The sequence below is a fragment of the Haemaphysalis longicornis genome, unplaced genomic scaffold, assembly GCF_048455015.1.
Source record: "Haemaphysalis longicornis isolate Haplotype H1 unplaced genomic scaffold, Haemaphysalis longicornis Haplotype H1 scaffold_2, whole genome shotgun sequence".
Classification (NCBI taxonomy): domain Eukaryota; kingdom Metazoa; phylum Arthropoda; class Arachnida; order Ixodida; family Ixodidae; genus Haemaphysalis; species Haemaphysalis longicornis.
This window is the reverse complement of record NW_027526295.1, coordinates 916,506-988,594: the sequence shown is the minus strand read 5'-3', so window position 1 is coordinate 988,594 and position 72,089 is coordinate 916,506. Positions and strand designations below refer to the sequence as shown.

Here is a 72,089-nt window from a genome sequence, read left to right as displayed (position 1 = left end):
CTACTCTCTGGAAACGCTCCCAGAGAAGAAGTTGTTGAGGGAAAGTGCCCAGCCAGATAAAGACAGCGGTAACACGGCCGCTGGATGAGAGCGCACGCAAGGTTCGGCCTGCCGCGTCGCCCGGATTTCAACGGGCGAGGGCGTGAGTGGCGGTGTTTACGTTTGCCGCCGCTTGGCTCCCTCGCGGCGCAAGCGTTCGGGGACTGGTTTCGGGACGGAGCGGGGCGGTCCGCGTAGGCGAGCGCTTGCGCCGACAGAGACACAGCCAGCGCACGGGTTTTGAAGCTGTTGTTGTCCTTCCTGGGCTACTCAACCGCGAAAACTGCCTGTCCGTATGTACAGTCGGGATCAATTTGAAGGTGATCGCGGGAGCACCGACCGACCGCGACGACAGCCCCTTAGCGTGACACTTTTTAGCATCAGCCACAACGAGATTATGCTAGGTTTGCTTCTCCCATGGCTGTTCCAGGCAGTGCGCGCATTGCCGTCAAAAACGATAAAGGACGCTCGTTTCTTTTTTTCTTTATCCTTTCGTCAACACACTTCACACTGATACACAACCTTCTCAGGGTAACTATGCCGGCATGCCAGGGCATTGTTGTGTAAAAAAATGTAATTTGCTTCCGCAATGCCGAGGCAACGCCGCGTGCCAAGGTATCTTCGGTGTTATCAGGTTGCCGAGGAACGAAACGCGGATACGTCACCCAAAAAGGAATGAAGAAAAAAACTGCGGCAGTCGGCCTTTCTAGAAGGGGGTGAGCGCATTCTATGCAACAGCCAAGAGGTGAGGGGGGCAGCATAATCTCATCTTCGCGAATGAAAAAAAGTGCCACGGAACGGCGCTCTGGTCTTGCTTGCTCGGTGCTCCCGCGATAACCTTCAAATTGAGCCTGACTGTATGTATGTACTGCCAGTCTGTCGCTCGATCCAGCCGCCCGGCCGTGACTGAAGCAGCAAGAAGTTAAAATAATTCTTGAATGAGATAAGGCAATACATTTTCCATATAAATCTAAAAATATGCTCCATATTCGACAGCATTGTTAAAAAAGATAATATTCGACAAAAAGATAATAAACCACCGGTTAGCTTTGTCGGCAAACGCCTCACACACAGCACGTAAACCGCGTAGCACAATTTAAAGCCGCAAGTTGATTAGTTACAGTTCAAGCGGCAGGTATTTGTTGGGACTTTATACGTCCTAAATTTCAAAAGTGTCACCTTTTCTCGGGAAACGCGGCGTCGACACACGGGAGAGCGATTAATATTTGCCGGCGGTGGATTAAAGATTGCCTTAAAGACACTTCTTTGCAAAAAACATGTTGGCCGACCTCATAAAACGAGGACACCCGATAGGATGGTTGAAAAAGGATTTGAAAAGACTAGAAATTTTGTTATGCGTGTCTTTTGATACTCTATACTGGCTCGATCATATCTTGCCGCGCACAGAGGTTTGTGTTGTTTCATTTTCGCAGGCACGACAATGCCTTCAAACGCGCTCTTCAAAGCTTGATTACAGAGGTTGTATAGCTTAGAAAGAAAAATAAATGCACTTTGCTGTGTTCAAGAGACAGTGCGTACGGTCCACTCTCCTAGCTGCTAACCATTTTTCAGACTTTGCGATGAGAACTATACGCTAGGTACATTTCCTCCGTTATGTCATCACCGATTTAAACCCATATGCATTTATCCCTGAAGCTAATGGCCGGGCTCCTAGAGCAGCACCAGTATGTGCTCAAATGAGCGCTCCCTAAAGACGTTGCGGTAGTTTTTCTCTGTGAACATGCTGCGCTTCAATTGAAATTAATTTTCGTAGCGTTATTTTTACATATGTTATTATTACGCCAGTTTTCTTTTTTCAGTACCCACGCATAAACTCTACGTAATGCAAGAAGTGTATGCCTTGTATCTGCACAAATAATGCGTAATTCACGCAGTTAGAAAAATTAATAATTATGATATTCAAGATGTAGATTGTTGGTTTAAAATAGCAAAGAAAAGAAGAAAGTGTGAAATGGAAAAGCGGTGTTTGAATGCTTACGCATTACTGGGCAATTTTCGGAAGTACTGTACAATTTCGCTTTTCTATTTTGTGTCCGGGCAAAACTTTAGCTTGCCGAGCTCACCAAATATTTTTTTTTTATTTTTTTGTCGACCCGGACATCCCATCTGCTCTCCTTAATTTTTTTCTAGGCTACAGGGAACAAGTAAAAATATCAGGTAGCAACTGGAAGTGCTGTTCATTCAACTGTATATATATATATTGTCAAAATAAAAGAGGGCCGACAGAGCTATGATAGTAGTATTACTTCATAACTAAACAAGGTGTAATCAAGTCATATGTGCCGTGAGATTAATACGAATTGTGGTGTTTTAAGTGCAATGCACTTCTTAAGCGACCCTGAACCTGCGTCCACCGGCGATGTCCGCGCACGTGGAGATGGGCGCGCGCAGCCTGGTCGCTGACATGGCACATACCCACGTGGGGGATTGGCCAGGAATCTCCTCGTCTTCCTTGGCAACGGGGGGAGATGGGCGCGCGCTGCCTGGCCGCTGACATAGCACATACCCACGTGGGGGATTGGCCAAGAATCGGGCGTGAGAAGGGCTAATGCACCTGCTTAAAGGAGTACTGACACGAAATTTCAAAGCTGAGATCCGCTCTAGGAATCAAGTACAACGACAACACAAATAGGTGTCTGTGAATAAATGCATCTTTCTTTCTTTGTAGTTGTGTGTGTGTGTGTGATCTCTCTTTCGCGAACATTACCGAACCGCGCAAATTCAACTCGTGCATTCGCACTTTCACATTCTTCCCCTCGGGGAAATGCGGAGAATTTTTATTTAGTGCACGAGGAAAAACCTACATAAAAGTTGGTTTTGTCGCAAACATTCATAAATAACACTCATAAATAACAAGCGCCGTCACAAAAACATTGTTTCTGTTTGTCCGGAATTTTAATATATTCTCTGCAGTCGCAGCTTGCAGACAAACCGTAAATCTCTGTCGGGCGTGAGGTCACAAAGAGCTTGCCGGGCGATTTAAGACACAACGACACAACAATGCGAGACAGAAGGCACACTATCAACGTGTAATGCTGGTGCTGCGAACGGAATTTTACTTCCATCTTGACCAAGTTAAGCTCGGCTGCTTCTAATCGTGTTTGTCTTTTAATAGGCGTAACATTAGTGCTGGTAAATGCCTTATGTGGAGCGTGGAACGCCGATGATAAGCCCACACTTCGAAATAAGCGGCCCGAAATCCGGCGTCCCGCGGGCCACGCTCACCGCAACCAGTCCCGGAACGGTGGCGCCGCGGTGGCAGTAATTGGCCCTAGGGGCACTCACGCCGCTTTGGAGGCACGCGGCAAGCCGCACGTCAGTGCGCCTTTCATCCAGCGGCTGTGGCGGTAAAGACGTGTACGTTCTCAACGATAAACTTCACATTGACAATGATGTGTACGTTTGGGATGATATGTAAAACACGCGTGTCAAAATTTATTCCACTGTTCGCCCCCAAGTTAGTATATGAAAATCTACTGCATCCCCCGGAATAATTTTTGTCTCTTGAACATCAATGCAAGAAGCATTGTAAATAAAGCTAGTGAACTTGAATCTGTCCAGCTAACCCATGATACTGACGCGACCGTAATATCGGACACTTAGCTTCATGATGGAATACCTGATTCTGATATTGTTCCCCATTCCCAACAAATTTTAGGCGTGATAGGCCTTCGCACGGCGGAGGCGTCGCTATTGTTGTTAGGCGTAACGTAAATGCTGATCTGTTAGATCAGATTGACGGCCAGGAAAGTTTATGTCTGCGTATAAACTGTAATGGCAAGTCATTTATTTTAATTGTGGTTTACAGGGTGCCTTCTGCCGATTCCTCCTTCTTTGCTAAACTATATGATCATGTAATAAGATTTTCCAAAAGTAACATTATTATAGGCCGAGATTTCAACTTTCCAAACATTATCTGGCCCTCTTTATCTTCCCCCTCATCCGATGATCACTCTGTATTCGACATTATGCTTGCATGCAATCTTAATCAAGCCGCAAATATCCCTACGGGAGTATCCCTACGTGAATTCTTCTTCAACTTTGTGTTTTACAGTGCCACTTTCTGTGAAACAAAAGTTGCTGCGGTAGGCGGTTTATTTGATTATAAAATTGTAATTTTTACGTTTCCACTCGGTGGACGGTTAGCGCATGATTCCGACAAAAAAACTGTAAAAGACTTCAGTAGGTCTAATGACGAAAGTGTTCTCAATTATTTAGACTTTGAACTCAACAACCTCGCCGATAACGATGTCAACTTACAACGGGACAAGTTTCAAGCAATTTGCCATTTCTGCATCTATAAAGTTATTCCCGTGAAAACGAAAAAGGTGCGGCGCTCAAACCTATGCATCAATCGCGATATCATTCATTTAGTCCGCAAGATCAAAAGGTTGAAAAAACGTAAGGTAAACAATTCGTTATCCACAACCCTCCGCCAAACACTAGTGGGTAAATTTCGTGCAAGTAAGCAATTTTCTATTACACCACCTTGCCTAATTTTATTAAAACTAATCCTTCATATTTCTCGCGTCCCCTAACTGCGATAGTACGTGACGACTATAATAGCATGAAAATAGCAAATCAAAATTACAACCGCTAAACAGGTGATTGCGACTGAATTTAAAAGTTTCTTTCAAACCGTGTATTTTGATTGAGTGCCTTGTCATGACATTGGAGATATACGTAATGCAACCGAACTGAACTCTGGCTTTATCAATTACGAAGGAATCGTTGCAATGTTATTTAATCTTAAGTTGAAATCCTCTGTAGGCCCTGATAAGATTCCAAACGTGTTTCTCTATCGGTATGCCAAATCCATAGCTAAGTTTATAGTTGTTATATCCCGTCTATCCTTTTCTGAAGGTGTTGTCCCCGCCAAGTGGCGTACGGCACGTATAGTGCCTGTCTTTAAAGCTGGCGATCGAGCCATGGTTACTAACTATCGCCCTATTTCGCTTCTCAATTCATGCAGCAAAGTCATGGAGCATATTATTTCCAACTATTTGGTCGACGTTTTAAATTCCGCAATATTTTAACACCCCTCCAGCACGGTTTCCGTTAGTGCCTATCTACTACCACTCAACTCGTTTCTATTGTGCATACCTTTTCTTCAGTTCTCGACAAGTCCGGCCAAGTTGACGCAGTATTCTTAGATCTAAGCAAAGCATTCCAAAGAGGTTCGCATTCAGGTCTTCTCTATAAACTTAATACTCTTAATGTTCAGCATCTTCTAATAAAGTAGATTGCGTCATATCTTGAACATAGAAAACAATTTGTTGATGTCGGTGGTCACGTTTCATATCTTGAATCAGTTAACTCCGGAGTGCCTCAGGGAAGTGTCCTGGGGCCTTTATTATTTCTGGTGTATATAAACGACATAACCTCTTGCGTACACGAAAGCATTGGTATTTGTTTATTTGCAGACGATTGTCTTTTGTACAGAGCTGTTGAATCACCTAACGACCAAATTACCCTCAACGACAGCCTGAATTCAATATCTCATTGGTACGACATTTGTGGAATGTAGCCTAACCAAACCAAAACAGTGTACGTGTGCATAACTAATGAAAAATGTCCTGTTATGTTCAATTACTCTGTAAAGGGAGTCTCAATTTCTAAATATCTCTTCCTAACGTTTAAAAAAATCTAACCTGGCCAATGCATATCGACAAAATCTGTGCATCAACATGGCGTAAGCTCGGCCTCTTACGTCACACACTGAAAAAATCCCCCTCCCATGTTAAACGTTTTGCATATAACAGGCTAATCAGGTCTCGGCTTGAATACGCGTGTATCGTTTGGGACCCGTACACTACAAATGACATTAACAAACTTCAACGAATTCAGAGGCTGGCTGTACGGTTCATATAGAATGGTTACCGCCGACATGACTGGCGTACCACTTTAATAAAAACAGACATCATGACGATACAGAGCCGCCGAAAAATAACAAGACTAAAATTTCTTTATCAGCTCTGGAACCGTAAACTTGCACTCGACCCCGCTCCTTATCTGAACCTTTTGCCCCACATACCCACCAGGAACTTTCACCCTCTTAAATTTAACTCCATTTTTTCACGCACAAACCAATTCAAACATTCCTTTTTCCCGCGCACCATAAGTGATTGGAATGCCTTGCCAGCCGAAACCTTCTTATTAAATAATGTCCCTCAGTTGTATAACCAGCTCGTAGAATAAAATGTAACGGTGCCATCATCCCGTGATTGGTTTTCCATATCTAGTTGTGTAAAATCTGGGCTACGCTACTGTGTATAATCGTTGCTGCCTTGCTTCGCTTTTTTTCTGCTGCCTTGTTCCCTACCTCCTTATGTGCAATATGTCTTAAATATGCACTGATTAGCCCTATTTTGTTTTCTTGTGTTTTCTTCAATTGATCATTGCTTATTTCTTCTTGCTTGGAATTTAGATTTCTTTTTTCTTCCTCTTTCTTTATCTTGTTTACAAATGGTTTTCGTCATTGAGTGTAAACAAACCACTCCTGTTTTTGCCGCCTAAGGCCTGCAGTATTGAATGAATGAATGAATGAATGAATGAATGAATGAATGAATGAATGAATGAATGAATGAATGAATGAATAAATAAATAAATAAATAAATAAATAAATAAATAAATAAATAAATAAATAAATAAATAAATAAATAAATAAATAAATAAAAATGGTAAATACTGTCCTTGAACTACCTATGAACTGCTCCCGGTGAGTTTGGCGCTGCGAATCGCGGAGACATTCATTGTCAAGAGTGGCCAAATACAGAAGCCGAAACGCCACAGGCTTTCACGTGCATGGCGCAGTGACAGTTTTATATTGTTAGCATAAATAATATAATTCGTATAAAGGCCGCAGGATCACACAGATAACGCGGAATTTATTTTGCTTAGTAGCCGAATTCTCGCTTAAATTTTCAGTAGGAATCGCATACCCTTATTACGAACAAGCGGTGGGGTAAACTAAAATGTAAATAGGAGCAATCTAAGTAGCGGCGATATCTTTATCGCAAAGGGCTGTAATTCTTTTATTTAAATTGTATTTCGGGAGTTTACACTTCCGAAGTTGCACCGAGGCTAGGAGGAATGCCGTTGTGGAAGGCTGCGGTTTACTTTCGAGCGCCTGAACGGGATTCTTTAACGTCCACCGAAATACCGACGCACGGACACTTTCAAATTTCGCACACATTCGAAAAGCAGCCATAATGCCGGGATCGAACGAGAGTTCTAGGGCCCAGCTGCGCGAAACCTTAGCCGCGAAGCAACTGCGCGCCGTTGGACACTGCAGAAAATTTCTACCGCAAGCAGGCAGGGACAAGAAAAGAAAGACATGATGGAGCGCTACTTTAAACTAGTTTCATTGGAAAGACTCATCCATATATATCTACACTTTTCGCTTTCTGCAATGCAACACCAACTCTCCCAGGGATCCGTACTCCCCAGTCGGACTAATTTAGCGGTGTTAAACGCTGGGGCTTGCATGATTTATACTTGAACTGTGACACAATGCAATCGTAACAAAAACCGATGTGCGGCCTCAAGAAAAAGGTCAATAGTTTTAAAAAGAAAACCATGCACTAAACTGCCTGCAAACTGCCAATCAAGCAGTGAACCGGCTTCGTTACGGTGGCAGGGAGGTACTCCTGCCACGGACAGCCCCCCTAAGCTCAGACAGAGATTTGCATTACAAGATGGAGTGCTTGCTTTCCCTGGATCTCACATCTCAGGTTTAGTGCATTTTACCCTTGGCTGCCGTCGACTTTCGCTACGGATTGCCAAGATTTCTCTTAAAGTCTCTTAGGTGGCATTTTTGTCGCCACTTTAGGGTCATCACTACCTACCTATAGCTCTATTTCCCCATACATACCTTTTGACGTCAATATATATGCAATTTTTATTCACCGCCGTATTTATTTTGGAAGAACAACTGCAGTGCAACGATGGCTTGGTAGACCAGTTAGTAGGGCATCTTCAGTGGGTTAACAGCGCACATAGACGAGGCCGTTTCCGTTCTACCCCTTATCACAACAAGACTTGCATTATCCAGACGGGTATTTGCCTCAATGATTGGAGAAGGGAGCATAAGAGCTGAGGCACTTACCTTTGCGCAGCGAAAAATGTGCTTGTGTTCTGCTTTTTGAAAACTGCTAAGTTTTTTTTTGTATGTGAAAGGGTGGGCATACTTAGGAAATAATTCAGGCACTTCAAACTGACCGTCTGAATGACACCTGCTTCAGCATGCCTTCGTTTGCGCTCAAGAAAAAGGAAAGTGATTATCTGAAGCAACGAATTGTTTGCGTCAGCATTTTCTGGCCTTCCTATTGGCAGTCTTATGGTTTGTATGTCATTCTTGTGTGACTAAAAAATTAGTAGTAGTTGATGACTTTGTTTATAGTACGGTTTCATCTGTTCATATCGTGTTTATAAAAGTTGTGTTTCTGTAATAAACTTCAGTTGAAGAAGTGCCCTTGTGTCGAGTCTTTTCACAGTTCCTGTCTATTCTTCGCGCGCAGCTGTACAGAATCACGTTGTCCCCCTGCCCACTCGTTCCTTCCATGCATCAATGCAGTGACGGTTTGTTAAAATCAACTCTTCCGCATTGGAACTACTTCCGCACCACCTGTGGGAATACTACGTGCTTTTGTTTTGTTTTAATTTATGTTAAAACAGCACGATCCACATTTTATGTTTTGCTTTTGTCTAGTATGTCTTCGACACTGTTCTTGACGGTTTTCTTATTTCCTATCATAAAACCCGATCCAACGTGCATTCTTTTCTATAGGAGCCGGTAATCTGGTACATTTTGCATCAAATACGCCTGAAGTTTCTGCGCAGCGTTTTTCTTAGCTTGAAAAAGCCACACCTGCATATTTACTTTTCGGGCATTGTTTCACTTTGGCCGAGCTACTTAAAAGCGGTATAGTAGCTGATTCTTCAGAACGTAGCGACCTCCAGCCTGGCGTTGCGCTGGTGCAGCATCAGGCAATACTAACATCTCCGACCCTCTTTTTACCAGGCTTGTTTACGTACTTTTTTGGCTGCCTTGCTTGTACGTCTTGTTCTGGTTGCCCCCTTTACTGTCAACAAAATAAAGGAGGTCCCGCAGGCGGTTTCTTACGTTGGGACCTCCTCCTATGTACCTACACCGCACATCATTGTATTCTCAAAGTGAATTTGAAACTTCGAGAAAAAATCGAAAAAGCCTCCCAGCCGCCATCTACGCCCATCGACGCGAAACGCTGATCGTGTGCAACAAGGCGCCATCGCCTTTTCACTGATGCCGCTGCCGTACACTCATTACTTGGTGTGTGGGTTGTCTGGTGGCCGAAACGCGAGTGCGGCCGTAAAAAACTGCTTCGAAGTATTGAGGGACGTCGTTGCTTCCTACAAATTGCCAGTGGCTGCCGCTTTCTGTCTTCAAGGCCTCATTTCGTGCTGGTGCTGCGTTCTCATTTTCTACTTTCGCGGTTTATGGCCCAACAGCGCTACTCGTGTTTCGAGTGCGACGCCCCTTCGTTAACAACATCGATGCCAAGCAGAACAGATACCGTATTCGGTTGCAATGTTTTCCTTTGGGTATAGCGTCATGGTCCTGAATATAGCTCCTATTCTTCTTGTTTTTTTTTTTTGGGGGGGGGGGGGGGATGACTTGTTAGCTACAGTGGGCCTTCAAGCGGCATCGGTTTTCATGGCCATTCGTGTGATGATTTGCGCATGGACGCAGTACAAGATTCTCTTGCTACGGCTTGATCTCCGCATTTGACGCAATGCGTCAATCATGGTACGCAACGTTTGCAAGCCACCTCACTGCCTTTGGACACCTTTTCGCTGATTACACTCCGTTCTCTCCGTGGAAGGCTCAGCATAATCTGCAGTTACAGAGTGCTAGCAAACATCACTACAAGTGTGGTGACAACAAATTTTTCTACAAGCGAGCAACATTTCTGCTCGCACGCATCAATGCCAACCATTCTATACGAATCCTCGATTCGGAATCGGCACTTAGATTGCTTTTAGTGCTCAAACCCACGCAAATATGGCGAAACATTCTGGCTAACACCTAATTATTTTTGCTTTTTGGAAACCAGGGAGTGTAAGGGGAGTGGGAATTAGTGCGACGGATTTCTGGCATATATAGGTAGAAATCTCGGGAGTCACTTTAAAAAAATGGCTCATATTTTTCGCTCGATTCAGATTTTCCCCGCCTAATAAAACTTGTCACGTTTTTACTTTACCAATTCATGCACAAGATTCGTCATTTTTGAGAACTGCATAGGTGGACATTAGGTGCAGGATTGGGGGAAACACCGCGAGGGAGGACATGTAACGAGACACTGAAATGTTGTACTGAAATCATGAGAGTAAATAAAAGTGAAGTGCTTCCATTAAGCGTGCACGAATAGCTCACGATCCTCTCTCCCATGTGGCGAGGATTACAGCTTACGCCCCTTCTCTCTTAAAAGGGTACGGCTACACAAATGCATGGCAGGCCATTGGCCACGTGGAGGCATTACGTGGCCGCGGTACCGTGGGACACGTCGCTCGGGGAACGCACGGCCGGAACTTGCGACCCAAGTGCGATGCATGGTGCCCGCTTTTTATTCTTCGCTTGAAGTGGCCGCCGTTGTTTTCACTTGCGTGAGAGAGAGTCAGAAAGACAGAATACTTTATTCCAATTGGAAAGCAAAGGAGAAAGGGAGGCGGTGGGTAAGGCTAAGAGCCGCCTCGTTCCAGGCAGCCCCTGGTGGCTTCCATCATGGACCCCGCCAGACTCCTCTGCTCTTCCATCTTTGTTGTGGTAGTCAGGGGCTCTCCAATGTGGTGTGCCCTAATAGGCTTGGTGTATAGGCCGTCCCAGGGTATGTTGGTTTGATCCTGCGGTAATTTAAAGCCTGCAGAGTTTTCGGAGGGCTGTGTCATTATGTTTTCTGCAGAGGTGAACTCGATATGGTGGGAGCGGCGTGTGTTTGTCGGAGGCTGTTCTTGCTGGGTCCCCACGGGTGAGGTGACGGAGAAGCATCTGTTTTGTTTATTTATTTATTTAATAAAGCAAAGCTTCCTACCGCTACCTGTCAACGCTTCTTTCGTGGCGTGCGGGACAAGAAACTCCCAACGAGACTGGGGATGAGAAGGGGGCTTTTCACACAAGGAGCACAGTGTTGGCACTACGGTGATAGGGCTCTATTACCCAGCATTCCCCGCACGCAGGTGACTGCTCACACCGGAGTACGCGTCGGCGGGGCGCCGTCTGCTTTAGCGACAGTTGTTGTGGGCCTGATTTGGCTCTGCCTTTCTTTCATCGCGGGCCTTGTTCGGCTTGAATAACATTTTCGACAGCACCTGCGGCATAACCAGTACCCGACGGAATTAAGTGAGCGTACGGCAAATATACGTTAAGAATTCGTTTGAAGGGTGGGAGAACAAAATTTAGAGACCAAACACTGGCATCTGGCCGCTAGAGAAACGCTACTTTTCCGCAATGGTTATCACAAATGGGACTGCGAATACCGATTTAGTTGTGTTTTAACAGGTATTACAAAAGACGAATGGAGCAACTGGTTCTGATAAATAGCGATGATAAAAGCTCAATCAGCTGTCTCGCAATTCTCAAACTTACTAAATTAACTAGTTTAAATTGGTATATATGAAAATCTCAAAGCTCACATGCCGAATTGCTTCGGTGTCTGCGCTCGTGTCGCGCGGTGGTGTAGCCCAGAGCTTGAACATGAGGATGGCTAGGTTCCGCTGTCTCATTCGTCAAAAGACGCTCCTCTCCGGTTCCATTCCGTCGACGCGCGTGCAGGCTACAGTGGCGGCGTCCGCCGCTCTAGCACCGCCTTGGCCCCGGCCAATTCTAGGTAACGGCTGCAGAATCTCTGGTTTCACTCATTGTAAAGACACGTGTTTGAATTCAAGTGATGTTGCTTGGGCAATTGTTGTAGGTGCTGTTTAAACCTTTGCTTTCCAACCAACTTCACAGAGTTGATTGGAGCCTATTTATTTATTTATTTATTTATTTATTTATTTTTTATTTATTGCAACCTACTTGAGCGCATCGTTTTTTACAGGGTGACCTACATTATTGACCTTGCAGGTGCATAGCAGTAGCCCGACGCAGGGCACACTGGATTTCGGCCTGGTCTCTGCACAAATGACAGCCTGCTGCTCCTCCGACTTGTCCGGCAAGAAGCGCCAACGTAGACCGAAGATCTCCGCCATGATCATGGCAGTCGGCCTCAAAAAGGGTTTCCACACCGGCCGATACAGCGCCATTATCGAAGCTCTCCAGAACTGTGGTGCCGGTACGGGAGTGATTAATTTTGTTAAGACCTTTTTGAATGGTCGGACGTTTGAAATTAGAACTGATCTAAATCATCCCTTTGCGTTCACCAATACAAGTGGTGTACCGCAAGAAGCCATCCACTCGCCCATGTTGTTTAACCTAGTGATGCGGAAGATTTCAAAAGCACTCTGGAACATTCCACACCCGCCGCCCGCCAGGTATGCTGATGACATAACCATCTGGGTTGACCCTCGATGTACTACGCTCAACACGCAGCACGTCATCGACACAATTCCGCTCAGACTTGATACTATTAGCAGGTGCCTGCCCCCGACTGGAATAAGTCCGTCTCCAGAAAAGACAAAATACATCGTCATTGGAGGGCTCGACCACCTGCAGGCACAAATACAGTTAACGCTGGATGGTCAACGCATCAACCGTGCTGCCGACAGGTGGCTCCGAATACTGGGCGTGCCACTACAAGAGGGCGGAGGGGCCAGCGAATGAATCACCGTTTGGCAGCGTGGCACACCAAGCAATCCAAAGAGAGATCACGTTCGTAGGGCTGCGAGGACGCATGTTCAAGTGGCTGTGCGATTACCTACAAGATCGGTACGTTTATATGGTCACCAGTGATGGTGCAACGACCGAGCATCCTGTCACACAGGGAGTTCCTCAAGGCGGCGTCTTGAGTCCGACTATTCTCAGATATGCCTTATACGCCTGCCAACGTTTCTTCCCCAAGGCGTCAATATTTCGCTGTACGCAGATGACATCGGTATCTTGGCCTCAGGAAAAAAACCACCGAAACATTCGCGCCGCACACCACAGAGCGATCCTGGCGATACAAAAGTACCCCGGGTGCTGCGGCTTGATATTCTTCTCCCTTCAGAAGTGTGCAGCGATTGCGTTCACACGGAATGACGTATCACGACATACGCTCAGTGTAGAAAGTACGCCGATACCGTATGCAAACACCACAAACTTCTTGGTGTCGTCTTTGACCGTTCGATGTCTTGAACTCCCCATATTCGGCAGTTGAAAGAAAGGCTTTTGTCTTTCGTGCGTATTTTGCGCATGCTGAGTGGACAATCTGGGGGATGCTCCGTGTCGTCTGTTCTTAGTCTCTATCAGGAACTCTTTGTCGGCCTTTTATGGTACAGCCTGCCGGCCCTACATCAACTGTCTTCTACAAATTTGGAGGCCATATATTCAGTGCTGGCGAGAGCTCTACACGTGTGACTGGGTATTCCCAAATGCATATTGTCACGATTAAGGGGGAAAGATGACGTGTCATAGTAGAGCCAGAGGCCGACGAAGAGGAAGACGAAGAGAATGCAAATTTCCCGCGAAGAGAGCGGACTAATGACGAGGTGACGCGAGGGAGGCACGTTGAGAAATGACCAATGTGGTGGTGACCCGTGCGGCGGACACGGCCACAGCGAATGCAAGAGTGCCGGGACGGCCGAGCAAAAGCTATTTAATCCCGGGTCACAGGCTGGAAGAGGGGAGAGCGATCAGAAGAACGCCACAGCAGGAAGGTCAGGCGGCATGAGTCCGAGGAACAAGCCGGGGGTACGAAGCCACGCCATCGACCAGAGCCATGTCAGCCAGGACCGGAGTGGACCGACGTGGCATCGGCTCCTACTTCCGCGTCGTACCGCCAACCTGCGCTTTTGTGGCCCCAGCGGCGACGGTCGGGCGCCTGCGTACAGCGAGCACGCACCGTCAACTAACGCCTTGGCGGTCCCCACGCGGCGACGTTCCCGTAGCTCCCCGGGGCTACCTGCTACCACTGCGACGGCCCCGAGGCCAGGTGTTGCTTCCTGCTACGAGGGCTACCACGAGGGGTAGCTGAAAAGCGGTCCACCGTGTGGCTACCACGCACAACTACGTGGGTACCACAACCACCGGCACCGCAGCAGCGGACGACTACGACTACCAGCGTGTCACGGCCACGCTACGGGTACGACACGTCAGCGCTGGAGACAGCGCTGGCCCGTCCACTAGGGACTTGGTATTATATGACCATGGTTGTTAGGATTGTTAACATGGACGTGGTATAGACTGGAACTAGGACGGGTTGCGTTATTAGGGACTTCATTGTAGTAACTTTTGGTTTGGTTTGGTGGCTTTTCTGGGTTGTTGTTAGGGATTAGTATTTCGGAATTTCTTTGGTTGAGTTCTTTGTTTGCTTTGTGTTTATTTTGCTTAAGGGTTGTAGGTGTGCATAATAAATGTGTGCTGTGATAAATGTGCCAACGATTCTCCCGTGTCCATTCTTATGAGCCAGTCGAGATGTGCCACAAAACGTGACACACATCAACAATTGAAACTTTACGGGAAGCTTGGTGCCTCCTTGCGTCAGTGCTTCAACATCAAGAGTGCCTTTGAACATCTCAACGCCAGGTCACTAGGTGCCTTGCGGTTCATCTGGCAGCCATCACTGCATCGCATGTAAAAGACTTGCTTTTAGCAAATTTTCAGCGACCTGTCAAGCCAGCATTGCCACCGTAGATACTCGTACCATGGAATATAATGACAAAAATTCCAGAAATAAGCAAAAAGTCGTCCATGCCCGCACGTGCACTGAAGTTTTTCACACTTGAATATGTATTTACCGTGTACTCAGACCACACGAACGTTTAGGTTGACAGCTCAGTGACTGCAGAATCATCTTCCATTGGCGTGTGGATTCTGCCGGTCCAGTGCACAATCAGGAAAAAACTGAGCCGCAAAACATAATCCACCGGTACTGAGCTAGTGGCTGTAAGGGCAGCCCTTCATTTCATTGGTGCACACCATGCCCTGCGACAGGTGATCCTCTTAGACTCACGGGGTGCTTTGCAGGCTTTAAGGAAGCTGTCCAACCACAGCAGTTAGCTTGTGTATGAAATAAGCGAAATCCACACAGCGGTAGTGTGCGCGGACCATTACATCGTGCTTCAATGGCTGCCTGGTCATTCGGGAATAGAAGGAAATAGTTAAGTCTCGATATAACGAAGTCGTAAAAATCGGCACTATGCTTCGTTATAATGAAATTTCGTTGCATCGAAATTCGGTACCTACCAAAGCAATCACTCCTTTATTTTTTCTGAAAGTAGTCCGTGACCTTCTTTCACCCACACCCGCTTGTCGCTGGCGTCCATATTGACGCACAGAAGAGCCGTGTACGCAGCTTACTCTGCTTACCGCCGTGGCACCCATTCCCTTTCAGTGCTAGCGTCCTATTCGGCAGCATCTCATAAAAAAATCCTGTTTCGTCCGCATTGTAGACTTCCGATGGCTGGTATCGCGTCAATATTTTCGGCATTTCCTTCTCCAGCCAAGTAGCGGCTTCAGGCGCTTCGGCCGATGTTGAGCGACCACATTTTGCAGAGCTGAGAATCACGTCCTTAGCTTTTAAAATTGTTCACAGCGTACTTTGTGATATCGCGAATCGAGCTGCAACGCCTCTCTTCTTTTTCATTCAATTCATTTCATTTCATTTTTATTTCCTTAAGGACCCCACTGGGGGGTATTACATAAGGGGTGGATATACAGAAAAATACACATTTGAACGCATTAGTTCTATGAACACAGGTGACTACTGACATTTGCTATGAACTTTAATGGGCAGGTGGTTGAAACAATGGAGCAGGGAAGGTCGTTCCAATCTTTGGCTGCACGGGGAAAAAAAGAAGCGGAAAAGGTGACAGTTCTGGTACGATAACGGGACACTTGAAGTGGATGGCCGGTGCGGTGGGAAATGTATGTCGGGGGAAGGATGTAGGGGGCTACATTTAGTGAAGAATGAAAAAAATTGTGAAAGAGGGAAAGGGTGGCGATACGGCGGCGGACAGAAAGTGGTGATAAGCCAGATTGTGCTTTCAAGGATGAAACGCTAATGTTGTACGAGTACAGGGAATGAATAAATCGGGCGGCACGATTTTGGACAGATTCAAGATCATTTATGAGATATGTTTGGGGCGGGTTCCATATGGCGGAGGCATATTCAAGTTTTGATCTGATGAGGGACTGGTAAGCGAGCAACTTTACGTGAGGGGGCGCATGGCGTAGGTGACGTTTTAGGAAGCCAAGTGTTTTGTTTGCGGATGAAATGACGTTAGTAATATGCGCATTCCAAGTAAGATCACAAGACAATGTGACACCTAGATATTTGTAGGATGATTGTGACTGTACAGTGACGTTCGCGATGTGATATGAAAAAAGAAAGGGATTTTTACGGCGGGAAAAGGAAACAAGTTTACATTTATTCGGGTTAAGAGATAGAAGCCATTTATCGCACCATTCTCGAATGTGGTTAAGGTCTTGCTGGAGGACCACTTGGTCGTGAGCGTTAGTTACTGTTTGATAGATTACGCAGTCATCCGCAAACATGCGGATTTTGCAAGATACGCTGAGGGGTAAGTCCTTAATGTATATTAGGAATAGAAGGGGGGCAAGAACCGAACCTTGAGGTACACCTGATGTTACTTTGAGACACTATGAAGATTTGTTATTGACATGCACGAATTGAGAACGGTTAGTCAGAAACGCTTCGATCCACTTTAGTACATCTGTGTTTAAATTTAACTGGGATAATTTTAGCATAAGTCTTTGGTGGGGAACTGTGTCGAATGCCTTGGCGTAATCTAGAAAGATAGCGTCAGTTTGTAAGTTGTTGTCAAGGTTGGCATGCAGGTCGTGAAGAAAGATTGCTAGTTGTGTTTCGCAAGAGAATCCGTTCCGAAAACCATGTTGGCTAGGATGAAAGAAGTTGTTAGAGTCTAGAAAGTTTACAATCTGAGAGTAGATGACATGTTCCATGATTTTGCAGGGGACGCTTGTTAGAGAAATGGGCCGGTAGTTCAGCGGACAGTTTTTATCACCTGACTTGTAGATGGGAACGACCTTGCCCATTTTCCAGTCATCTGGAAGAATGCCGGTGGAGAGCGACTGCGCATACATCAAACACAGAAATGGGGCGATAGCGTCATGAATGTTTTTTAGTACTTTTGAATTAATTTCATCGACACCACCTGACGAGGACAGTTTCATATGTTGGATGACAGATGAAATACCGCCTGTGCAAAAATCAATGGGGCACATACTGGATGTTAGCAGTACCATGGCGGGAGGGGTAGGTACGCTGAATTCGTTAGTAAATACAGACGAAAACGCGGTGTTAAAAGCATTCGCGCATTGCTTGTCCGTGAGCACTTGACCAGATTCGTTAGTAAGGTTGATTGTGTTAGCAGATTGAGGGTTGACGACTAGCCAGAATTTTTTTGTGTTGCCGGTAAGCATGCCTGGCAGATCATTATCAAAAACTTATATTTCGCGTTACTAATAGCAGTGGTGTATTCTTTTTCGGCTGTATAGTACTTCTCCCAAGCCTCAGGTGTTTCTTTCGTTTTCGCTGCTCGAAAAAGGCGCTTTTTCCTGTTCGCTAGCCTCTTCAGTTTGTTCGTGAACCAGGGTTTCTGTGGCGTGGTAGATAGTGATACCTTGGGGATAAATTTGTCGGTTAGTTCGTTCAATTTGCGTTTAAATATCGCCCAGTTATCGTGCACAGATCGGGTATGAAAGTTATGTTCAAAAACCGGAAAAAAGTTTTGTATTGTTGTGTTGATGGCTTCATAATTACCCTTATCGTGCAAGGTAATTATTTTCTCGAGTTTTTCTCGACGCTGAAGGGGGAACGAAAACTCTGCGTGGATTACTCGGTGATCCCTAATTTCGGGTAGGTATGAGATTGAGGACAAGCAATCAGGATGGTCTGTTAGTATTAAATCAAGGATGTTAGAACAGCCGCCTGCAATGCGCGTGGGCTCTGACACTAGTTGTGTTAGGTTGAAATTCAGGCAAGTGTCTATAAAATCTCTCGTTTCGACATCGTATGCTGACGAGGGTGTGGGGTCGTGCCAATTAATTTTAGGAAAATTATAGTCACCAAAGAGTAAAATGTGGGCGTTAGGGTGGTTGCACGTGAGTGTGGTGAGCATATTATTTAGGTCTCGTGAGAAACCTGGAATGTTGTTTGGTGGCCTATAACACACTCCAAGTAGCACTGTTTGAGGCGAGGCGCGGCAAAGTAGCCATAGAATTTCAATGTCCGACTGAACGTCGACCATACAACAGGGTATTTCCGGGGCAACAGCGATTAGCACACCACCCCCGCGGCCACGTTGGCGGTCGGTGCGAAACAAATGAAAGCCTGGTAGATCCGAAAGTACTTCGGCGTCGGATACTTCATTGGTAAGCCATGTTTCAGTTAGTATCAAAATTTTACTGTTAGAAGACGCCACAATATTAGACACGAGTTGACGCTTCGGCATGAGGCTGCGAATATTTGTGAAGATAACAGAAAAAGAAAGATCATTTCGCGATTGGATTCGTGGGCGGTGCGGTTTACTCTTTGGGCGCGATGATAGCTACGCAACTTCTTGTACCGATTGCGATGTCTGGTCAGAAACGTAGCGTTTGGAGCCCATGTGCAAAGTTCTGAAATGTATCTGAAATTTTCCTGATTTTTGCTTGGCGAAAGCAACTAGATGACGGCGGGCATTACGAACGGAGACGGAAAAATCTTCGCCAATGCTGAAGTTGGTTTCTTTCAATTTGCGTGCATTTGCAAGGGCGTTTTCTTTGGTTTTGAAAAACGGGAACCTGACGATTATTGGGCGGCAGCGATCATTTTTGTGGCGTCCGAGGCGGTGGGCGCGATCTATTTCTTTCGGGTCTATTTTGATTTCCAGATGCTCAAGACAGTGGTTTATAATAAGTTGTTCTGTTTCATTGTTGTCTTCTTTTGGGTTAGGATCTGGGAGGTTATAAAAGATAAGGTTATTGCGGCGGGACCGGTTTTCAGCGTCATCCAGCCTATTTTCTAGTTCAAGGACTAAGTGAGTGGTTGCGGTGGTGTCGGCTTGAATTGAGGCTATGTCGGCTCGCAAGGGCAAAAGGCTCTGGTAGTGACGTTCTAGTTCACTCATGCGCTTGCCTAGATCTGACAATGTTTTACCGGTTGTTAGGAGCTGCTGTTTTAATTTTTCAACTTCGGATATCAGCTTATTTTCACCAGCGTTAATTTTTTGAAGTTCCGTGAGTACTTCTGCCATTTCAGGACCAGGGTTAGTTTCAATGTCTCCCGACAACAACAGTAGCACAGAATGACCAGCATGAAAACACTCGGCAATGATAGCGACAAGGCACTGTGGGCTTGGCAGCTGTACTAGAAGTAATTACTTGATTTTTTCGCGTAGAGGCTGCTATGCTTACTAACCTGCATTGTTGGGAGGAACGGGTAAGCACACTGCGTTGCGGTACAGCTGTCAAGCCCACATGGGGCCGCCGGTGGCCGTCCGCAATATATAGGAGCTCCTAGCGGTGATGTCGTCTTCGATGGGGCTGTCCGGTGTGAAGTGGGGGAAGAGTAGTCCAGCCACGGCGCTCGCAACAGTGTCGGAGTGGGGGCGGAGGGGGGCGGGCCAGTGCCTGCTTCGCCATTGCTCGGCAGGAAGGTGAAATTCGGTGACGGGTCCAACGAAGCGACTGCCAAGCCAGGCAGCAGCAGGTGAACGACCGCTACGAGGAACACCTGCATTGTTGGGAGGAACGGGTAAGCACACTGCGTTGCGGTACAGCTGTCAAGCCCACATGGGGCCGCCGGTGGCCGTCCGCAATATATAGGTGCTCCTAGCGGTGATGTCGTCTTCGATGGGGCTGTCCGGTGTGAAGTGGGGGAAGAGTAGTCCAGCCACGGCGCTCGCAACAGTGTCGGAGTGGGGGCGGAGGGGGGCGGGCCAGTGCCTGCTTCGCCATTGCTCGGCAGGAAGGTGAAATTCGGTGACGGGTCCAACGAAGCGACTGCCAAGCCAGGCAGCAGCAGGTGAACGACCGCTACGAGGAACACCTGCATTGTTGGGAGGAACGGGTAAGCACACTGCGTTGCGGTACAGCTGTCAAGCCCACCCTTTCCAAACAGCTTCCGGGATCACCGCTTTTTGCTCAAGCAAAATAGCTTTCCGCTTACAGCCTCTCATGGCGGCGTCGCACGCGGGAAACAAAAGCGGCGAGAGAACGCACCAGGCGATGCGAAGGCACGAGAAAGAGGGAGGCCACTTTGGGTGCTTTGGGTTGCAGCAAAGGAGCATGGGGGGAGGAGGTATGCAGCGTCGCGGCGGCTCGGCCGAATCCTGCACCGGGTGAACGACCGACTCGCGGAGACGGCGTAGGCGTCGCTTCGCTACGATTCGTTGGATTTGAAACTTCAGCCATCGAGAGTCCTGATTGAAGCGATTCAAACTTCTCTGGGCTCAAACGAACTTCCGGGGGTATAGAAACCCGCCCGGAGGCACTTATGACTTATCGTCGGCATTCTTCGGCGGCACGTTTCGGAGGCACTGAGTGGAGAGGTGCTGTCGCCTTTGTGCGAGCCATATAACGTTTGCTTAACCTTGTACATACTGCATATAAATGTTGCTTCAGCTTTTCGTCGACTCGAGAACTTCCTCGCTCTGCTCTACGCCGCGTCGATAGCGGACGGATCAAGGCAACGTCGCTACACCGGTGGCTGCGATCGGATGGCCAGTCGCAAGAGTGGTGGCTGCGGTGAGCGGGCCCAGTCCTAACAGTGGAGACAGCGTCAGGATGGCTGATAACCAACATCGGAGACAAGCTGGGATGGGACTCGAACCTGCCCATTAGCAACAGCAGGAGGATTTCGCTGCTTCTCCCTTGCTTGCCGCTCATCCCGGGAGGCACGGCCGCGTGCATTACCCAAGTTGCGCGCGCTGCCAACGCTTTCCCCTCAGACGTCGTCACGGGGAAATCGTCCTTGTGGGTAAATTTTCTTCAAGTTCAGAGACTTCGTTGTATTGAAATTACAGCAACATTTGCTTCGTTATATCGAGATAAAATATTGTAGCGTTATGTAGGGGTTCGCTACTCGTAAGCAATTAGTTTAATGCCAGAATTAGGCTTAAATCACATAGCTAATGGCGATGCCAGTACCGAGCGGGCCGTTGCAATATACATGGTTTCCTATGGGAAGTAAATTGTGTGTGCCTTGTAACTTCGTTATATAGAGAATTTCGTTATATTGAAGTTCGTTATATCGAGGTTTAACTGTACTCCATTCCCGAAATACTCTATTGATGTTACCATTCTCTACGTAACATGACACACCTTCTTTCTCTCGAGAGGATGGTTGGGCCCTTATCTATGGAACTGGTCGGAGTGAGCAAATGTTGAAGGGGCAGCACTCTCGTAGCGAATATTTACCTCTGCACGGAATTGACCCTCTCTGTAAATTCCCTGTTCCACCCGACCTAACCAAAACGTCTGAAGGTGTACTGCATCGTTTGCGTGTCAACGTGGCTTACACACGAAGCTTCATGTTCAACATAGGGTGGGAGGATTCACCACTGTGTCCCACGTGCGCTGTGGGCGAGACTACCGAGCACTTGTGTATATGCCCGCGCTTTGCCGCTGCCCGAGTAACAGCGGCTAGCTGCCTGCCTCGTGTACGACGTTCAGCAATTCTTCAGTTGTATCACTTTCTTGGACCCTGGGCCAACAACAATGACTCGTCTTTAGTGACAAAAACACTTCTGCGTTTTTTGCCGGATTGTGAACTAGACAAAACTTTGTAGGTGTTCTATTTTGCGCATGGCTACATCTGTACGCGTTGGAGTCATCACGTGCGCTTTGACTCCTGTTTCTTGTTAGGCGTTCTGCGCTCCCTTGGCTCCATTCGTTCTGTTGTTTTACTTCACTTTATTTAGAGTTTTTTCCTTGCATTTCATTGAGTGTCATTTTTTATTTAACTTTTGTTTTCTCTCTAATTCTTGCCTTCCCGATCTCTCACATTCACTTCACTGGATTGTAATCACCCCATCTGGAGTAGCAAGCACTGCCGCTAGCAGAGCTGACCTCTCCGGCCCACATTGAAGAGTTCTCCCTCTCTCTCTTGCTCTCCCCCCCCTCTCTCTCTCTCTCTTTCTCTCTCCAGGAGCTCACATATGTTTGGAAACAGCAGCTTCACATCATCAAGAGAATCGGAGCCCGCTTCGGCGAAGCCTAAACACAGGTTCTGCGCACACTTACACAGGCCATCCTTACTTCCAAGGCATGCTACGGGGCTCCATGCTTTGCCCTTACGAAGACTCAATATGACCGACTGGAGTCATTACACCGCGAAAGCCTTAGAGTAATGACTGGTTTACCTTGGCACACACGCGCGGAAGAACCCTACTACTATTCTCAGCTGCCCCCAATACGCGCTATCATAATGGAGAGGGTCGAAGGCGACAGCCGGAGACGCGCAGCCACACGAGCGGGGCAGCCTGTGAAAAACGTGGCTTCCTGTTAGAGGGACTCGCTTTCCCCGCAACTTTTGCCTGTTCGAGCCCCTTGGGAAGAAGTCTTGGTTCTTGTTCCAAAGCATATTTCTAGCCTACGTGGCCGTAACTATCACCACATGAGCGCAGCCGCTGCGGTACGCGCTGACCTTCGAGCCGGCGCCATCTTTACTACAGCGGTCTTAAATAAGACAACATTGTACGCTTCACTGTCGTGTATTGACGGCCAAATGCGCATGTCCAGCACGATTCAGTTCCTTCGTCCGCCAAGCTCGTGCGAGGCACGCCTCGACGCAGTTGTCGCTGCGGAGCATATTGCGGCAATGTACGGCGCCAGTGACAACCACCAATTTACAGTATTTACGGACAGCCGCGAAGCTCTCGATCGATTTGGCCAAACCCCATACGTCGGAACCATCTGTGATCGCATCACGACTATTTGTCGCAGACTGCGGTACATACGCATTATAGTCGTTTGGGTAGACTGTCACGGGACGGGCAGGCGTGATCGGCCGCGAGACCGCGTACGCGTGGGCGAGCTAGCACTTTGAACTTCGCTTCAACATGGTGTTACCCGTCCCATTCGCCCAATACGACTCCGACCCTTGAGAAGCATAGGCTGCCGCCAGGAACGCATCCAAGCTGTCGTTGCGGAATTTGGTTCCAGCAGATCCCGTTCCCCTGCCGATTGGATTGGCCCGGGGGGCACAAGTGCTTCTGTACAAAGCACGGGCTGGTGTCGCGCTAAGCGATAAGGCGTGCTTATGTGCCAAAACTTCACCAGCATGCTGTCCACCATCAGCAACCTGTGGCCGCAGTTGCCGGCAGAGGAGCCGCACCCACTGTACACCACGTGTTGTGGGAGTGTCCCGGCCTTTCAAGCGCTCCGTTCAAAGTGTCTTCCGCCCTGCGTCCACCGGCTTGTGGACTGGACAACGCCGCTTCAACCCGCCACTTCACAGAAGACGCTCCTCTCTCTGTGGGACTTGCGCGCTTCTCAGGCGTCGACCGCCGAATGTAACGTTTAAACATCCGCCGCCCCCACCTTCCTTTATTCCCCATGCCGACCGACGTGTCCGCCGTCTGCAATAAAGTTTTGTTATGTTATTTATTTATTTATTTGTTTATTTGTTTGTTTGTTTATTTATTTCATCGTGGTCATCGTGGATGCGTAGTTTATGGCGCCAGTAACTGCTGTCCTCCTCTCTGCATTGTTGCCCATTTTCTGTGGCGTTTTCTGTGACGTCAGGAGGGGATGACTCGGCTTGACTGAGATACTGCACGACTCGCCGACCTTCCGACAAAGTCAGTTTGCCCAGCGTTTCATCCGCCGGCCGCCGACGGGTCGTCGCAATTCGTTCGCTGAGTTGAAACGAAGCCAGGACACGTTTGTGAATGGAAGAATGTGCCTTTATTTATTTGTTAGTTTGTGAACTGTATCTAGCTCCAAGTCAAGGTAGCTCAACACAAGCGCTGCACAGGCGCACATGCGACGCTTCGCTGACTGCTACGCTAGTAGGAAAATCTAAGGCCACTTGAAGGTGGGAGAAGAGTCAGCGAAGTCAATATAGGTGCTAAGTAAATAAAATGAACTCACAGTTTTACCGTACAGCGTAAAACTAGGAAACAAGAAGCATTTTTTTGCTCTTGGAGAACAAGCACAGCGGTCAGCAGCACGACCACACATCTGCTACACATAGCGCTTGCTGCAGGAGCGCTATACAACAAATAGTCACCTAAGCTGCTTAAAATACTGAAACGAAATAAAAGTGTAAACTGGTTATACATTACATACCTTATATTTCCATCACTGGTAGCGCTGGTTTGTGGCCGAGTGGTCTGGAGCGCGAGGTATGTTATTTTGGAAGTCACAATTTCGAATCCCCGAGGTTACACTGTTTTTTGTTTTTTTGTAAGTCGACTGTTTCGTTTTCGGTCAATGTTTTCTATACTGAATTCAACATTTTTGGGCCGTAACGTTCCCTGCTCCACGAACTAGTTCGAAGAACGCGCGCAGGCTGACACTGACGCGATAGCGAGTTCTCGTTGGTGTGCTGTTGCCACAAGCGCCAACTGCTTGCTAGTAGTGGGCACAGGCCAGAATCAACAGACCCCTGGCCTGGTGCGAACACGCTTTTTACGATACAGGCATGAGTGAGGCACGCCCCAAAAATGGGGGGAAAGCGCATGCAATTTGAGCGTCTGCGGTGACGCGGAGGGCGTTCATCCACTGTGTAGGCCTCGGCTCGATTCCAAGCCGTCCTGGGAGGCTTATCTTAGGCATTCGACAGGCGCAAACATGGCAGAAGCGCCGTACGACGATTACTGAGATATCGAGAATGCCCATCCAACGATGCCATCGGATGTCAAGCATAGTTTTTCACAGAACCGAAACCAAAACTTGTTTGAAACACTCTCCCAATCAAGCCAGATAACACGTACGGCATAAAGAACGCCACACTCGCTCCACTTTGCCCACGGATAACACAGATAACCTTGGAAATCGTCAAATCAAGATGCATCTCCTCCCGCCGTCACAGCCTTAAGTAGTTGGTGCGGCCACCGCAGACCGCGCATGGTAGTTTTCCTCGTTTCGCGCTTTATAAAATATTTACCGACTTATCAAACGAATAAACGATGAAAAGTATGTTAGTGCGAGCCAATCTACGCAGTGCAAGCAAAACCGGTATTAACTTCAGTGTCCCTTGAAGGTCTGCTTCCTTCAAACCCAGGTTTTTGTTAGCAGCCCGGTTTTATTTGCTTACTTCATGCCCACGTTTTGGTTAAGGGTTTTTGTCATTATGTGGACAGTTTGTTCCCCTTACTTGAGTACGTGGTTGACCACTCTGTGTCCACCTATGTGGGCCTGCAATCGAAGTGCAAGAATATGGATGCTGGGTTTCGGTTGGATCGGATTGCTGTCACCGCGTTACACTGCTCCACGTCGGGTGCCTCGACGCCAGCGCTGCCGTAAGGGACGGAGGCGGGCGTGAATCAAAGGAACCTACTATAACGTTTTAAAACAACGTTGGCCTACTCCACGAGAGTTCCAAGCGCAACGTGTAGCCTATCTACTGGAACATTTCGTCGCTGATGCCGTTTGATTTCTTAAAAGCCGACAGGCGATATTGTAGCGGTGGAAACAGCAGGCAACGGTTTCCTGCAGTTGATGTAGTATTTTAGTTGCTATCGTAAAAACAATGCATATGTGGATTTTTTAAATAAAGAAGCCCTGCAAATATTACGCATGTATTGATTTTTTTCTGATATTCCGTAATGTTTTTTTCGTGTTCAACTATGTTGACTAGTATGAACATTAACACCGGACTTAGAAGTTGAGATTTGGCTGTGGGTATACAAGATTATTGCGGATTTGTTGTTTCAGTTTGGCCGGGTTGGTGAATCGAGTCACAAACATAGAGACAGACCAACCAAACTTTCTGCGTTTAAGTAGCCCCAGAAAGACAATCGTCATAAAAAACATGGCGACACTCGTTTACACCTTGCGATGGAGAGTTTCTTGGTCCAAAGACAAGAAACACTTAGAGCAAATCTGTATTTACCCCCAGCGATTTCATCTACGTTGGCAGAAGCGCCAAGGCGACAAGAATACGCTGATGCACTGAATGATTCACCATCTCCAGTTTTCACGTTAGTGTAGATGGCCCAGGATTTTTTGGACAATCAATTCATTTTTTCGTTCACTCAGCAAATGCACGGGAGCACGCACTACTCTGACGTTATGACAGCGCGTCGCCTCCGCCGGCGACCATGTGGCGGCAAATCGTGTTGGAACACCCTGCGCGTGGTTCGGATTAGCCACGCACGTAGCCGCAGCGTTTCCCGAAAGTGTGATGTGATGTACCGATAGAAAGAGCGAGTGCCCCCTCCCAGTCACACTTTCACCACTCTCCTACGAGCGTCTCGTGTGAGGTTTAGCACACTGCCCTCCCTTCACTTTCTTGCCACATTTTCTTCCGTTGTTGTCTCCCTGCCTCCGCTCGCTCAGTTACAACCCCATCGCCGCCGCGAAACCACAGATGCGGCCGCCAAAGTGTTGCGCCCTGAAAGGCCAGGAAAAACGTTCGACACAGGGTAAAAAATAACGAAGACAAACCAACCCTGCACCACGCCTTGCATGAGCGGAAAAATACATAAATGGCGACGTGACAGCAGCTAATCGCTTTAATTGTGTAAATTTACACTATTGGCGAAAGGAAATAAACAAGCACTTAAAAACAATAAAAGAAGCCGTCGTCTTTGGTTACTCATAGTCAACTCTGGTGGTAAAAAACTGACATTGTGGACAAGCTGCTTAAGATTGTGACAAATTAGACAATCCTCGGAATTGACGAGTGTGGACTGATGGGCGAGTTGGTATTTCGACATTCTTGTATTACAGCGCACTACAAACAGGACACAGGGAAGGACGCAGACACAGCGCTGACTAACAACTGAGGGGTTTATTGGGAAAGTGAACATATATACCATGCAATCAAACACAAAACCAATATCAAGTGTGAACAAAGTATGCACTCTCATCTCATTGACGGTTGGCCAGAAATTTTAGTTCTTTTTCTGATAGGGCTACAGAAGGCATGCTGATGCACTTGTCACTCGGCCGATGAATTTCGAAGGCCTCGATGATTTCTCGGGTGATCTTATGATTTCCTTTTCCTATCAGCTTGCACTTATCGTACTGTGGTTTGCACCGGCACTGCTTACAGTGGGCGGCTAGGTGCCCTTCCGCGACAAGCTTTTCTACTTTGTTGTGATGCTCCCGAAGCCGGTCGTTGATACATCTTCCCATTTGTCCTATGTAGCTCCTCTTGCAGTCCAAGGGCAATGAGTATACTACTTCCTCCTTGCATGCCACAAACTGATTGTGATGCCTCGTGCCACATTCCCGACGCTTCCTCTCCCTAGTGTTTACTTTTGAGCACAACCGGATAAGTTTTTCCGGTGCCGAGAACACTACATTCACGCCTGCGCGCTTGCCCGTCTTTTTTAGGTTGTGCGCAACTGCGTGGATGTACGGCACTACAACTACATTTTTTCTTTTCTCTTTTTCTTGATTTGCAGCTTGAGTATCATCTGAAACCTGCCTGCGAGCTGCTTTGAGCATGGCCTTTGCAACCGTCAATAAAAGATGCGAGGGGTACCCTGCTGAGCGAAGCCGGGTGCCCTGTTGTTGAAACGCCACTTCCGTGCGATGAGCACAAGTCTTCCGCAAAGCACTTTCGAAAGATGACTTAACAATGCCTCTCTTGACAAGCTTTGAGTGCGCAGATGAAAAGGGGAGGATCGGTTTCATGCTTCGTGGCTCATAGCACCAGCAAGTATGTGACTCAGAAAAATGTAACCTGAGGTCAAGAAACCTTATTGAATCCCCTTCCGGCATCTCGTACGTCACCTCAAGGGGTGCAAGGCTCTGTCTGAAAGCCTTAAGAACTTGATCAACACCGGAAATCAACTTTTTACCTGAAATCAACTTACGTAACTTGGGAAGACGATGTATTTATCCAAAAGAATGGAGTTTGTATTGGTTCAGCGTGTGCCCAAGTTTTAAGCAATATTTTTCTCGCGTATCACGATAGGATTTTGAGCATGCGCTTGCAAGGGTCTAGCGTTGTAAAAATATTCAGATATGTTGACGACTACTTGGTGATTGTAGATTGTGACGGAGACAAGTTTCTTTCCGGTGTTGATCAAGTTCTTAAGGCTTTCAGACAGAGCCTTGCACCCCTTGAGGTGACGTACGAGATGCCGGAAGGGGATTCGATAAGGTTTCTTGACCTCAGGTTACATTTTTCTGAGTCACATACTTGCTGGTGCTATGAGCCACGAAGCATGAAACCGATCCTCCCCTTTTCATCTGCGCACTCAAAGCTTGTCAAGAGAGGCATTGTTAAGTCATCTTTCGAAAGTGCTTTGCGGAAGACTTGTGCTCATCGCACGGAAGTGGCGTTTCAACAACAGGGCACCCGGCTTCGCTCAGCAGGGTACCCCTCGCATCTTTTATTGACGGTTGCAAAGGCCATGCCCAAAGCAGCTCGCAGGCAGGTTTTAGATGATACTCAAGCTGCAAATCAAGAAAAAGAGAAAAGAAAAAAATGTAGTTGTAGTGCCGTACATCCACGCAGTTGCGCACAACCTAAAAAAGACGGGCAAGCGCGCAGGCGTGAATGTAGTGTTCTCGGCACCGGAAAAACTTATCCGGTTGTGCTAAAAAGTAAACACAAGAGAGAGGAAGCGTCGGGAATGTGGCACGAGGCATCACAATCAGTTTGTGGCATGCAAGGAGGAAGTAGTATACTCATTGCCCTTGGACTGCAAGAGGAGCTACATAGGACAAACGGGAAGATGTATCAACGACCGGCTTCGGGAGCATCACAACAAAGTAGAAAAGCTTGTCGCGGAAGGGCACCTAGCCGCCCACTGTAAGCAGTGCCGGTGCAAACCACAGTACGATAAGTGCAAGCTGATAGGAAAAGGAAATCATAAGATCACCCGAGAAATCATCGAGGCCTTCGAAATTCATCGGCCGAGTGACAAGTGCATCAGCATGCCTTCTGTAGCCCTATCAGAAAAAGAACTAAAATTTCTGGCCAACCGTCAATGAGATGAGAGTGCATACTTTGTTCACACTTGATATTGGTTTTGTGTTTGATTGCATGGTATATATGTTCACTTTCCCAATAAACCCCTCAGTTGTTAGTCAGCGCTGTGTCTGCGTCCTTCCCTGTGTCCTGTTTGTAGTGCGCTGTAATACAAGAATCCCCGGAATTCCCGCAGATGTTATTCTCCTTACGGGGTGCCGCGAAAAAATATTTTAAAGCAGTTGACAAGCATTCTAAATTCTAAGCAAGAAAAAAACTGATAACTCAAGATGAGTGTAATCAATGGTAATTATAATGAGAATACATTGAAATTTTCTTCAACGCGTCGGAAGCCAGAGCGCACATCCCCGCCGCAGACTCGCATTTCGCCAGAAGAGCGGCTGTAGTTTCCGGTTGTAGTTTCCGGTTCTAGTTCCGGTTGTAGTTTCTTACTTTGTGGTTTGTGGTTTCTTACTTTAAATATAGTTCGCCACACCTCCATTGCATTCATCATGGGAGAAACCAGAGGGGAGACAAAGAGCGTAAAACGTTGGGTGAGGCACGGAATGATGATGTTACTTAACAGGATCCGCACAAGGCTTTCATCATTCGGGGATATTTTCAGCCAAATAATGAATTACGCAGCCAGTTTTTAATCGGTTTGTTGACCAGCGATTTTCAGATTGACGTTAAGCACCTGCGCCATCATTACAGATATGTTTTACTGGTAATAACCTCATCCTACAAACATTGCTGCCCTCGTTTATGACAGACGTTAGAGCCTGAACAAAAAGGACGAAAGAAAGAATGAAACAACGCGAGTGGTGTACTTTGTTATTCCACCTGTAAGCGCTTGCCATGCACAACAAAATGCCGCATCTGGTGTGAGATTCAGCTATAATTTTTCTTGAACTCCTCCGCGGTACATCGGCTATCCTCTGTGATAAGGCATAAAAAGAAACATCGGCGATATCGATAGCACATTAAACATAAATTTCACTAGATAGCAAGGTATAATCTGTTCTTAAAGGTGTTTGTGCCTTTATGCTAAAATTCCAATTGTGAGGCGACGGGTATTTTTTTAAGCAAAGCCAGATAGGATAATTGGAGAGTGCAGGGCCAAATGTAATTCGTTCCAGCTGTTTTTTTGGTGTAGTCAAAAGAGTGTACAGGTATCGTCTGCAGTGCGGTAATTGTAGACAGTGGTGACAATCCTGCTGAAATAATTTCTGCATAATTTATAATTTTCTGTTACAATCTCCAAAGACCCAAACTTGGGTTCACAACTGCTCGGTACTTTTTTGGAACAACAGCTTCTAGAGCAGCTGTTCTTCTATCGTGATCGGGGTATGCGTCGCTGGTGCGAGACCAAATGTTTGACAACTTCGCTGGCTTTTTGAACTTACGCTTTATTACTTATACGCGCGCGTATGGATTAGATCTCCTCGGGTGTTTGCCGAACCAGGGTGCAGAGGCTCAAAACAACTACGAACGATGAAATAAGAACCAAGAGGCTTTGCCATTGCTCTGTTACTTCACTTGATCTTCCTTGTCCTCCCTCTTCAATCCTTGTCTTTAGTACTTCAGATCTTGTTCAACATGCATCCGCAACACTCCGAAATTCTCTTCGCTGAGATTCTTCAACGACAATCTGTTTTTGACCCGTCATCGAAGTTCTGGCTTCGTACCTATAAGCATTATTTCTTTGTAGCTTGCGTATTCTTATTTTAAGATTTGAGGATACACGAACAAAACTTTAGTAACTTGGCATTTGATATTTGTTAGACCTCTTTACGACACACTTAAATAGTAAATGAGATGCTATGGAAACACTTTTTATTAGCGTTGGGGAACTTGCCAGCAGATGATATCTTCGGCAAACAATGACCTCTCCCCTCACGAGACACCTTGAGCAATCTTGGTAACAGTGAGTGGCGACACTATGTTCCCCGAGCCCCCATACATAAGATGTTACCTAACGAAGGGAGAAGTTTAAAAGTCAAAGGCTAGAAGCTGTAAATGGTGGCCGTCGTAGTCTTGGTCAAGCTCCGGCGGACGGGCTTTCTGCCAGTTGATTAGACGGGGCGCCCGGAATCTTCCTGAGCACGAGGGTAACCTCAGTGGACCAACCACTCCCTACCCTCGTTCATGCTATGCCGTATGGTATAATTCAAATCTTCCCTGCCCAATGATCGGCCCCGAAAAGCGCCCGCACAGAAGCTGTCATCAAACCACTATCCAACATTGTTTTCTCAAACTCGGACAAGTTCCCCCATTTCTCGGTTACGCAATCAGGTGATAAAGACTCGCCTCTCAGTAGTAAATCTGTATTCCTAACATCAAAAGTAATTGAAAGTGCTTCAGGAAAGAACTGCGACGGGAAGAAGTTATCGTCAGGGGACATACGGTTTGAAGTTAAAAACAAATAACAGTCTGCAAACCGTCTGAATCTAACCACCACCATCACACCTCCCCGAACCCTGGACAGCTTAGAACTGGGAGCAAGCGGGCTGGTTAGTGCATGTTTAAAAATGTAAAAAAGAGCGCAAAGGAAACAGCGCAAAAAAAGAGTAGAAGACCGACAAGCGGCGCTGACTAACAAACAATTTTTATTGCTTGCAGGCGACTTATATACACATCTACAAAGCAATGGAACGGGAAAAAGGAAATTACAGACAGCAAGGGAGGATGAAAAAACACAAGTTATTGTCACATGGTCATCGATAAATTAGGCCCACTTATACATTTGAAAGATACGCGATTTCATTTTCATACAGAAGCACGGAAGGTAGCCCCTCTGACTAATGCAAAAGGCTTCAAAAATTACACGTGTGCGTTTATTTGCATATCTTCGAATAATACGACACTGATGAACACAGCGACACTCAGCACAGCTGCAAGAGTATCGTGTTAGAGACCGAACGGTTGAATGAAACCTAATTTGATCTCGTTCAAGGTCTGCGTGAGTATAAACATCAGGCGTGATAACAAAGAAATCGAAACTAAGCATCACATTCTGACATTAAACCGCAGCACACTTCGTGTGTCAGTAAAAGCAGGTTTCATACACTGCCTCCCGAAGCCATACATACAAAACCCACGCCGTTGGTTTAAATGTCAACTGTTTGGGCATGGTTCCAAGTCTTGTAGGGGAAAACGGACTTTCGCCAAGAGTTCCCACCATGATCACCCGACAGAAAACTGACAGTGCACACATGTGAGGTGCTGTAATTGTGATGCCCCTCATCCAGGATATTCTCGGCCGTGCAAGAAGTTCGAAGATGACAAAAATAATCAACAGGAAAGTTTCTCAAATTATTTCCAGAAGAGCGCAAAAGACATGCAATGCTTCGTCTGGAAGATAGGTCGACGCACGTAGCGGGGGGTGGAGCGGCGTCTTGTGTAAGCGACGACGCTGTGCTGCGAAGCGAACTGTGTCCCGCATCAGTCCCCAATGTCGCCCACAACCTGCGGAGCATGCAGATGCTGTGGGTATACGCAACACCGTCGGAAGGGGCGTAGGTTTGGCTGCTAGTGCTCACTTGGCCCCGCGTGCTTCTGAGGGCATAGTAAGCATGGAAATGGAGCTCCCTGCGTCTGCTGCAACAATTGCTGCGCGTCGTCCCACGCTTGTTAGGCACGCGGTTGGGGCCGAAAAGGCTGCTCGTGGTGGGTATTCAAGAGACCCGAATTCTCTAAGGGCAGACGAGGACATGGACTTTACCACCAAACGAGCGACTCGGCGCTGCTGGGCATATAAAAAAGCCTCTTCCCCGAATTACTGGTCTCAAACCTGATTTAATTATATAAAATACCGCACCCAACTCACAAGCACCAGGGTAGAAATGTGTAGCTGTAATAAGAGTAGAAACCATAGTTCAATGGAATTGTAGGGGCTTTAAAGAATCTCGACGATGTATATGCAATGCTTCACAGAACCAATCAAACATTGTTTGCTGCCAGGAGACCCATCTCATTTCCAAGCACACCACTTTTCTTAAACAATGCTCGGTTTTGAAGAAAGACAGACACTTCAGTCATATTATTCTGGAGGAGTAGCCGTTGTTATACAAAAATCTGTTCTGTTCCAGACCGCTCAGTTCCTTACTAGACTGGAAGCTGTTGCTGTGCGGGTAATCATTTTTAATAAGGGGATCTTAGTATGCTTTGTATATTCCACCAGACCACTGGTGCTCCAGTTGGCAACTCGAATCCTTAATAGACGAGCTTCCTGAACTGTTCATTTTGGTAGGTGACCAATGAGGCTCACAACACGGTTTAGGTATCTTAAAGAACCGATGCACGTGATCGTGGAATTGAAAACTTTTTGTGTCATCTGGGTCTCTTTTATTTACCAAAAAGTGAAGGAAGCTCACACTAACCAGTATGACCTGACGGTAGCGAAGATGTATGCAACCTACACGACAATCCCGAAGGTTCCAGGCCACGATTGCAGCCGACTGGCTTCTTCACTGTCGCAACCACCTTTACTCTACTATTGGTGCTATAGGTGTGAGCTTGTTTCAATTTTTTGGAGTGATAATCATTGGACATCACCTTAGAGGGGCATACGTGTGTTTCTCGTTCCGTGCAACTGTTGCCCAAATTATGACAAATGCTAGTCTTTCTCATTTAGAGTAAGTACTGGCATGATTACGGCGAGCACTGTAGTTTATTAATGCAAACCTTGGCCAATCTCTCTAAGTCGGTATGCTGCCTGACAAATGTGCTCCGGGCCATCGCCTCGTGTATTTTTACCATGACAAATGCATCAGCCCGGACCGGCCAACCAAGCCCTCTGCTTCTACTCCGGCCAATCTCCCCCAATGGGCAGAATTCTCAGCGCTTCAGTCATGGGACCAGTTCAGCTTGCGGCGACGCGTGGTGAAGATCGGCAATGTTGGCAAAATATGCTTCGTAACGGCTCTGAGCTTTGTAGCGCTGGTGCGAGCGCCATTAATTTGACAACCTTAAACATCGGTTGCATTGGCAACCAAGTCCAAGCCGCTCTCGAATTCATTTAGGGTTTCGTGATCCCGGTTCAGCTCGGGGTTCTACCTTGTGACATGTGTAAACTGCAGGCGTACCAGACCCTCCCATTGGGAAGCGCGCGATGCGTTTGGCATTGTAAAAATACCGGAGGCGATGTCCGGGGACGCTGGGCGGTCGTCGCGGGGCAAGCACGCCGGAGGGTCGGAACTTTCTTCGTCTTTTGAACTGCCTTGCGGTCGCCACAATATTGACCAATTCCCCTAAGTGGTTACGCTAGAATTTACAAACGTGCGCAGAGGACGCTGGGAGGTCGTTGTGAGGCACGCACACACGTGCGCTATGCATTTCCTTGGCTTTGTTTACTGCTGTGCGGTCGCCGCCGTTCCCGCGCTCATGTGAGCCTGCTGAGCAATATCTTTTTTTTTAACTGCTGACACAAAAAATTGAGATTTGCTAAACAGTTTCCCTGATACAAACAGCCAACACAATACAGCATTTCGGACAAAAAAATGTTCCTACTAGGCTTGGCAATTGATTCACGCAGTTTTTGCGATTTGGTTTTTTTTCGAATCCCCCATGTAAGCTTTGTCCTATCACCACCATCATCATTATCGTCATCATCACATGAATGGAATGGAATGGAATGAATGACTTTATTATAGAAGGAGGCCAATAGGCCCTGCTGGGGGACATGGGAAAATGGATAGGGGAAGATGGTTCATATAAAGTCTTCACTGCACTGTGAGGGATAACATTACCATTAAATTAAAGCGCAGAACCGCGTTCCGGTCAGCCTTGACACCGAAGCCTGCTGCCAGTATTCTCTTTCCTTAACATTTGGTGCCGACAACCCGCGAAGACCATGGACTTACGGGGAGAGCAGCAGGGATGCCAGTGGCTGCAGGCCTGTGAGACGCCGAACTCTTCGCCGCCGACTCACCCTGAGCGAGCTGACTCCATGGCTGACTGTGTCAAACCGATACGACCGAACCCCTCGAAGACACCAACACCAACACCGGAGTATCTACCGTCTTCTTCTACCGTCACCAAGTTACCCACCCGCGACCAACACCGGCAGCGAAGACCAACCACAACATTCTCATCGACGCAGACAAGTCACGTCCCATCCAGTCGTCTATGCTTGGCACGAAGGCTACAGCTACCGAGGAGCAAGCTGGTGAGCTAAATGCTCTGCGTTCGTTGCGGAACCATATCCGTACCGACTTTAAGAAAATTTTCGCTACACTCGACTGACTGTTAATTTCGGCATCGTGACACGTACCGAAACTGAACGCCATCTTTAAAAACCTGCACAAAATTAGAACCTACCTCATTGCACTGAATTCTAATATTTTCGGGGTAATCTAAGAGGTTGAACAGGAGGTTGTAGAGGCGGAAAGGTACACGCTCGGCTTTTTCCGAGCGAGCGTTTACCTCAACCACTAGATAAATGGCCTCAGGAACCAGCAACCCTTATAATTGAAATTCTTGTAATTGAAATTGCACCATAAAATGGTGCAAGCTCCTGGAGAAACACGCATTGAGAAGCCTTCGCTGGACTTTGAGTATATCTGTGTTCAATACTTCGTGAAGGGCTAATCTTTCCCCCAACTTCTCGAAACCGGCTAGCTTCAATAGACGAAGTGCAGGAGGTTGCCCCAATGCGCCAGCATGAGTCATTGCATCAAATTAGAGTTGGAAGGCCTGCGCAACCACAGCTCACTGCTGTTCAACTTGTGGAAATAGGACGCCTGATCAAGAAAAGGCAGAACCGTTTTTTGCGTTGAGGATCATCACGGAAATAATGTGCTGAAAATCGGAGTCCACCGGAAAGAACACCGGAGCAGGTATTCGCATGCATGAGACCGATGGGTGAACGGCATTCAAATCAGGCCACAAGAATTATTCAAAACAGTGAACCCGTTGAAATTTGTCCAAGACCGCATTCGGTATTCGTTCACGACAGACGCTGGACACACGGTGTGGTTCTGCCGCACAGGCGACGGTCGGCGCTTCTGAGATTGAGACGCCTGCTTCAGCACCAGTGGAAGCGGAAGACGTGGGACGCATTTACGACCATTTACAAGGATCTATATTGCGGACTGAAACCCAGAAGATAGGACTGCATATTTATTGCGTCTGTATTGGTGATACTGCGGACGGTCGAAAAGAAGCTTGCAAGAAATTCTTGCCCTTTCGAATTAACGGATAATTTAGCGACCTCGGGGTACTACGAAGAGTAGTATCATAGCCACACGTGCTGACTTACTGACAGCGGTGTCATTCTTGCTTGAAATGTGAGCTTTTTATTCAGACGCGGCGCACCTTATAAACGTGTCAATTATCAGCAGGTTCAGTGTTATCGTGGTTTTGGTGCCCGAAATTTCTAGCGGCAGACGTGTGAACTGCGCCGGCGGGAGGACGTTGAATCTTCAATGCGGGGTATGTGCTATCAACATTATCGTCATCATCATTTTGTAAATAGCGTTGTCATTAAAACGCAGAACCCCGTTTCGGTCAGCCATGACACCGAAGCCTGCTGCCTGTGTGATCTTGCCCTAACAGATGGTTGACACCAATCCCTACGGCAGCGACCATTTACTAGTATTCTTAAAACTCATACGCAAGGGTCCTAACACTTCTATTTTAATAAAAAGATTCTAAGAAACCGGTGCAGACTGAAAACAATTTCAGGAGAGGTCAAAACTGACGCACGATTCAATATGCTGCTTAGGTATTGAGAAATCTTGTGCCCTCATCACGCCTTACATCATGGATGCTGCAGAAAACTCTATTACACATTGCTGAAATAACATACGTAACATGAGGAAGCCCTGCTTGAAAGAACAGTGCAGATGGGCCCGACAGATTCAGAACAAGGCCTGGGGTGTCCTTTGAAGATACCCAACTACGCAAAACCTCATCACTTTTAAGCGTGCGGAGGCAGAGGGAAGGCGCATTCGTTGACAGGAAAAAGTGAATGCTGGCGCTGTTGTCTAAATTCAATAAATTCAGATACGGACACACGCAATGTGTGGAACAGAATTAGGAAACTAAATGAACAAAAAACTTACAACCTACAACGTACACTCACTTTTTCATTGTGTAGGTCCACAATTGATCAGCTGGTTGCGTTGGGATACTATGTGAAAGACGCTTTCTCATAGACGCTTTCACATATCTGTGTTCTTTCATTTAGAGAAGGTGTATGACACAACGTCGCGTTATGGCATCCTCCTCTACCTGAAAGCTTGTGGTATATCGGGATTCATGCTTAATACACGAGAAAGCTTCTTACCAGAACGAACATTTCGAGTAACAGTTGGTACAGCACAACCAAGACGATGTATTCAAGAAAATGGTGTTTCTCAAAGCGGAGAGCTAGCGTGCCCGCTTCGTAATTTAAAAATGAACACACTAGGTAAGCCACGGCCACCCTCAATTTTGTACTCTGCATGCATAGATGACGCACAAATCAGCTCTAAAGCTTCTAAACTCTCTGTTTCTGAACGTCAGATACAATTAGGTGGAACAAAGTTTCGAAGTGCCCACAAGAAAACGTATTTAGACTGAACACTGGAAAGAGCACCAGCGTGCTGCTTTCTAGACACCGTGACATCCAACCGCAGCCTAGCGTTCAGCTCACAAGATTGGACATACCGGTGAAAATTGAACACCCGTTTCTTAGTGTTCTGCTGGATCGAAAAGTAACTTTTATCCCTGACATAAAACAACTTAAAATTAAAGGTATGAAAATATTGAGCTTGGCAAAAGTAATTTCCCATCACACCAATGGAGTGGACAAAGCACGCCTTTCGGGGCTTTTTAATAGTCTAGTGAGATCTCGTATAGACTACGGTAGCGTGGTGTTCAGCTAGGCACCAAAAACGTCCTTAAAAATGCTAGACCCTGTGCTGCAATAGGCGCTGCGACTAGCGTCCGGTGCTTTCCGGACGCACGCTGCGAAAAGTCTGTCGTAAAGTGTGATCAGTGGAGCTTGGAGCGTCGGCGAACCTACACCCGTTTATTGTATGCTGTAAAAGTCACCTCGATTGAAATTCACCCGTGCGGTAATGTTTTAAATGACATGCCTGCCGAGAACTCGTTTTTAAACCGGCAATCAATTGCTAGGCCTTTCCCATTTCAAGTCCACGTGCAAGCTGAACGACTGGGGATCTCATTCCAAGAAAATTACAAAACCCTATTGGACATCTTGTTACTCCCAAGGACTTTCCCTCAGTTGCTTGCGATGTGTTCTTTAATAATATTAGTAAGAACAAATCGGCCAGATAAGTGATTTTACAACATTTGTTTCTATTTACAGGGCAAATACTCATGCAATTGTTTTTGCACCTATTGCTCGAATCTTTGTCCGCTGTGTCATGCGGCGGTCACGGGCCGAACTTTAACACCACAAAAAATGAACATTAACTCTAGTACACTTGCAAAGGAAGGGCATGAAATTTTAATTGCAGCAGCCCACATTACAAAAAAAAAAATTCCCCCGCATTTCCCCGAGGGGGAGAATGTGAAAGTGCGAATGCACGGTTGTCGGCCCGCTTGCGGCGCTTGCGCTCGGCCCCCGCAGCCCACCCCCTCGCCGCCTTCTCTTCCATCTCTTCCATCGGGTTTGTAGTATCACGTGTACACCACGCAGTTATCAAGCCGCTATAACGCCGCTGAGTCGCCAACGCACGCCGCTCACGACGTAGTTTGAATGCGTTAAACATATAAGGCGCGTCTAACACTGATATCACCGTCGCGTCTGTGGCTTGGTCGGTAGCGCGTCGCGCTGCGGCCCGCAAAGTCCTCGGATTGAAACCTGGCGCCGGATGCTGTTTTTTCTTTAAAGAGCACTGCGGACGCCGCCGCCGACGCCGGCGGTGGATGGTTTGGGGTCGCTTATAAAGAGCATTCGCTCTTAAAAAAAACACCATGTGTTCGAGATTTGGGCGCACGTTAAAGATACCCTGGTGAACTAAATTAATCCCGAGCCCTCCACAACCGCGCGCGTCATCGCCTGAGTAGCGTGGGCGCGTTAAACCTCATAATGAAATCAAAAACAAAAAAAAAACACCACAATGAGTTCTTTTTACAGACTCTCTGAGCATTTCCGCAGCGTTGAAAACAGGGAGAGCCAGTGGAAACATGGTTCTAAATAATCTCAACAAATCGACAGCGTTGGCCCATTACAAAACATCCAAATAATTATTTGCTGGGTGTCTGGGCACAATGGAATTCTCGTGAATGAAATCGCTGACAGATTTCCTGGTGAGCGCGCACTCTGAAGTGACGTAGACACATCACAGGTCCCGTAGCCGGACATAAAGCCGCTTCTACAAAGAAAACTCCAGCAATAATGACAGATGAATGGAAAGGACAATAGCTTAACGGCTTAGAATTAAAAAACACAGAGTTGGGTCAATATACTACAAAAAACGAAACCTATTTACTGAAATATCTATATGCTGACGGAGAATTTGCCACACGTATGGTACTCATTCTTATCTATTAAAGTGCGAACAACCACGGGTATGCAACAGATATGAAAGGCGGCTCTCAGTGCTCCATATCTTAATTGAATGTACACGATTTGAGGACGATAGACGCCGATAGTTTCTTGAGATTTATAGATATGCCATGCCTATACACCAATCGCTATTTTGAGCCGATGAACCTACGTTTCCAACGAATCGCCTTTTAACTTGCGTTTGAGATGTGTTTTTAAAACTTATTACCTGCCACACGTAATTACAAGATGGTGTGCCCCATGACTTTTACATGTCTTGATAACGTATCGAACATGTATTAGGCTACTGGCAATTTTTACGCCATGTTGCTGACCTCATCAATTCATCGTTATCGTTTTTACGTTATATATATATTATTGAGGGCCTTTACACTCCCATACAAATTATTTATGCGTGAGCTTCCTCACATTCATCCCAATTGCATTTTACTGACTGAACGCGCACTCACTTCGACCCGGCGCTCTTTAGCCTCGATGCCCTTGTGCCGTGAACATGTACATAAAAACAATGAGTTCTTGTCTAAGTCCTGGTTAACTGAAGACCTTCTTTAAAATAATAAGCCAGGAAAATCGTCGAGTTTTGGCGCAGTAAAAATAATGTCGCGCTGTTACTACAAAACCGGAATGAAACAGTGGCTGCTTCAACTGACACAATACGGGGGAAGGTTGTCTATGGTGCTGATTTCTTTCCTCTGGCTACGTTAGTCCCTTCAGTCCGCCCCAGGCCGTTAAAACCAAGCTGCCACATCCAGCTTTCTTTCCTACGGGCAGTTTAGTTCGCGAGTCGGTTTTGCTTTTACGTGGGCACTCCTTTCTCCATAGAATAAAAGTTTGGGAAAGAAAACACTAAAAGTGGGGCTGTCCATGTAGTCAGCTCTGACAACAAGGAATGTGTGTTTGCGACTTCGCCGCTTAATGGTGAGCGTTGCGGCTGCTAGCGAGTGGTACGCGGGAGGAGACGGCCACTGAGTTTGCCCTGAAGTCAGAAACAGAGTATAGCGGCGCTACTTTTGAAGGCGATCGGCTTTGTTGCCTTCATGAGCTTATCCCGTCAGATTCAGAGGACTGTCGTGTCAAGCCTTAAGTGAGCGTTGGTCTCAAATACATGCACGTTGCAAGCCCTGCTGTGTTTTCATTAAAATTTAGTACATTTAGCCCCTTAAAAAAACAAGCTCCGTTTTAGGGTTATTTTTTAAACCAGAGAATAATGTGTGCAGCACTTCAATCGGAGCTCGACTGAAAAAAGTAAACCACCTACTGCATAAAAACTTTATAAGACCACCGTAGAAAAAAAGACTATCTGGAAATATTATTCGCCTGCGAATTTAAGTGATGTTGCAATCTCGCACAATCTCCGTACACTCTCGAGAAGAATAATATGAACTACAATGTTTAGAGCTGCCAGAGAGTCAGGCTACATAGCATTTAAAAAAGAAAGCTGAGGTATTTCTTTTTATTCAGAGCCAACAGGTCTCCGTTTTTAGCAAGGGAATGTGATTGCCTACCTTTAGGGGGTCTTCATGGCAAAAACGTAGAATATTTGACAAGCACCAAACTGTATAACCATCCTTTGCTCATTCTCAATGGTTCTTAAAAGCAGCAGCGGTTGAGTTCTGTTTATACAGGAAGCTAACAAATGCGGCATTGCAGTCTGTATATGTAAATAACCAGTGCAACCGTAACGTGCTGGAGGTGTGTCACACATGTCGCGTGGTCTACTCATTTCGGAGTAGCGTCCGGCCGATGTTTGGCATTCCCATCTTGATGCCACTCCGCCCGCCCCGTCGTGGCCCTGGCCCGCCGTTGGCGTTTCACCTGTTCTTCATGCAGCCGCTCGCTGCGCGTGTGCGCTCTGCTGTGAGCGCCAGAAAACAGTTTTAGCTTTCGTTGTTGCCGCAGCGTTACCGTTGTATTCTCATGTCTTCATGCCTGCGCGAACGTACAAGACTCTTTCCATCCGTCGACACGAATGGATTATGGGCTTTAACGCCCCAAACTGTATAGGGTATAAGACGCGCCGTAATAGAGGCGAGAAACATGGTCGATGCATAATGTATTTTTTTACCACACCGCTTCCGGCTTCCCTACTCTGGCGTACCGACACCCGGAATGCATGTAGCGACATCTGACAATTGACTGTCAAAACAAATGAGAGGAAACTTTTTTCTTCAGAACTGTCTACTATTTCGAGGAACTGCACGAAGTAATCTTAATTTAGCCTGTTTACACTGGAAGCTCACAATAAAATATTTTTTGAAATGTTTGTAGATATCGCCCGTAAAGCTGTAAAAAGTAAAACATGTTATCGATTTTGTCATATACTGGTGCAATGAACATCAAATATTGCAAACCAGAATTCACGTCTCGTTTAAAGATTTCGGTATGAAATGAGCAAAATATTCTGCAATAACTGCGTGATACCCAACCCGCACACAACCTTACCCAAAGGATTTTGAAGGGTTGAAAAAGCTTGCCGAGTTCACAAACTTATCTGAAGTACTTGAGGCACGCGAGGCTCAGGGAACGAGGTGAGGAGGCCATTTTGCTCGCTCATTGTTGAAAAAATCACCGTTTTTCGTACTCCTCAGCATCACTGAACAAGAATAACGTAATAAACAACATCAACTCAGAAGTCGGTATTGCTGTGATACAAAGTTTCGGCGAATATTATTGCATTAAATTAAAGTTGAATTCGTCTAAAAATATTTTGATTTATTCTTGCTTAGGACAGAGGGAGTAAGCATTTATATGAGTGGGAAATAAAGTGTTTTACCGGTGGATTCAGATGCTACGCCATCTGAAGGCAAGCATTATTCCTGATACTGCATGCTACCCGTCAAGAGGATCTAAAGAAACGGTCACGCCAAATTGTTCAGTTTAAACAAATTAACTCAGGTCATTTTCGGATTCAGTGTGAACCAGGTTGGCTGATTTGATTGTACGTCATTTCAGCTCGCGTTTCCTTGCCTGTGCCAGGGAAATGAGGTGCTTCAGGGCTGGGCATAAGTGGCCGTTTAGAGAAACTAGTTCACTTTGAATTCCGAACTGGCTTTTTTACCGCGCATATTTTGTGCCATCTCAAGGAGCGCATTCCTTTTTTGCCTGCTTTTGAACTGCACAAGAACAGTGCTTTTGCGAGATTCTCGAGTAGGCACATGGTGACAAGCTGCTATCTCGTCATATCCGATGGGTTCACCCACTGCGTTTTGCTCACCAAGTCAGTGCGTTTCACCAAGTCAGCATCCCTTTCTTTAGTGCAATAGCCAACACCTTCTACATGCCTTCAAAAACCTTGTTAAGAAATTTATGCGCTCATTTACCTCTTTTATATCTGCTCGTAGATCGCAAATTTCATTTCGACTCCCTGTTACTCGCAGGCTGGTTTTTAGACTTGTCCTTACCAAGAACAAAGAGAAACAAACTCAAAACACCAGGTTTCGGCAGGGGCAACCGTGCGGAGCCAAGCTAATTAGTAGCGAGAACAAGGCATTTCAATACGCAAACATGCGGTGCGAGACACTTGATCACGTGGCCATTGGTAGGCTGTCACAGCGGCGGAATGGCCCTTCGGTTGGTCGCTGGGTTGTCATACGGGCTGGTAGGGTGGTGGCGCCGATGCCAGGCTTGTGTCCGGTAATGCTTTAATTCTGGCGGAAGGTGACGCGTGCGGCGTGCATGGCAGAGTGACAGCTATCTTCTGGAAAACTGCGGTGCGAGAGACACCAGATCAGGCGGCCGTCGGTGCGCTGTCACAGCGTCCCAATGTGCCGAACGTGACCAACCTGCCGCATGTGCGTGTGCATGTCGGTGTGCCCACAACTGGCATTACCGTGGTAGTCATTCGATTCTAATTAACTGCTTATATAAGTATTTATATATAAATGAACATTCCACAACCCGTATCTGTGGCTGGATTGTGCCATGTATTAGGTGAGCTTGGTTCTTGCAAAGACCTATGGCAGCAGGTGTTCTCTAGAGCCCAGGTACATTATTATTTATTTATTGAGGGAACTGGTGTCACTTTTTAAATAAGTGCCCTTTTGTATATATCTGTCGGGTATTATAAGATAGATATTTGTTATTTCATGTTACAAGAATTGTTTTTTGAGCAGAAGGGTAAAACCAAAGCAGGTAATATTGACCGTTGTCTATGACGCCGCTTCCATATATGCCAGTATGTTTAAATCGCAACTACCCTGTCGACGCCCTGTAACATAATGCCGTATAAATTGCACGGACTTGATCCTACGTTTACCTAGCAGCTCGTAAACGAGTAAGTTAACTTTGAAGAAGACCTGTATCATTTGTGGGCAGAACAATATATTTTCGATGATATTTCATGATGCTTTCGTATTGCGTACAAGGGCGCAAGGAATATTAGCGGGAAAACTTTGGCCAATCTAGTAAATCAAACACCCAAGGTATCGGTTACCGCTCATGTAGTAAAAGAAGGTGCACAGGTAAAAAGCAAGAGAAGCCGCCTATCACCCACAAAATCACACCGCGTACCCTACTAGGGGGCTGTCCTTCCCTATGCCGGCCAGTTTGGAGTCCACCGCTGCAATCGTTGTAGCTGCTGCTACGTTTGATACATGCGAGACAATAAAACGCGAAGACAATCGCAACGGCGACCATGAGTCGAAAGCGTGATGAAAACGGCGATTCTCAGTATGTGGTGAAAATCTGGGTGAAATACAGCGCCTCGTCTCTAAGGAACGATTACCGGAGGTAGTGTTCACTACACGGGAAGCTGATGTCGTGTTAACGTAAAATATATATACATATAAGGTGCCACGTCACTGGTACTTAAGGCTCCGTAATAATGGAACTACAGTGACACCTTGTGCTCCCGTCCCCCCCTAAGAGCCTGTCTCCACGGCAGGCGAACGCGTGGCAAATTCATCGGGCCACTTACGTCTTCTACGTGATTTGAAGGCGGAGACCTTGCGATATATCCTAACTTTTTTTGCTGCAATGCCCCATCTGTATAGCTTTCTTCGCATTGGTTTGTTTGTGTTAGGGTCGCGAATGCAACAATATTCTCGTATGTCCTTTTCTTCGCTTTCGCTTCTTTGTCTCACGCCCCGATTTACGTCATCTAGTAGACTAATATACGCCACAGCGTCCAAAAAATCACGGTTCTGCGTGGCTGCTGTGCACTGGTTGTGCTCACCTGTCAGGCTTAAATTGCAATTAAGATTTAAACATGCATATACAACTGTATATGCCAGCAAACGAGGCAACCCCCGGCGTGTACTTACTGCCTTCGTCGCAGGAAATTGCGCCGCCCCGTCAACTGACCTCTCCACTTTACCCATGTATTAATACACCCACGAAGTAATAAAGGAGGCCATGCCGGTACGCAGGTCACTACACATACACTACACGTGATGCTTTGATCACAGACAGCCGTGCCTGGCAGTGCAGCGCCGCGACAGAAAGGTTTGTGCACACCAAAAGGACTTGCCCTCGTCTTATTTCGGACTAGGCATTGTGTCGCTGAACAGCAGCGCTGCTGTGTGCATGCGCAGGATTTCTTTCAACCAAGACAAACTCGTCTGTCGGGCGGGATTCATAATCTGCACGTAAGGATGCACGTAAGGATGTAAGGAGACACCGCCTTCTCTCTTGCATCATCTAGGCTTCCGCGCTGAATACAAATGAGCGGAATTGTTCAGAATGCGGATTGGAACGGATAACAAGTCTATACCAGCGAGGACAAAGATTGCATATATAAAGCCAGCAGTTGCCTAACTACAGTAATTTTTGAACAACCTGCAGGTGTGTGGTTTTAGAAAATAAACAATGATACAATTAAACACTTTCAATAGAGAACAAAAAAAACAGAAACCTCACAACACCAAGGGAGATTGGTCAAACTGAATTAGCGTTGTTGTCGAAATGGAATACGAGACTCCAGATTGCGGATATTTATGCAAGTATCAGAGCAAAAATAGAAGAAGCTCTAAACGCGAAGAAAGAATAAAGGTAACTGTAAGAAGCTTATTCTAGACATAAATTCTGTGTACACGAAGACCCCAGGGGCTCCACTACAAGCAAGATCTCAGATATTGAATATCGAAGAGAAGTAACGCACAGAGCGCTACAACTGCTATCCCAGAAAGAACCGACGCTATCCCAGAAAGAACCTCATGCGGAGCAGCCGGGTCTGACAGGTTTGAAAAGTAACCGAAGACGCGGTTGATAAGGGGCTCATAGGAAAGAAATGAAGCGTTGCTGCATAAGACACCGGGATAAAAGCCATTCTCCTAACCCAGAGGGAAAGCATTGTGCTGAAACAAATAGCATGCATGCTCCCACTGTGCATCAGGAGTTTGCGGGTTCCACATGGCTGAAAAAAAACGAGAGGGTAATTCTAATTCGCAAAAAATCAGTAAAAGAACTGAAAAATTGGCGCAGCTTCTAGTAGTAGTGCAACGCTGGAGAAACAGCAGACCTGGGGGTCGACCTAGCATCTCCAATACTGCCACTGAACCCCAGGAGGTGGAGACGCCGGACCCCAGACGCGGAAAGCCGGTTTTGATGACACTTTAAATCAAAATAACGATAAAGTATGCACAGTCTTTTATTTAGTAGCAATCGTCGCCATCCCTTTCGTCGTCGTCTTTCGACGGCACAACGGCAAAGCCCAAATACTCTTGTAGCGCGTCCTTACCTCGGTAGAACACCACTTCTTTCTCAGCTGGTACGATGAACGTCTTCATGTGTGTATTGTGAAGGCATGGCTTGAGAAATTTCTGGTCATCGCCTTTGGCGCCGCGGACCCGTGGCGGGCAGGTCGCTAAACGACGACGACGGCATAAAGGGGAGCCCCTTGTGTGTCGTAAGCCCAGGCGAAAGCCTGTACGACGCCGGGCCGTAGGCGCGAGGCACTCGCTCACGCGCTCGGGGTTTTCTTTTTCATATTAACAGCGCTACCGACACAGACAGAAAGAAGAGGGCACAAACACGGCGCTGTTTCTTTTCTTTCTTCGCCCAGCGTTTTCGTGTCGGCCTAAACAGCTCTGCTGTTAAAAATCAGAATTAGGGGTGGTGTGGGACACAATTTTTTTCACAGAATTGTTTCTTTTATTATTTTTGTTCTCGACTGACCTAGCCATCAGGACAAGAGATCAGCATCAAAAATGAACTAAAACTAAAACTAAACAACTAAAACTAAAAGCAACTAAACAAAAATTGAGGATGACGGCGACGACCACGAGTAAGGCGGCCGCTCCGTATTTGGCGTTAGGTCACGCGAAAGCCTGGACGACGCCGGACGGTTGCCGCGAACCACGCGCTCACGTGCGCTCGGTTTTTTCTGATAAAGCCATTGGCCGAATGTCCTGCCCGGCGCCTCACAACGGGAAGCCGGGTGATCGAATGCGAGGCATCCGCTCACGTGTGCTGGGGTTTTTTAAAGACGATAGTCTTTCTTGGGCTACTTAAACCCAGAAATTTTGGTATGTCTGTATGTCTGTGTGTCTGTATGTCTGTCCGTCTGTCTGTCTGTGACTCTATTCAGCCACCCGGCCAAAGCAAAACAATGCCTGCGCAATAGTCTTATATAGTCACAGCTAAATCTACCCGTCTATGTCCGGTGTAATGTTGATACTTGTCAACATTGTTGAATAAGAACAAGACATTACGCAAATATGAGACAACAAATCAATACAGAAGTGATATTTGCAGTGTTCCTTTACAAAAAAATCAAACATGCTTGACTTTTGCGACATTAAATACTTCATCAACTGCAGAAAAACAATTTACTCCGCCGTCGCCTGCTGTCGCCAGCGCCACTATAGCTTCTGGCGCCATTTTAAGAAATCAACCGGCAACAGTTACCCAAGGTTCCACTAGATAGTTTCCACGTTCTGCTTGCAACGCACGTGGAGTAGGGAAACGCGGTTCTATAAACGTTGAAGTAGGGTGCCTCGATTAACGCGCGTCTTCGCCGTACGGCAGCGTTCACATCGAGACACCCGGTTTGGAGCAGTGGAACGCGGGAAATTTAAAATGATTTAACCAAACCTTTGATGTCTTTATCTTGGGAGGAGCGCGACGCAAGAGGAACAACATGAGAGGTGAGCGGTAAAGCGAAGGGAGGCATTTACTTGGCAAAAGTCGATAAAGACTATCGTCTTTTGACGACATTTGCAACGAAAGGAGCAGATACGCGGCCAATTTTTTATATGTGACTGCGTCTCATTCGCTCGCCTTGTCCCTCATCCGGCGTCGGCGTTATTGTCGGCGCCCGCCCCTCCCCCATTCTCCTCACCGCGTGAGCTGCACTCTCCGTCGCTCACCCCCTCTCCTCTCCCATAGCGAGCACTCTCTCGCTAGAGTGCCTAAAAGAAATATTCTAGGCACTCTACTCTCGCGAGGGGCATTGGATTGGATTCGAATGGATTGGCTTGGCTTGGCTTGGCTTGGCTGGGATTGGATTGGATTGGATTGGATTGGATTTGGATTGGATTGGATTAAAGTGGATTGTGTTGGATTGTGTTGTGTCAGCCGCGGCAGACGCAATGGAGCCGGCCCGTCCCCTCACCGTTAAGCGCGCTATAAACCGCGGTGCCTGAGCCGCTCCGTTCCATCGTTCCAGCGCCGTTCCTCCGCTGTCCAACGTGCAACGTGAACTCCCTTTGCGTCGCATCTACACAGGGGTTCCCGCGAGTGGAGGTGGGAGATTTCTTTTTTGTCTATGCCGGACGTATTTGTGCCTGCCTGAACAGCTTTGCTGGTAAAACCACAGATCCACAAGCATATACTCTCCACTGTATACGAGTAGGTTACAAATACAGTAGTTACCTCTTTAGGCAACCCCCTACGTTTTTCACCACGAAGATAGCCTGCCTGCTTAAGGACGGTTAATTAAAATACATGAAAAGTACAGCATCAATCAATAATCAGGGGATAAGTGTTTTGAAAACTCAGTGGCCATATCGCCGCAATATTGCTTGGGCTGCGAGATAAGTAGTAGGTGGGGTTTATGGGGTTAGTGGGCACGGGAGCGTCACGACGACCAGCACCGCACACGCTCTGCGCTTTTATGTTACGCAGGCATTCGTGGCCTCGTCGTTCCTGCTGTTTTCGCTGCCTGCCCAAGACCTTCCAGCAACACCACACGTGCGGCCACAGTTCGCGCGCAACGATTACGATCAGCGAAGCTACCACGTACGTCCACCAGAGCCAACCTTTCGTCCACGCATCAACAGTACGGAGTACGGCGCACCTACGTCATCAACCGCTACGTCACGCCAAGGCTGTGGCTTAAAAGGCTGCGACTACCGTCACAACCTCAGTGGGCACGGGAGCGTCATGACGACCAGCACCGCTCACGCTCTGCGCTTTTATGTTACGCAGGTCAGTAAACAACCCTCTCTGTACGCTAAAAAGAGCGATGACCGCTGCCTTTTGTTGCTCCCGTGCCCAGGGGGGCTATGTGAAACTGTATGCGACTGCTTCTCAATGATTTTTTTGCTGTTGTGTTCGGGGGATGTTGAGGTCAATCCAGGTCCTCCTAGTACACGCTCTAAAGCCCTAACGGAAATCGATTCCCTACCGGATGATCCGAAAGAACAGATGTCTGCCATTTTCTACATCCTAAAGGACCTCCAGGCACGTTCCATATAGTCAGCCAAGGGACAGTCCGAGTTAGTTGCTGACGTCAAAGCTATAAAGGCAGGGCAAAAGATTTTAGAGGCCCAAATTGGCTCCATTAACCAACGTCTGGACACGCTTGAAGAAAAAACGAAGGGTATAGACGAGCTAGAAGATACCGTTGCCGGCGTTGAAGACAACGTAGCTAATTTGGAAGCTCGAGTTGACCCCTTAGAGTTAAGTTTGAACGAGTTAGAAGACCTGTCAAGGCGCAGCAATATTATCTTTCGAGGAATCCCCGACTCGCGCGAATCGTGGGATGAATCAGAAAAAAATTACTAAACTGCCTCAATGGCACAATCGACAACCTGCCCCATAACGCAATTGAACGCGCACATCGACTCGGAAAATACTCGCCAAACACATGCCGTCCCATTATAGTGAAATTTACAAGTTTCAAAATTAAGGATACGATTCTTGCCGCTCGAGCAACATTGAAAGAAAAAACGTAGTAATCAGTGAGGATTACTCCGTCGGTACACGTAATCTTAGAAAAAAGCTTTTGGATTATGCAAAAGGCCTGCCCGATTCCCCCAAATATCAGCTTAGATACAACAAGCTAGTCATAAACAAGAAAACGTATATGTACGACTCTGTAGCCGACAAAGTTATCGAATTCTCGTCGTCGCACAAAACTAACCACCTTGCTAGTAGCACCGATGGGCAGGCGTGCGCAGACTCCATCGGTACTTCTCAACCGTCCCCTCAGGCACGTGTCGAAAGCCAGGGAGTTGAGAGGGGCGGTGCGAATCGTGCATCAAAAGTATCTTTCATGCATTGTAACATTCGCAGCATTATGAACAAGCGTGACTGCTTAACATCGTACATCGACACCTGCAATCCTGATATAATAGCATTAACCGAGACATGGCTGCATCCAAACATCCAAGATAACGAGTTATTTGACCAGGCTAACAATTTCACTGTGTATCGCTTTGATCGCAGTACACGACACGGTGGCGGTGTCCTACTAGCAGTGCGTAAAGAAATACCATCAAGTGTTGTCCACGTTAGTAACAGCATTGAAACTGTTTGGGCTGTCGTCCAGATAGCTCACCAAAAATTGTTTTAGGAGTGTGCTACCGTCCACCCAATTTTCCACCAGGCTTCACAGATCATCTACACGATTTAATTAACCACGTGATATCCAGCTACTCGAATCTGCCCTTAATCCTACTCGGCGATTTCAATCTTCCAAATATTAGGTGGCAAAATCAACCCCCAATCCTGCAGCCCTTTTCTTCATTAGCAAGTGACTTCATGGATGTTTGCACATTATTTTCATTAACGCAGCTCATAACCAAACCTACAAGAATCACGCAGTTGGTTTCTAGCACACTTGATCTGGTTCTAACATCTCGCCCTGATCTTGTTTCCAACATAACATATCTTCCAGGACTGAGCGATCATTTATTGCTTACATTTGACGTGAATCTGATACCTCCTAAAAAAGAGCGAAACACTAAAATTATTCGAAATTACAACAAAGCCAACTTCCAAGCAATCAACGTCGAACTGAGTAATTTTCTAGACATATTCACCGCCAGCTTTGACAGCCGTAGCGTGCAAACCAACTGGGACATGTTCTTATCAAAAGTCAATGATCTTACATCTAAGTACATACCCGTGCATACTATCACAGTTAACCCAGAAGCTCCGTGGTATAACGCTCACTTAAAACGTTTGTCAAACAGAAAAAAGCGCCTGTATCGGTCTGCTAAACCATCTACAAATCCCGCCCGTTGGCAAGATTACAAGACAGCCTCAGAAGAATATATAGGAGCACTAAAAAGTGCCAAAGATAACTTTTTCCGCAATAACCTGCCAAACATGCTCACAACTAATATCAAAAAGTTTTGGGGCGTGATAAACGCCAACAGTGACACTGTCATATCGCTTGTTCATAACAACGGTGAATCTATTCCTGATGAAGACTGTGCTTCCTTGCTTAATGGTGTCTTTTCACAAAACTTCACTTCCGTTGCACACTGCCCATCACCACAACTAGAATGCTTTGATTACCCTGCAATGCTGCCGCTAACAATTGATTACGATGGTGTAAAAAGTGCTTTAACATTGTTAAATGTATCTTCAGCCCCAGGCTGTGATTTAATTACTCCCAAGTTCTTGGTGGGCACACTTTGTTATTCTTCAGTCTTTCTATCAATGATTTTTCAGCAGTCCCTCACGGAAGGTTCTCTGCCATCACACTGGAAGGTTGGTAAGGTTGTTCCATTTCACAAATCTGGTAACAAGCAATGCCCATTCAACTATCGTCCAATTTCGCTTACCAGTATTCCATGTAAGATTCTTGAACACATTTTGTATTCACATCTAGCCAACTTCCTCGAGACGAATTCTTTTTTTACACCATCCCAACATGGCTTTCGTAAATCATATTCATGCGAAACACAACTGGCATCATTTACGCACAAATTAAACGTTATTCTTGATCGTTCATCACAGGCAGATTGCATATTTTTAGATTTCAGCAAAGCTTTCGATAAAGTATGTCACAAACTTCTGTTGCTTAAACTCCGGTTTCTTAATCTAGATTCACAACTCTTAACCTGGATTGAATGTTTTTAACTAACCATTCCCAATTCGTCAGCGCTAACGACAAAGAATCTGAGCTAAGTGCTGTGCGCTCTGGTGTGCCACAAGGCTCAGTTCTTGGTCCGCTCCTCTTTTTAATCTACATTAACGATCTACCCTGTAATGTTACTAGCAACATTCATCTCTTTGCTGACGACTGCGTGATCTTCCGAGAAATAACATGCACTAACGACTTACATATTCTTCAGTCAGATCTTAATGCGGTTTCAGAATGGTGTAACAACTGGTTGATGGAATTAAACCCAAATAAGTGTAAACTCATGCGTGTAACTAGGTCTCCTAGCACACCGCCTGTGTACTACCTAGGTAATAACCCGTTAGAAAATGTACCCTCTTACAAATACCTTGGTGTGCACATCACAACTAACCTAACCTGGAACGTTCATATCACCTATGTAATTAACAACGCCAACCGCATGCTTGGGTACCTACGCCGTAACTTTTCAAAAGCCCCTTCCACTCTAAAATTACTCCTATACAAAACACTAATTCGCTCAAAACTAGAATACGCAGCAGCAATATGGGATCCCTTTCACGTCAATTTAATACAGTCGCTAGAAATGGTTCAGAATAACTCGGCTCGTTTCATTACATGCAATTACAATCGCACCGCAAGCATATCATCCATGAAAGCAGACCTTAGTCTACCATCCCTTGCATCACGCCGTAAAGTTTCCCGCTTATGTCTTTTTCACAAGTTCTACCACCATGCCTTCTTACATAATGAATTCATAATCCGTCCACATCACATTTCACAACGTTTGGATCATCCCTTCAAAGTCGGCATTCCTTCCTGCAGAACTAACTTCTTTTCGCAGTCTTTCATGGCACGAACATCGAAGGAATGGAATGGCCTTCCAAACCCGACAGCAACCATTCGAGACTTCAACCTTTTCAAGAACGCAATAGCTAACATTGTATGACCAGAAACGTGCTTACTGTATAACTATTGTTCTCTTTTTTTGTTCTTTCGTTGTGTTGTTATTTTCACTGTTTCTCCCTACCCACTCCCCTCTGTAATGTCTATTGACCTTGAGGGTAAATAAATAAATAAATATATACCGCTTTCCGAAGATACACACGACTGATGCCGGAGCGCGACGCTCTTTCTTCAAGTAGGTAAGAATTTTTCCATTAGGAAGTACCATGCGACATTGCAATTGTTGTTGTTGAAAACATTTATCAGAAACCTTACAACACAGGATGGGCCCCTATATTAAGCACTGGGTGACAATTTTATGCTACTTAACTTAAGGCCGCAAACGCAATCTTCGCACTGGGTACCAGGCGCTATAGTGAGCTTTACGCTGCTTCTACGCAGCGCACTTTCCAAATGCTCCACACAAAAGATACGCAACAAACAAGTTGAGGCTTCGACGTACATATTTATGCCATGTGGCCGGCCGTATTGGGTCGTCACAGGCTCGGCAGCTGACCGGCATAGGCGCCAAGAGAGATGGGGTGAAGGTAGAAATAGTTGCAAGGCGTAAGTCTGGCGACGGCATGAGCGCGGGCGTTTGTTGTTCCATGAGAGGGATGTGCTAGATGGTGGTGGTGGTGAAAAACATTTATTAAGTCTATATACAAGTGAGAGATAGGGGCAGCCTTAAGGGCCGACCCTGTATAAACTCTAGGAGGAGTCCCTAGTCCGGGACCCCTGTGGCTTCCGCGGCGGCGCGCGCCCTGGCCACGAAGGCTCGTTGGCCCTCCAAGGTCGAGCAGCCGAGCAGGGCAGCCTCCCAGCTCTCACGGGTAGGGGGGGAAGGGGACGTGATTGGGGGGACCGCCGGGTTGGATGGGCATGCCCACACCATGTGAAAAGTATCCGCAAACGGATGGTCACAGTGTGGGCATTCCCCGGAGAAGGCCGGATTGAAGTGCTTGAGTATCGCCGGGCACAATACCGTGTTAGTGTATAGCCGTAAGAGCCAGCGCTCGTCAGCATTAGTCAGGCCCGGCGCCGGAGGCGGAAATCGGAGCCTGTTCAATTTGTACATCGCTGTGATGTCGCGAAATGAGCTGACCGGGTTAAGTTCTGGATCGTCAAGAGATGGAGGGCGAGGAGGGTCCCGGGAATCAAGCGCGCGGGCTGAGGCATCGGCAGCCTCGTTACCACCTAGTCCTGCGTGAGCTGGAGTCCAGATGACGGAACGTGTATTTGGGCGGTCCATATAATAACAGCCCTTGAGGATTCGAGCAGCGCGAATGGTGATGCGACCTTTGGTAAGATTTTGGCACGCACTCCGCGAATCGGTAATAATGATCCGAGATGCGGGGTCTGCTGCGGCGAGAGCTATGGCGACTTCCTCCGCATGAGAAATGTCAGGTGCTCGAAAAGTGAGTCCTTGAACAGGCACATTTTGATGAATTACGGCTGCCGTGTACCACCCCCCGTGGGGAGGGCCAGACGCGTCCGTGTAGAATACTCCAGGCCGGGACCCATAGCGTCCTTGCAAAGCTGTAACCCGCGCAGTTCGCCTGCCTTCGTGAGTACCCCTAGCCATATTTTGGGGTAGAGGCTGGATATCCAACGCACCACGCCAGTCCTCTGGGATCGGGGTTCGCTCTTCTGCCTGATATGTGTAGGAGATGTGGAGGCGTTGTAAGAGGCATCTCCCAGCGTGCGACTTGGTAAGCCGCAGGTACTGGTTATGGAGATGGGCCTCTTTGAGTTCTCCGTACGTGTTGGTCATGCCCAAATCTGCAAGACGCTGGTTAGACGTCGAGATCGGGAGGTCGAGGGCGCGCTTGTATATCTTGCGGAGAATGCCTTCGAGCGTGTGCACATCACATTTGCGCAAACGTAGGTAGGGTGTCGAATATAGGATCCGACTGGTCACGAAAGCGTTGGCGAGGCGCAAAGCATCGCGGCTTCTGAGACCCCCCCGCTTGTTTGAGACCCGACGGACCATGCGGCCCACTTGATCCCCGACCATACGTAACTTGCGCAGGGTTGTGTCGACTTTCCTGCTCTTGTGTATGAAGAGTCCCAAGACACGGATTTCTTCGCGTTCCGGGATTAGCCCGGTTCGCAAGGAAAGTGCGATTTGAGTCGTATCTTTTGGTTTGGGGCGAAGATGCACGTACTCCGATTTTTTAGGGGAACATTCGAGGCCGCAGCAGCGCGCGTATTCATCTACGACCGATGCTGCATGCTGCAGGCTGGCCTCTATGCTGCCAAGGGAACCCTGGGTTGCCCACAGCGTGATATCGTCGGCGTACAGAGCGTGCCGTACGCCGGGGATATCCTTCAGCAGTGGGGGGAGATGAGCCATGGCGAGATTGAACAAAAGAGGAGAGAGGACCGCTCCCTGTGGTGTTCCTCGAGTACCCAGAGGGTATGGGCCATGCTCCTTGCCTTGAATGCGGAGGTACGACTGCCGTTCAGTCAGGAACTGACGGATGTACCTGAAAGCATTATACCCACAGTTCGTTTGGGAAAGATGGGTAAGAATGATTTTGTGGGTAACGTTATCAAAAGCCCCCTTAAGATCTAAGGCGAGGACTACCTTATCGTTACTTGGATGCTCGATCGGCTCAATGACGTCACGATGGAGTTGTAGGAGAATGTCCTGAGCAGAGCGATGTGGACGAAAGCCGTGCATAGTGTCGGCAAAAGTGTGCTGGGCCTCGAGGTAATCGGAAAGCCTATCCCTAACCATTGTTTCCATAAGCTTCCCCACACACGAGGTTAACAAAATGGGGCGTAGATTTTCTATGTTGATAGACTTGCCCGGTTTGGGAATAAAAGTTACCAGAGCCGTTTTCCAATCAATTGGTAGCGGTTCGCGCCCCTCCCAAATTTGATTGAAGTAGTCGAGGAGGTGAAGGTATGCTGGGTCTGGGAGGTTGGCTAGAAGCTTAACAGTCACTTGATCCCGAACCGGCGCCGTTCCTCGCTTCATTTTCGACAGGGCCGCCTTCAGATCATGGAGTTCAAAGCAACGATCCAAGCCTGCGTTCTCCGAGCCTGCATATGAGAACGCCGGTTCGATGGAGTCCTGCGGGCCACAGATATATTTATCCCTAAGAGCCTGTGCCAATTTATCTGCGTCACCCGCGTAAGCGTGGAGCGCACGTTGAAGATGTTTTTGCGTTTCTGTGCGCGTTTGGCTAGGGTCGATGAGAGCCCTGAAGAAACGCCACGTGCTGCGGTTGGACATATGCTTGGCGGCATTGTTGCAGCGTTCTACCCAATTGGAGTCAGCGAGCTGGGCCGCGTACTCGGCCGCTTCCTGAGTGAGGGCTGCTATGCGGAGTTTGAGCTTACGGTTATGCTTCTGTCGGCGCCAACGGCGGACAAGGCTACGCCGAGCCTCCAAGATATGCAGTAGATGTTTATCCACCGCCGGCGTGGCCTCTGAGAGCTGAACCGTCTGCTCAGTTTGGCGAAGCGACGTCACAAGGTGTTGAGACCAAGTGGCGTAGCCTTGTTGAGCTATGGGGGCCGAAGTCGTGTACTCCGAACGGAACTTGTTCCAGTCCGGAAGTTTCGCTTGTTGATGGGGACGGGTAAGGGGATGCGTCCGAATTGTAGTGAGAAGAATGCAGTGGTCGCTGCCGAGGGTTTCATCGGTGTTGAGCCATTCTGCATGCCTGATGTGCTTGGCAAGTGTGAGATCAGGACATGTGTCCCGAGTTACAGAGTTGCCAATGCGGGTTGGGTGTGCGGGGTCCGTTTGGATAGTGAGGCCCAAGGCGGAAATAAGTTCCGCCAACTTTCTACCACGCCGTTCCTCCTTACAGTAACCCCAGTGAGGACTAGGGGCATTAAAGTCCCCTACAATGACAAGCGGCTCCCTACCTGCCACCGTAAGGGCTTTGGTAAACACATCAGTGTAAGTTACGTTAGGCAGCTTGGGAGTACTGTAGATGTTGAGGATGTGTAGGGACGGATCTTGCTTCCTAAGCGGGAGGATAGTCACCATAACGTACGAATAAAGCGGATCGCAGTCGAGATCCGCAAGTTTGGCGGTGTAATTTCGATGTACGCAGAGTGCGGTTTGTGAATCCCTTTGGTACACGGTATAATTTGTGAGAGCTACGTGCTCGCCCGTCTCCTGAAGGGCCACTGCCGCGGGCAACTGCGGATAGGTTTCGAAGTGGAGCCGGAGAGCAGCCCGCTTATTGCGTGCCTTAAATCCGCGGCAATTCCACTGTAGGATTGTAAAATTAGCCGAATTTGCACGGTCGCAGCGCGATCTAGGGCCGTTGCCCGCCATCATTAGAACTAAACGTGTGGGGGGCCTCCAGGAGAGCAAAGGGCTGCATAGGGGCTCCGCTGCTCGATCCGGTGCTCACTTCCGAGGTCGCAGTCGAACTGTTAGGCTGCTCGTCTACCTCCGCCACCTTGGAAACGGGCCGGGATGCTTGAGAACGAGATCCTCGCTTAAGCTTAGGACGGCGGGTGCTAACAGTGAGTTGGGACATCTGGGCCGCTATCTTGCCCGGGATGCGGTCAAAAGCGGTTTGGAGGGCGGCCGCCAATCGATTCTCGATCATGGTCCCTATGGACGCCATCTGGGCCTCTAGGTTGCTTAGGCGCTCCTCAAGCGGGCCGAGGTTCGCAGCGGTTTCCCTGTCTTCGGAGGGGGAACTATCCATCGCCTCCGGCGCCTGCCCGAGTGGTGCCGAATTAGGTGAGGACGAGCGGTTCACAAGCGCCTCCACCATCTGCGTTAACGAGGCAACTTGGGCCTGTAACCTGCGGAATTCAATTTGTTCCCGTGTGGGAGTGGAAGGGGTTGGCGGTTTGGGTTGGGAGATCACGTAGGGTGTGGGCGAAAAGGCTGCCCCGCCCGAGCCGCTCACCTGGGATCCTTTCCGAACGCGGGCGGCCCACGATGAATCCCCCTGGGCAGCGGGTTTGAGCTTAGGTGATGGCTGGTTCGGTTTGGATGGGGCGGGAGGAGCCTGCCCTGTGTTAGGCTTCTTGGCCGTAGGTCCGTCCGGAGTTGGGCCTCGCCGGGAAGGCCCGATAGCCACCGCTCCAGGGCGCGGGGGCGGGTCAGTGTTGGTGGCAGGAGGCTGAGCCCCCTGCGGCGATTCCCGAGAGCCCGACTTCCGCGGCTTCCGTGGGCGTCGACGCTTTCGCTTCTTGCGGCCGGCTTGACCTTCCGGTGGAGGAGTGGATGGCTTGGGTGGCGGCGCCCTGTAGCGTTCCTTACAGCGCCGGTCCCCGGTGACGTGGGAACCAGCACACAGAGCACACCTGGGCGTACACTCATGTGGGGCACGGGCGCCATCCGTGAGCGGCACCGCCTTTCCGCAGATGCCACAAAGGTCAGGTTTGGGGCCGGGACAGGCGTCGGGTCGATGTCCAACAGAGCCACACCGACCGCAGGCTGGAACAGTTTTCTTGTACGGCTGCACCGGGATCAGCAGGGCGTCGTAGGAGACGTACCTGGGCTTCACCTTGCCGGAAAAGGTGAGGCGCACCTTATTAGAGGTGCCCAGTCGCCGGACGTGTAGAATCTCGCCTTCAGGCCAGTAAAGGCTCTCACGAAGTGCGGCTTCGGTGTCGGAGCTGCGCACCGTCACTACTCCATAACAGGAGTCATGAGTGTCTGCGCGCAAGTACCCAAACAAGGGCACCTGTCCGGCGGGTGAGGGAACTGCAAACTCACCGATAAGTTTGTCCGCTATGTGCGGGTGCGAGGTGTAAACTAAGATGAGATTTTGTTCCCGCACCATCACAACAGTGACTAGCCGTGTCGCGGTCGCTCCGAGGTGGGCGATGAGCGCGCGACCGGCCCCGTTCTCGGGGAAAGCGTTGGCGAGGGACAGCTGAGTCCGGGGTTTGAGCACAACGACAAAGTCCGTTGCTTTCGGCTTCGGCAGGGGTTGAGGATGCCACAAAAACCTCTTGTTCCCCCGCTGCGGGCCCGCGGAGCGCGTCGCACGCGGTGAAATTGTTGAAGAGCAGGCGTCAGCGTCCGGGTCGGCAGCCGTGGCCAGGGACGCAGCGTCGGTGGAGGCAGCTTTAAGTGCGTTGCTCGCCTGTTCTCGACGAGCGACCGCGGCAGCAAGCGCGGCGCTCTTGCAGGATTGGGGCAACTCCGGTGGGCTGTCCGAAGTCGGGATGGAGGTCCAAACCATGCTGTGAGGATCATATCCAGTTTGGGTGTCCGCCACGGTTGCGGCTGCGGTGCTGGGCCGGCCGTCCTTTCTACCGGGAGGCGCCATGGCCGTTAGGCCTAAAGACGCCTCCGGCGTGGTCGAGACGTAAATCGCCCGTAAAAAATGTTGGAGGGGCCCACCTGCCGAAATGTGGTATCCAGATGAACCGGATCACCTTCCGGTGACGGTGGAGAGATTTTTTAGGACGTTAGAAGAGGTACTCTGGGGTGCCGAACGAAAATTGTCGGAGCCGGTGAGCTGCCCATCCGATACGATGGCGCGCTCGCAGCGCCCCCCTGTGCTAGAAGAAGTCCCGGTAGTTGCTGGGAAGTGAGTGTTGGTCGTGCGTATGGGGTATGAAGCATAGAGGGAGTAGAAGCAATTTTTTTCACATCATATTTAAAGCGCGGTGACTATGTTCGCTGGTGGTGTCATTTTCCATCTCGTTTCAATAAAGGGAGGTGTGGCGGGAGATCCGTACTATGCGGGTATATGGAAATAAAGGTTGGCACCGAAAGGTGGTGGAACTAGTTCTCGTCATGCATCCTGTAGCGCAGCGACAAAATAAGATGGTGAGTTGAAAGTATCGTTTTGCGAAGGTAGTTCCGTGGGACATGGCCAAGAGAGTGGCAGCTTGTTCGGCAGAATCAATGGATGTCATTGGAACTGGGCGGTACCCCAGGTCGTATTGGTTAATTGGGGTACTGCCACTGTAAATGCTGAGTTGTTACGCTGTGGTGCCACATCTGTAACTAGGCAGAGTGTTGCGTTTGGTATTTTTTAGTACAGGGCACGTTCTCCGTGGGCAACGACCACAACTGTCGACGAGGTGCACGCGCCGCTGGACCGGGAGAACGTGTATAGCGCCTTGGGCCGGTGTAAGAAGAGCGCAGCAAGTTTTGAGACCTGGTGCAATTATGTGGCCTAAGCCAATGACAAGATGCGTACAAAAAGAGGTCATTTGTAAATCCTTGCTGCCAAAGTGTGTACCTGTTATTTCTGACAGGGCGCTCTGGAGTCCCATCTGGAATACGGTGGCGGGAGCACGCGCTGTGTGGTGCATCTTCTTCTGTCGTCCCGTCGTGTAGCGCAATTTTATTTCCATTGTGTCACACCAACTAGCCAGTCAGAATGCTTTGATAACTCAAGACCCGAAAGGATTACTGGGATGCGAAAATCTGAAGCTGGGCGAGCTCTTTATCACCCCGAAACGGCTGGCGGCCATCTGCCAGAGTAACAAGAGCGCACCCAGCACAGACGCTTTTACCTACAGACTCTTGAACAACATGAGCGACGGAGCGAGGGACCAGCTCCTGTGCCACATCAACCTGTCCTGAGAACGCTCAGAACTACCCGCGGAGTGGAAGGAAGCAGAAGTGAGATTCATTCCCAAGCCCAGGGAAACGCTGACAATCGATAACATGCGCGCCATCTCGCTCATGTTCTGCGTGGGAAAGGTCGTACAACGCATGGTTCTCCGGAGATTCTAAGGGGTCCTGGACGAGACGAATCAGATGCCGGCCGCTATGTATGGGTTCGGCCAGTGCCTGCGGGCTAAAGACGTCCTCCTCCAGCTAAACAAACTGGTTTTCGAGAAGGCCACGAGACACTCGCCCCGTGGTTCTACTTGCGCTAGACCTAAAGGGGGCCCTCAAAAACGTGTCCCACGGAAGCGTGTTTGAGAAGCTTTGCAAGATGGGCTGCAGCCGCGGAAAGGAACGGCCACGTCGAGAACTTTCTGACCAAGCGCATGGCGACAGTAAGGATAGGAGAGGAACAGTCGGACGCGATCAAGCTCGGAGACACGGGCACTCCGCAAGGGTCGGTGCGGTGGCCGGTGCTCATCACCCGGGCCCTCCTGCCCATGCCCAAGTTACTCGAAGAGAACAAATGCATGTACTCTATGGTGACGGCCTAATGGTGTGGACTTCCCGAGCGGCTTCCGACACCTGGGCGAAGGAAGCTTAGCAGAGGGTGGTGACGACCGTCCACGGGTACGCCAAGACCTGCGGGTTGAGCTATGCCGCGAATAGTCGTAGCTATTGATGCTGCCGCCATGTAGGCCCAAGAAGGAACCGCCGCCGAACCTGGTCATGACAATCGACGGCACGAAAATCCAGCACACGCAGCAGGGCCGCATCTTGCGCCTGTTGCTGCGCGAAGACGTCAAGGCCATCGCGCCCACTCACAGCATCAAGACCGCCTCCCATCTGACCTCGAGCATGATCAGGAGAGCCACCAACAGGAACTGAGGAATCCAAGAAGACACCGCCTTAAATTTGGTGCAGGTGTTCATCGTGCCCCACATCACTTACACCGCCCCGTAACTCCAGCTGAGGAAGACGGGCCTTGAGGCCCTGGACACGGTTGTCAGGAAGGCAACCATGGTTGCCGTGGGAGTGGCCAAACACTAGGCGACGCAGAAACTGCTGGGCATGAGATGAACAACACGGTGGACGACATGGTGGAGGCCCAGCTCTCGAATCAAAGGATCACACTGAGTCAAACCGAGCATGAACGGGCCGCCCTAAGCAAAGTGGGATAGTGCATCAAACCGCCACCAGACACTGAGACGTTACCGAGTGCAGGGACGTCTAAAGACCAAGCACCTTTACAGGAATATGCTGCTCGGGAAAAATGAAGGGGAAGGGCCAAGGCGCTCGGCCGCAAGCTCGAAAAGTACCCCGTCGTCCTCTACGCGAACGCGGCGCTTCCGAAGTACGAAACCAAGACGATGGCGGCGGTCACCACTTTAGACACCCTGGTTACCTGCGCGTCGCTCCACACGACCCAAACGTTCGAAGCTAAGGAAGTTCCCGTGGCCCTCGCGCTAACACATCCGATGGCCGGCACTATAGTCACGGACTTCAAGAAGGCGCACGCCAACTTCCGAAAGGTGAGGCTGTCTACCGCGGCGCGTGCGGTACTTTAAAGCGAAGTCCCCTGAAGCGAGCCTTAGAGCTCCCGTGGGTGCCGGCTCACGCTAAGGTGGAAAGAAACAAACTCCCTGGCCACCATGCCCAAGAGATGTCCGTCAGGGCCACGGTGTAAGAAGACGAGCCGGCTCTGCTGCGCCCCGTCATGAGCTACAGAAAAGTTACTGAAATGTACCGAGAGCACAGGTGCAGGTTCTCTAGGCCTCACGGAATAAATAGACGAATAAAGGTCTCATCCACAGTTGAGCCTAAAACAGGGGACTGTTATGCCACGCATGCAGGCGGGGTCTCTAGCGCATCCCACACTCCTAAACGAGATGTACCCGAACAAGGGTACTTGATCGTTCTGCACGGACAGCGAAGGCACTCTTCCACATATTCTGGTAAAGTGCGAGTCTTGATATCAGCTATTCCCCACCCCTATTCCCACACCCGACCCGCAAGAGCGATGGGAGACCTTGTTGTCTAGCCCCGACCTGACGATCCAGCTCGCGCTGGCAGCCAGGGGCCAGGAGCTGTTATACGCATATGGGACCCGAGAAGAGCGTTCCACCCCATCTGGTGCCTGTGTGCGCTAGTTAATACCCTTATTGGGATAAATAAAAGTTTATTCTCTCTCTCTTTAAGAAAGCGTTTGATTCGTCTCCGCATGCGCATAAAGTGTGGATCGGGGTTTGTCGGACGGCGGGTCGGCCACGGTGGTGGTAGTGGCTTCAGACTTCATCGTCTTCAGCGAGCGCATCCACAAGCCAATTATAGTTGGTCCTCGGGCTCGCATGCGCAGAAAGCGGTACCAGTTAGTAAAGGTGATGACGCGGTTCTTACGTTTGCGTGAGCGTAAACACAATTTAAATGGTGTCGTGGTCGGAGAGAAGGGTATGCAGAAGGACTTGTCAGGTTGAAGGTGGATGAGGTTCGTTGTGAAAAGTACGGTCAGGTGTTTTGGGGTGTTGTGTCTTGTATCCGTCTCGTGTGGGGTTATCTGGAGTATTACGGAGTGTATACGATCCCTGCATGGTGTGTGCGCGGAGGGAACGAAGGGAGGTTGAGTATCCCCACCGAGAAGGATTTCGCATTGGTTGGAGCAGGATTGAAAAAATGAAAGAGGACTGTGGAAATGCGGGATAATAGACATTCACAAGACTGAGAGGTGGCTGTGGGGGTCTGGATAATGGGAGAAACCGGAACGTATAGAGGTAATATAGAGGGGGCGTATTCCCGTTCACATGCGATATCCCAACGAACGTAAATGGACTACAGAGGTGTAATGGTGCCGGCGTGCACATCTTGATCGCTAGGGACGACTTTTGCGAGCCTGGTCTCTTGTGACAGAAGAAAGTGCGGAAGTGTGCCTAGTGTAAGGAACTATTCATGCAGAGAGGTGCGATGCGGAGAAAGGCTACGGCCGTTCCAAGCCTGCTTATATCGAACACGGATATATCGAATTATTGCCTATATCGAGCCCTTGTATATTTCTGGCAAAAATTACATGCATTCAAAACTTTTTATATCGAACGCAATTTTGCTCACAATGGATATATCGAACTCTCCCGCGCGGGATTTTTCGCTCTCCTTAGGCATGCGGCCGGCTTTCCCGCAATACATTCATGCGAAACGGCGGCACGGATGTCGCTTTCGACTCCCGCACGAGCTCGGGCACGCCCAAACCGGCCGCGGCAGAGTGGACCAGCTCCACGCATGCATGCCGTTGGAGCCGAAAGCGCCACTTTGGCCCTGCGGGCTGCGGAGTCACCGAATTTCAAGTCCGCGCCAATCGCTGCCCGCACTTGCTCGGTTCGCTGGGTTCGCCATTATTCGCTTGTATCCATGCTTGTCTCAGCTCTGTCGAAGACGCCGAGGACTCCATACCGCTTTCGAGCACGAGCGAAGCCGTCGCTGCCCTGCTACGGCGACACAGCAGTACCATTGAGGGCGGTGGTCTTGTGCTTGTCGACTTTAGATACCGTGGAGCAAGCAGTAACCAGCAACGCACTGTGCTTCAAGAAGCAGGCTACACTCACACAGTTCTTCCGCCCCAATAAATATCATGTTTTTTTCCCGAGAAAGTCTCGTATTAATAATGAACTGCAGGGTGGTAAGAGCTCAGCGTTAGCTCGTGACTCCGTCGGCAAGATTGCTCTCATATGTTTTTTTGCTTCACTTTCTATATCGAATGTTTGCTACATCGAACTATTTTACAACCGTCGCGGTGTTCGATATAACTGGGTTTTACGGTATCAATTTCAGTGTCACAGCGGAGGTTATTGGGAAAGCTTGGGACGGACGATAACGGTGGCGGGCGTAGTTTTGGAAGCCAATCCAACTGACGAAGCTGGGACAGGGTGGGTGCGTTTAATCAATTGGTTTGTCGTCAAATGATTTGCTTATGGTTGCATTTAGGTTCTTAAGCTACTCCGCGAGCGTTATAATGGGCGCATCGAGGCTAGAAGTGCGTTGGTCTTGCGCATCGAGACACGTATGTTTGTTCTCCACTAGCGATACAAGATCAACTACGCGAATGGTAAGCTCGAAGACCCGCTGCAGGAGCTGGTCGATGCGGCACGGAGGGATGGATCTCTGGGAGGAGGCGTGGTTGTAATCGGTGGCCCTACCTGAGGTGTGACATGTGGTGGCGTGGAGAGGTTTCAGTCACTGGTGCGGACTTCGGTTGTTCGGTCACTGACAGTTGAGGTGCAGGGGTGGAAGGTACAGGGGTAGATTCGATAGCCGACCTCTCCAGGTGGCAGACGGCGGCATTTGCATATACGAAATGTGAAGCCTTGATGATGCAGTAGGTGATGGTTTTATGGGTAGTGACTCGGTTTGAACACTTTTTTTCGTGCTGTTTAGGCCGTTGGAGCTGCTTCTGGGCTGCCTGGCAACATGCCTCATCCCGGGCCTTGCGGATGTTACATACTTCAGCGGACGGGGCGTGGTCGAATTCATCATGAAGGCACCAGAGTGTGTACAGGTGTTGTTCATTGGACTGGGAGAATCGTCGGACTGGATCGTCGCACTGGGAGGTGGCATTCACAATGAAGACACCAAGATGTGTGCGAATGTGGTTCGTCGAACTGGGAGGATCGGACTGGGAGGATCGTACATGGAGCAAAGTTATTTATATTATTTATATATCTTATTTATAAATTAGTGCAGACCACAAAAAATGGCCCAAGTAGGATAGGGAGAAGTTACACCGATAATGATATCACCAATTACTTAGTCGTACAGGGTGTAGAGAAAGAACAAAAAACAGACAGTATACAAATTATTCATTATTAACATAAATCACGATTCAAACAAATTTTTAAGAGACTTTATTACGTTTGCAGACTCAAAAATATGGTGCGGGAGTTCGTTCTAGTCTGTTATTGTGCGATTGAAAAAAGAGTACTTCAAGGTGTAAGTGCGTGCAAAGATAGGTGTGAATTTGTAAGAATGGTATCCTCTAGTAGGACGCGAGGATAACGGAGTGAGGACGTGCGACAGGCCTGTGATACTGGTTTTTTTGGTAGCTGAAAAAGAAATTTGTCTCGCTTGTTTTCTTTGTGATTCTAGAGCTGTAATTTTGTTATTAGTTATTAGTTCTGTCGGGGAGTCATACTGGCGGAAGCCGAAGAGCTAATTTTTGAATGGACAATAGCAAGATTGTTAATATCTTTTTAGTGTGCGGATCCCAGACTTCAGAAGCGTACTCTAAACAAGACCGGACTATTGTGTAAACGCGAGGAGTTTAGTTCAAGAGGGAGAGCTGTTGAGGGTGTGCCTTAGTAACATTTTTTTCTGTGGGCTGATGAGCAAATCTTTTCAACGTGGCAGGACCAAGTTAACTTGCTCGTGATTTTGACCTCAAGGTATTTATAACTTTGTGTAAGTAAAATGGGAGTTCCTCTAATTTTGTATGAATAAATTAGTTGTGTTTTGTTGGTAATGTGCATAAATACGGGGTTATCTGGGTTTATGTGCATGTCCCAGCACTCACACCAGGTAATATCTGCATCGATACTTTAGCCCAATAATACTTGGTCATCTGTTAGTGTGACTGAAGGAAACACAAGGCAATCATTGGGAAACTTCCGCATTTTAACCCCATGTTTGAGACAGGGTGTGATACTATTGTTATAGATTAAAAACAGTAGTGGTCCCAGGACGCTACCCTGGGGAACTCCGGAGTTAACTGGAAGAGGATTTGAGTACGCACCGTTTATATCAACAAACTGTATGCGAGAAGATAGATAAGATGTTATCCATTTAAGAATGGTCGAGGGAAAACGGAGCACGTTATGTTTGTGAAGTAATTGGGAGTGGGGTATTTTATGGAATGCTTTGCTGAAGTCAAGGAGATAAAGTCAGTTTGACCGGTTTATCTAGGACTGAGGAGAGAGAATGTATGCAAGAAACTAATTGGATTGCAGTGGATAGACCTTGGGGCCCCGCTGGGGCACCCATGCTGATTGCAGGGACATGCCAGCGTGAGGTGTCCGTATTGCAGACCGGTTTTGTCGTGGTTGGTACGAGGCTTGAGTAGACGGTTCCGAAATTCAGAGCTCTCGTAGGTTAAGAAGAATGAGACATGCGTGCCAGAAGATGGGGGAATGGTAGAGTTCGTATTACCCATGCGGCGGGCAGAGAGGATATCGTGTCGCTAGAATTCCAAGTCACGTACAACGTCTTCGGCTGTGAATTCAGAGGTGATTCCGTGAATTACTCCAGGGCACGAGTTCGGGGGGAGCATGGGGTACGGAGCCATTTGATGTGCGCGTTTCGCCAGCGTGATGCATTTCACTCAGAGGAGGCGGTTCGCGACTTGCGGTGTGTTTTGAGACATATACACCATCGCGAGGTGGTCGCGATGGTGCAAGTGAAGTGAAATGTGAAATTTACACATTTACTTAGACCTTTGCATCATAGCGAGGCGGTCGTGATGGTGTAAGGGATCAGAAATATCGGCGAACGTATGCGCCGGTAGCATCGCCGCTCGGAGAACGGCGGTAAAAACTCGGAGCGGCTGCGCGGGCACGTCGGATTTCATGAATAGTTGGTGAAATCCGACCGCATGCAGGTCGAAGCTAGGCTTGGTTTAGGCTTGCGGTTCTTTTAGGCGGTTATACACTCATTATCTTGGTCATCCAGCTCGATAAGGCATCTTGTTTGTAGGCAAAAGTTGTAGCACAACCAAGTACTCGGAGTTGAAGTCTGTGTGGTACGGGGGGCAGCATACAGGCTTGGGAGATCGTCTGCGGTACCGACGGCGCAGACAGTCGCAAAGAATGCTTGGCCGGAGCGGTATCAAGGACAACGCTGTCCGCTGAAGTCATCGGTGGCTCGAGAAAACCCAGCGCCGACGCGTAGACGGAGTGAGCCCGAACGTAGGCTTATCTCGACACGTTGTGTGGTGGAACATTTATACACCTTTCTTTGGTTCTTATTGCAACTGAACACGAAGATGTGGGGGTCAACGGAGTCCCGTTAGACATACTCACCTGGTGTAAGGTAGACGTGGTGGCTGGAAGCGCAAAGTTTAGGGAAATGCAGTGAAGTTTTGGGAGCTGCTTACGCTGCTGGAATGCCCTCCCAATACACACAACTTTTATTTCACAACAAATATTAAGTTACAGGCATTCATCACGGTTATCTACCCAACCCCAACAAAAGTTTATTTTGGGAAAGGGGTGGTCAATATGATTACTGCTCTACCGGGAATAAACTGCGTAAATTTCACCAAGACCACAAGGGAAGAAAAACGATGGCTATAAGTTGTGCATTCTAAACATCGCGAATGGCTCAACATCCCTCAACAAGTACATTTCTTCAGGAGAGACTGAAACAAGAGAGGACAGCAATGAACGCTTCCACAAATATCTTTCCAAGGAGCCGCGAACTTGCTTCGTCAGTAATACTAGACAATGCTGTCTGATATTTCTCGCGTAATAGTTAAGTAAAAATATTTGCTTAACGTAACGAAGCCCACAGGTGACCCACTGCTCCTGCTCTGTAGGAAATGTGTTTTTTTTCCCACCTCAGTCAGTCTTTAGGCTGTTGTAATTCCAAAATGAGTGTTGAAAGACAAACCATTACCGGTGTGACCCAATTTGCTAGGATCTTGCGATTTGGCTGGAGTGTCGTGTCTTCCTTCAAGCTTCGGTGTTCGTAATGGGAGACTTTACATCCCGGTATTTACAGCGGTCAAACAAAATGGGAAAGAGGGAGAGAGAGGGAGCAGAGACTAAAACTTGTATTGAAGACGTAAGAGGTCCGCCCTCGGCGACGCTGTCAACATCACATGCGGCGAGCGTAATGAACCGAAAAAAGACATCGAAGGGAGATAAAGGAGGCAGAAACTATGAATGAGATGGCGAATACAGTTAAGGAAATACAGTGCGGAGAAAAGTTGATATATCGCGAGAAACGTTTTCAGGGCCTCAAAGTGAGGCAAACTCGGTCAATCCTGAGAAATTTAGAAAACTCAAGAGATCTAGATATCTTCTGTCCCTAGCGCAAGGCCAGCATTATTACGCAATTTTGCAAGAAAGGAACTCAGTTGTACGACGTTTGTTCACTGCAGTAGCTGAAGTGGTTTTTTTGCTCGTTCTCGATGTGTAGAATATTGCGAACAGTAGCGAACAAGATGCCCTATGTCCTCAGCTTAGATCCCAGGAAGGACAGTGGTGAATTCGCCCAGCCTGCTCTAAACAAAAAGCTACGAATAAATGCAACAATGGGGAGTAATCACTCAATCGGGGCAGAAAAAGTTCTGTTTATTTGAAGAGGCCTTGCGGCAACAGGAAAGTGCATAGTGGGGAAATATCGTGCACAGGCAAATGTGTCTAGTGAGAGTCCCGCTAAACAGACTACTGCGGTTTATACCGCCCTACTTTCGGTTTGTTTGGAATGCGCAATTCAAGCGGTCACACCCAATGTGCGCGCCTTCAGCAGCTGTATCAGAGGTCATGTTCGCTTGACCAGCGGAATGACCTGGCAGCCACTAAAGTGAGTTTCTGTGCCCGCTCGTGGTTTAAGTGTGTGCCTTCAGTGCACATTCGTTCAGTGCACATACAAACTGGCTAAGAGGGTGCGATGGCTTCACCAGTAAAAGAGGCTTCCATTCCACAAGAACTACCCATCGCCGAGCAGGAACATTGGTTATAACTAGGGCTCTGGGTTTTCGGAGTTTATTTTTGGTAAAATTCAGAGCCTGCCTTTCAGAGCTAAGTTGTTAGCAAAATATCGGTGTTCTTCGGAGTTTATATCTTCTAAATTTCGGATTCTCCGAAATTCTGATTTCGCTGTGCTCTATTTTCAATCGTTCATATCCTACGGGAAACGATACCTGAAACAAACACCTGAGAACCCTCCGAGCAAATCGTCATTGTTCCAAATGTTTGAGTTGCTCCTACACATATAGTGGGTAAACAAGAACGAATTACTAAAGACATAACAGGCATGCTTCTGCTACTACATCCTTCATGCTTTAAAAGGATTTGTGTCGATAAAGGCTGCGCGTTTCTCGATTTTTGATTTTTAGCATAGAAGATGTCCTTTCAAGCATTGCGGTAGAACTAGGTAGAGCGAGCAGCCTCAGCGCACAGCGCGAAGGCCCTGGCCGCCGCTCAGTTTGAACGTCTCAAACGGCAGTAGTTCAGCACCGTTACTGATTTCGTCGCTGTGGAAGTTTTCAAAATCTTTAATGAGCTGCTTTATGTCCTTAGTTGCAAGACATATTAGTTGAAAATATGCGCATAATATTTAAACCCGCGTTGGAGCTTAAACTTCATACCGGAGTACATTTTCAACACTGTATCAGAACGGTTCGCTGAAATAGTTGAGTTCAATAAAAAGCTCCCCTCAACTCTCTTACTGCCTTTTTAAACGACCGCAGTAAAGTTGTAAGGTCTCCCACAGTTGCTGAGCGGTCGGTTTCTTCAAAAAGATTTAGCAATCTCGCAACATGTTGTGTGAAGCTATCACATGGGTCACGCTATGGGCCTCGTGCGCTTTTATGGTGGCGCCACTCATATGCTGTGCTCAGCGCCATGTTGCGGACAACGGAGGCATATTTTCTGAAGTCCGTGAGCCAACGACGTCCAGAGCATAGTATTCCGCGCAGTACGATTATTAGCAAGAGAAAGAAGAAATGACCGCTATTCTGTTGCCATGCGATACTAACAGCCAAACGCTACTTTATTAAATAGAATATGGTTCGCAAAGGCGACAGGAAAGCGATTCATCACACAAAAACCAGTTTTATACAAGCGCGGGATTGTCTCCACGCAGCGCGCGGTTACGCTGTCATTTCGCAACGGCTTCCACTGAACGCCAGCAGCGCCGCCAAAATAAAAGATCAAAATAAAAAGACGGAAGCCCGCGATGTTACCAAGAGAACTAGAGGAGTGCTGGAATGTGCGTCTGTGTGTGAATCGCCTCCTGGAAGCGAAAATGTATGTGTGAGGGAAGGCGTGACCTCTCCACCAGTGGAAATTTTTTTAAGTGCGAATGCACTTCTTAAGCGACCCTGAATCACGCGTCCACCGCCGTCCGTCCATCCGCACCACATACCCACTTAGGGCGATTGGCCAAGAAGAGTTCCTAATTTCTTTAGCACATACCCACTTAGGGCGATTGGCCTAGTCCTCCAGCGCGCCACCGCGCCCGCAGCCCCGCCCCGAGCCTGTCCCCAGGCCACCGACGCCATCGACGACTGCTGCTTCGCCAGGAGCGGAAGTCGGGGCGAGTACTGCGGCGTCTACCTCGTCGGTCACGTCTACGCGAACCTCGTGTCACACGCCGTGTCCACCTCGCCGGTCAGGGACGAGTCGCCGTACAGTGCCGTCTACACCGACGCGTACTCGGGCGACGGAATCGTGGTCGTCACCCTCTACCTCGCGCCAAACATCTCGCGCGACGACGTCGTCGAATACGTGGACGCGGCGATGGAGAGTGTAGCCAGGCGCGTAACGCCCTCGGACCCGGTCGTGGTTGTTGGGGACTTTAACGTGGACGTGCGAAAGGGCGGCGAGTGGTTGATGGAATACATGCTCGCCAACCACTCCATGACGTGCCTACCGCTAGAGGCTCCCACCACCATCAACGGCAGCTACATCGACCTGGCCTTTGCGAGGAACTGTCTGATACGCGCCGTCTTGCAACAACTCTTGACCGTACATTTCAGTGACCACAAGCGGTCATAATGACCGTCAACTACAACGACAACACCAACAAGTGCTGAATAAAGAATACTGTCGTTTCACTTTACTTGCGTGTGTGTGTGATCTCCTCGAACATACACTTTAATTCACCAAGATTTCCAGAGAACGACTAACGGGGTGTGTGAATCCCCACTTGATCACGCGGGGGTGTTAAACGCAACTAACCGGCGAATGCCAACTCAGTTCAACATAACTCCCCCTCATAGCATCACCCGTGCATTCGCACTTCCCCATGCTCCCCTTCGGGGAAATGCGGGTGAATTTTTGTTGGGCCGCCGGTCCCCGAAGAGCATGAAATAACCACATAACGTTCCAACGACGCCAGCAACGCCTTGGTTGCTGTGGTCGCTTTGGTGGATTTGATTTATTGAGGTTTAGATCAGAACGGCTGGGTTTGAACTGCTGGCATAACCAAGCGGTTGGCGGACAGGTTATTGTGAGGAGAAGACCAACCACGCGACTTCATGGTGCTTGCAGAAGCGAATTTCTCCCGTGTATTCACTCCATCATGCCTTGTACATGTCAGGAAGTGATTTGATGTGTTGTGTGTGCGAAAGCGCGGCGAAAGTTTTGTGTGTATATTGCGACCCCAAGGATAAGCGGCTTCAAGAGCCCGAAGATTCAGGTTTGTAGAGGCAGGTATTTGAAAATGCCATCTGCTTGAGTAAACTCTACCTCAAACGGCTGAAACTACGATGAGTTCGTTGGATGGGCTCATAAAAATATCGGAATG

The 72,089-nt window shown here is 48.1% G+C and overlaps 2 protein-coding genes and 2 pseudogenes across 2 annotated transcripts; 1 reads left to right on the top strand and 3 right to left on the bottom strand.

The window, feature by feature from the left end:
* Window positions 1–18,765: 18,765 nt before the first annotated feature.
* Window positions 18,766–19,937, bottom strand: LOC144166935 (uncharacterized; annotated as a pseudogene).
* A 24,512-nt stretch (window positions 19,938–44,449) lies between these two features.
* Window positions 44,450–51,817, top strand: LOC144166932 (uncharacterized; annotated as a pseudogene).
* Window positions 51,818–53,738: 1,921 nt separating this feature from the next.
* On the bottom strand, window positions 53,739–55,779 carry LOC144166963 (uncharacterized). The gene has a single exon (XM_077696398.1). The coding sequence runs from the start codon at window positions 55,764–55,766 to the stop codon at window positions 53,739–53,741; it is 2,028 nt and encodes a 675-aa protein (XP_077552524.1). The 5' UTR covers window positions 55,767–55,779.
* Window positions 55,780–57,297: 1,518 nt separating this feature from the next.
* LOC144166931 (uncharacterized) lies at window positions 57,298–59,280 on the bottom strand. Its single transcript, XM_077696376.1, has one exon. It carries the CDS (start codon window positions 59,278–59,280, stop codon window positions 57,298–57,300), a length of 1,983 nt encoding a protein of 660 aa, XP_077552502.1.
* Between the last annotated feature and the right edge of the window lie 12,809 nt (window positions 59,281–72,089).

Excerpts from the sequence above, each read along its gene's own strand:
- LOC144166931 (XM_077696376.1), bottom strand. The coding sequence starts at position 59,280 with ATGGCGCCTCCCGGTAGAAAGGACGGCCGGCCCAGCACCGCAGCCGCA.
- LOC144166963 (XM_077696398.1), bottom strand. The coding sequence starts at position 55,766 with ATGGAAACAATGGTTAGGGATAGGCTTTCCGATTACCTCGAGGCCCAG.